Source organism: Miscanthus floridulus, chromosome 5, assembly GCF_019320115.1.
Source record: "Miscanthus floridulus cultivar M001 chromosome 5, ASM1932011v1, whole genome shotgun sequence".
Classification (NCBI taxonomy): domain Eukaryota; kingdom Viridiplantae; phylum Streptophyta; class Magnoliopsida; order Poales; family Poaceae; genus Miscanthus; species Miscanthus floridulus.
In genome coordinates this window covers 102,980,084-103,052,172 of record NC_089584.1, presented here as the reverse complement: position 1 = coordinate 103,052,172, position 72,089 = coordinate 102,980,084, and the positions used below count along the sequence as shown (strand labels likewise).

Genomic DNA, 72,089 nt, shown 5'->3' with positions numbered 1-72,089 from the left:
TTGCTTATGCATCCAGGCAACTTAAGCAATATAAAGAACACTATCCGACTCATGATCTGGAGTTAGCAGCTGTGGTTCATGCTCTGAAGATTTGGTGGCATTACCTACTTGGTAATACGTGCCATATTTATACAGACCACAAGAGCTTAAAGTATATCTTTACTCAGTTAGAGTTGAACATGCGACAAAAAAGATGGTTAGAACTGATTAAAGATTATGACTTGGAAGTACATTATCACCCCGGTAAAGCAAATGTGGTTGCAGATGCCCTTAGTCGTAAAAGTTATTGCAATTGTCTAGCAGTGAGAACAATGGGTTTGACTTTATATCAAGAAATGGAGAAATTGAATGTAGAAGTAATTCAACAAGGTAGCTTGACCAACATAATTGTTGAAGCCACTATTCGAGATCAAGTTATTGCTGCTCAGAAGGAAAATAAGGGTATAGCCCATGTCAAGGAAAGAGTCAAGAATGGAAAAGCGGAATGCTTTAGCATAGATGATGAAGGTGTGCTATGGTTCAAGGATCGCCTGGTGGTACCAAAAGTTCCTGAGTTGCGACAGTCAATTCTAAAAGAGGCACATGCTACTAGGTTATCTATCCATCTGGGAAGCAACAAGATGTACCATGACTTAAAACAAAGATTTTGGTGGACTAAACTGAAGATAGAAATTGCAAGATATATAGCAAAGTGTGATGCTTGTCAGAAAGTGAAAGCTATACATTTGAGGTCTGCTAGAGAATTACAACCATTGCCTATTCTAGCTTAGAAGTGGGAGGACATAAGTATGGACTTTATTGTTGGTCTACCCAAGACATCAAAGGGATTTGACTCAGTATGGGTTATTGTAGATCGACTCACTAAGTCAGCACATTTTCTTCCTATCAAGACTATATATCCTACGATCTAATATGCCAAGATGTATTTAGCAAGAATCATGAGCTTACATGGAGTACCAAAGACCATAGTGTCAGATAGGGGTACACAGTTTGTCTCCAACTTTTGAAAACACTTACATGCTTCATTAGGTATCAAACTTCTGTACAGTACAACTTATCATCCCTGGACTGATGGTCAGACTGAAAGGGTCAATCAAGTACTTGAAGATATGTTAAGATGTTGTGTTCTTAACTATTCCAAAAAGTGGGATGAATGTCTGCCTTTGGCCGAGTTCTCATACAACAATAGTTATCAGAAAAGCATTAGAATGGATCCATTTGAAGCACTCTATAGTCATAGGTGTAGAACATCGCTGAGTTGGTCTGAGCCTGGAGAAAGAAGATTCTTTGGGGTTGACCTTGTGAAAGAAACAGAAGACAAGGTTAAGCAAATACAAAGTAATTTGAAGATAGCTCAATCCCGACAAAAGAGTTATGTGGATAGACGATGTAGACCATTGGTGTTTAGCAAAGGAGATTTTGTATATCTGAAAGTATCACCAATGAAGGGAGTTATTCGTTTTGGTGTTAAAGGCAAGTTGGCATCTCGATATATTGGACCATATCAAATTTTGGAGAGGTATGGAAAAGTGGCATATCGCTTGAAATTACTTGAACATCTCGCAGTTGTGCATGATGTGTTCCATGTTTCTTAATTGAAAAAGTGTCTCCAAGTGAGCAAAATATTGAGGTTGAAGGAGTGGAGCTTGAACCATATTTGACTTATTCCAAATATCCTATCCGAGTTTTGGATCAGAAAGATCGTGTTACTCGAAGACGGACAATCAAGTTCTATAAAATACAATGGAATCAACATTCAGAAGAAGAAGCTACTTAGGAATCAGAAGATTACTTATTAGAAAAATTTCCAGAGTTTCTTGCGATAATATAGAGTAATGTTAGTTGAGCTAGGTTGTTACAAATTGTGTTTTCTAAAAGGACCTTAGCTGTTTTATAGACAGATCTTGTATGTGTTCTCGCGACACATTTCCTTTTCTATTACTTATCCTATGGCTTTGAATCTCAGGACGAGATTTCTTTTAGGGGAAAGGATTGTAACACCTCGGGTGTTTAAATACTAAAACCTGACATGTCATCATACGCATTGCAAAGCATTTAGCATTTGGTGAAAACTTTGAGATGCATACACTAAAACAAGTTTATATTTATGTGGTATGTGTTGAATTGTATTGTTTGGCTCAAGTTCAAAGTTTGCTTGGATTTTTAAATTTTCAAGAAAACCTTGATTTTCAGCATTTAAATCCAACCCTAAAAACTCATTTCAAAATTTAAGTATATTTTGGGGTTGAGCCCAAAAGGAAAAGTGTAGAGCTTGACAAGTTATACAAAAGTTTGTTTTTAGATTTTTCAAAGTTGTTTAGTAAAATTTGAAGTTATTTGAAAAGGCGAAATTCCTTAAATGTCCCCTATTTGAATTTAAAAGTTCATTTCAAAATATAGACCGAATTAGGGGTTGGTTATAAAAAAAAAGTTGTAGAACTTTTGATTTTGAACAACTTTTATTTTTGAAGATTTTTGAGTTGTTATACAAATTTGGGAGTAATTTGGATTTTAAACTGGATGGCAATTCTATAATTTTGATGAACAGTGTTCACCGCTCTTGCTACATTGCCGGCGATCCTTCGGCTTGCTTCTAGTCGCGCGCGTGGTCGTCTGGGCGTCGCGCTGGCGAGGGAAATGGCTTCACTGTGACTTCCTTGCACTTCCTGGCCATCCTTTATAACCTGAGTCGTCGTCGTCTTTGCCGTTTCCTCCTCCTCTGTTTTTCCGTCGCCTTGCTCATCTCCGGCGAGCTCGCACCGTCGCGGTAGTGTCTTCTCCGTCGCGGCATAGCGCTAGATAGCTTCGCCTACTCCTTGCGCACCCAGCCAGCTAGCTCTGGTCGATTGATTTCGCCGTGAGTTCACCGTTCGTCGCTTTCTTCCTCGCGGCCAGCCACGTCACCCGAGATTACGTTTCTCCGTGGCCAGCATCCTCCGGTGAGCCGTTGCCTGTGATCTGTGTACCTACGGCTTCGTCTCAATGCTGTGGTGCTTAATCCTTTGTTGCTGGCCGGCTCCGTTACCTATTTAAATTTATCTAGACTCTTGGAGTTGCTCTAATTAGCATAAAAGGCTACAAACAGTGCCTAATGTACGGGCCGGGTTCACCTGGGTTTGTTCCGGGTCCCCGCTACCGAAGGTACCGTCGGACGCTTGCTTAAGCCCACGACAACAACTCACCTCCCGGGCCTACCACGCAATCTCTAGAAACAAACAGCGCCAATGTGCATTGGGCTCGGCAATCCTGACCCGATCAAAGACGTAGGTACCCCCAAATTTCCCCTCGCGGAGCCACGCGGATCGAGTCCCCGTCGAATTCGCCTCTGCCGCCTGCTCGATCCGGTGGCCGCGAACTCGCCGCTGTCGGATCGTCTTCGCTGGGGCGATTAAGCTACGGGATTTGAAGAGATCTAAGCGAGTCGCGGGCAGCAGCCATGAGCGAGGTGTTCGAGGGCTACGAGCGGCAGTACTGCGAGGCCTCCGCCTCGCTCTCCCGCAAGTGCACCGCTGCCTCCGCCCTCGATGGAGGTAAGCAAGATTCCCATGTTTAATATGATCCCCTTTGGATTCCGTTGGGGAGCACCTGCTTTTGTTGATTGTTTTGGTCTGATGATTCGGTGGGCTATCCGCAGAGAAGAAGAAGCAGAAGCTGTCCGAGATCCAATCCGGCATCGAGGAAGCTGAATCGCTGGTAAATAGATGCCGCAACGCATTCTATTCTGGGGATCCCCTTGGCTAACTGGATATAAGACATCGACGCCTTCAGTTCTGCTCAATTGATTTGGGGAGCGGGTAGAATAGTAGAGATTAGGGATTTTTTCGTTTCCATCGGTACAGTTTTGGTGTTCTGAGGGAGCTGTGAGATGTTTATGTGCCTTGGTCTTCATTTTGGGGGTTTGGGGGAGAGTAATTTTATGTTTTCGTTTTATGTGTTTGCAGATTCGGAAGATGGACCTGGAGGCAAGGAGCCTACAGCCTAGCATTAAGGCTGGTTTGCTTGCAAAGCTGAGGGAGTATAAATCTGACCTTAACAATGTCAAGAGTGAGCTTAAGAGGATATCAGCGCCCAATGCCAGGCAGGCTACCCGGGAGGAGCTCCTGGAGTCTGGAATGGCTGATACTCTCGCGGTGAGCTTAATGCTAGGATCTTTTCAGGACTGTGTCTACAAAGTGTTGAGCTATGCTTAATACTTCAATGCGTAACATATCATATCAGGGCACTTATTATAGATTGCATCAGAGCAAAAGTGTCATAGGTCCAATGTCTGTGAGCTAGAAATAACTGATTATCTGTGTTTGTACTTTTAAATGTGGATGTGGTTCATATCAGGTGATTTGGTTTGCATTGAAATGATAATTTTTTTCTTTTTTGCCCTCGGTATTTATTATTATACCTACATAGGTGGGTGGAATATTAGTCATTCAGTCTAAATGATTGATGGTGCTATATCTGTTATTTAGTTGCATTTTGCTTGCAACATTGTGCATCATTGTAACAATGGGACATGTGAACTAGGAATTAGTTCAATGAATGATTTACATGTGCATGTTGGTAAATCCACCCGGATTACTACATTACATTTTGGCATTTCACCTTTTTTCAATTTTGGATATCCAAGTTTTAGCACTACGGCTCTGTGGCAGGATCTTGCCAGCATGTTTATATATGTTCTCACTTCTCACAAATGCATATCTGACCATCAAGTTTAATCGATGGCTTTCCTTATCTTACATGCTTAGATGGCACGATTTCAACTTTTGTTCTATAAGAATATGTGCTGCATATTCGAACATAGATGGATATATCAGATAGTTTCACCTTTTCATCCTGATATACTTTATTTTAAATTTTTTATTTGAATTCTTAATAGTGTACACCACCGATTGGCATCTGTGTGGCTGATCACCTTTACCTCCCATGTGGCCCTTAACTAACTGTGCTTCACTTAAGTTTTATGATGTTGGTAGCATAGGGTTACCCTTACCACGAACATCTTCATATTGGTAATGGATGAATGAAAACAGTGGAAGACATGATAGAAGCAAGAAATCCTTTGTTTCATCATATATCTCTGTAATATTCTGTTTGTCACTAAATAAGATATAACCATTACATTTATAAAAAGAAATTTACTTGTGTTGGATGATTTTTCTGTTCTTATCTCCAGAACATACTTCTGTAGTCTGACAAAAGTAAATCACATGGTAGTACTGCCCTATTGTAAGTTACCTGTCAATATCTATTTATACATAAGAAACGTTCCTCGAGTAATACAAATAGTTCTGGCACCAGCTGAACGTAAGGAACTTTAAGTTCATTAGTTGTTTTGGAATGTTGTTTAATATCTAGTAAAGATTGGATTACCTATGTTTCTTATTCCTCAATGTCAGTGTACAATAGGACTGCTGCCTCTACATTCCTGTTGCATTTATTTTGGTTGTGCTGGTTTGATTTATTGAGGCCTTTTGTCTCAGGCTTCTTACAGTTTTTTTTACTCATGTCATACTTGGGGGACTCTCCCATGGCTCAGGTGTCTACTGATCAGAGGGGAAGATTGATGATGACAACTGAAAGACTGAATCAGTCCACTGACAGAATTAAAGAGAGCCGAAGAACTATGTTGGAGACAGAAGAACTTGGTGTCTCAATTCTTCAGGACCTTCACCAACAGCGACAGTCACTACTACATGCTCATACTACTGTATGTACCTGTCTCAACAGCACTTCCTATTATATAGATTTACTTTCTGGTCGTTTTCTGATTTTGCTGCAATGATTCTTGCTAACAAAACCTATATAACAGCACTACTAATTTAGTTCATTGACTGCGCTCTATATTGGCTTTATTCATAGCAAGCTCAGCTTGGATTTTGTTTAGTTCAGAACTTTTTCATGAAAATTAAATGTTAGTTATCTTTTTTCTGTGGTTCACTGTTGAAATCTTAGTGATTTGTAGTATTGGTGTTGAGTGTGTGCTTTTTTTTTCCTTTATGTTTTATGTTCCTTTTTTTTTTGCTGGTTTTATGTGTTGTCGGTGGACCCTTTTCTCCTTAATATAATGATGTGCATCTTTCCTGTATGTTTTAGAAAGTTGTTCAAATATTCTGTTAGGTGTGCTGGGCTACAATCTCGAAATCTCTCTCCCAAATAACTCATCGCCATTCTCCTTTTTATTTTTTTGACGATCCAGATTAGATTTTTTTTATTCGTGACCTAAGTGACTCTATCTCATCGCTCCATATGGATACTTAATATTGTTTTGCTACATTAATTGGAGTAAAGATTAGATTGTACTCCATCCGTTCCAATTTATATGTCGTTTTGGCTTTTCTAGATACACAACTTATATATCTAGCATATTGTATATCTAGGTGCATAGCAAAAGCTATGTACTTAGAAAAGCCAAAACGGCCTATAATTTGGGACAGAGGGTGGTACTTCAGGAATTTAGACTGTCTTGTGCTTCTGTGCACACGTTAAAGATTATATTTGATCGCAAAAAAGTTAAAGATTATATTGTACTTCAGGAAGTTTAGACTGGTGCTGTATTTTCTTGAACACTTGTAGGACTTATAGTACATTTCGTAAGGATGAGCGTGCATTTTGTTCTGCATTATGTGATGTCTTTACTATATGGATGGCTGTGGAATTTTAGTGCAAAGTATTGGTGATTGCATTAAAAAGGGAAAGATCCTTAGTAAAAAAAAAGGTGCATGCAACACATGTAACCTGTTCCTTGTTGAAATTGAATATCAGAATTATACCTCCGCTGCTGTAATGGGTTCAGTAGGTAATCTAAAGAGTAAAGTAGATCAGTGGCCCCCAAACTTGTTTGACAGTGTCACCTAGATCCCTGAAGTATTGATCTGCATATCTGGGTCTTAATTGTGCCACTCTGATTGCCGATGTGGCTGGCCAGCATGGACATCTGAAAGAAAAATGATGTTAAGGGATGACATGTGGGTCCCACTGGATCTTTTATTTTTGTCATCAGCTATCATGTTTGAATGAATGCGCTGACATGGATGATGCGTAGATGCTAAGTAAATAAACACATAAACATTGATTAGAGAGGTCTCTTGACCCCAAGTGAACCACCTAGTAAGTTTATAGGGACCCTAATATGCAAGTTAATAGTTCAGGGACGTAGCTGACACAACTGAACAAATTTGAGGACTGCCGATGTATTTTAATCTATAATAACAAAATTGTGTTGGCTAAAATACTGCACCATAGTGTACATTCTTGGTATGTTAATCTGCTTTGTGTTGTGTGCGCACGTTCGTGTGTTAGAACTTTCATATTTGTGTCTATTATTGATATTGATACCCTCTTGCTCATAGTTGCACGGAGTCGATGATAACATTGGCAAGAGCAAGAAGATCCTGGCTGCAATGTCAAAGAGGATGGATAGGAACAAGTGGATCATTGGGGGAATTATTACAGCTCTCGTTCTGGCCATCCTTCTCATACTTATACTTCAAGCTCGCTCATTAAGCCTGCCTGCAGGTAGGTTCCCCCCACATATCTGTGTTCAGTAATTGTGTGATAAGAGTTGTCTGAATGCTGTGTATTGAGCAACACGCGGCTCTCCGAGCATCATTTGTTCCCCCCAAACCTGTAAACTTCTGTGGCTCATGTGTGTACAGTCAAGATACTTCCAACTATGTAAACTGTCTAAAGAGTGAAAAAAATTTACTTGGTGTTGAGTCTCATGTGCCTAACTCACGTTGTTCTGTCATGTTAAACTAGAGAGGTTAAAGAGTGGAGACCCTGTTGAGGGCAGCAAGGAGTCTGCTGAGTTGCTGAAGAAGCAACGCTTGTCCCAACCTTTTGAAAACACTGCGAGATCGGCGGTGGCTGCGCCTGGCAGCCCCCGCCGGGCACAATGAATATCTTAAGCGTGAACTGCCGGGGCTGCGGGCAGCCCGAAGCAGTTCAGGAACTTTGCCTGTTGGTGGAGAAGTGGCCTGCGGTGGTGTTCTTGATGGAGACGAGGATGGGGGAGGAGCGTGCCCTTGGCTTGCAACGTAACTTTGGCTTTCCTAATGCCATCGTTGTCAAGTCGGAGGGTTTGAGCGGTGGTTTGATGCTGCTTTGGCAGCGGAATGTGGTGGTTGCTGAGCTAAGTAAGTCGAAGTCGCACATTGATGTCCTCTTGTCTTGTGAAAACTTGAGGATCTCGCAATGGAGCGTCGAGATCGTCGGAAGGAGAGTTGGTACCTCTTGAGATTTCTGAGAGCGCAGTCTGATTCCCCTTGGCTGTGCTTAGGAGATTTCAACGAGGTGTTACTAGCGGAGGAGCAAATTGGTGGCAATGACAGAGAGGCCTGGCAGATGGCGGCCTTCAAGGACGCCGTCAATGACTGTCGCCTGACGGACCTTGGCTACCATGGTCTCCCGTACACGTGGGACAACCGGCAGGATGCTGCCCGGAATGTCAAGGTCCGCCTTGATCGAGCTTTTGGAGACAACAGGTTTCTTGATGTTATGGGAGGATCAGAAGTCTTCCATGTGCCTCTAGCAGAGTCGGACCATTGCGGTGTTCTTGTGGAGGTGAGAGAAAAGAAACCACCTTGGTCGTTGTCAGGGCCGGAGGAAACCAAAACCTTTCCGGTATGAGAATATGTGGAAGAACCATGGAGAGTATATGGAGTTTGTTAATCGGTCATGGGATCCAGGACCCGGTACCGGTGACTTATCTACTGCTGCGTCTGCTCTTTTGGCTTTACAAAAAACTCTGAAGACCTGGGACAGGGACGTTTTTGGCTCGATTAAGCAGCAGGTAAAGAGCCTGAGAGCTGAATTGGAGGCGGAGAGGAGTAGCACCCTGTACCAAGGACCTACGGACAGGGAACGACATTTGGTGGCCACGTTGGGGGAGGTGCTGGCACGTGAAGAAACTATGGAACGGCAGCGGTCGAGAATTGCTTGGTTAAAAGAAGGCGACCGGAATACGGCCTTTTTTCAGGCTAAAGCGCGTGCACGGAACCGAACTAACAGGATTAAACTGCTCAAGGATGAGGCAGGAAATGAGTTTACTGATCAGGATGACCTTGAGAGGTTGGCTTGTGATTTTTACCAGAAGCTGTTTGCGGCACAGGAGAATCTGCAACCTGAGTTAATTTGCCGCCATGTACCACGGAAGGTCACCCCGGAGATGGCGGATGTTTCGGAGAGACCTTTCTCTGAGCAGGAAGTGGAGGAGGCTTTCTTTCAGATGGCGCCAAGCAAGGCTCCAGGAGCAGACGGTTTTAACGCTGGCTTTTTTTAGACCCACTGGCAGCTGGTTAAGGGGTGTGCGGTGCCTGCGATTTTGGGTTTCCTGAATGGAGGTGAATTACCTGCGGAAGTAAACAAGACTTTGTTGGTGCTTATTCCGAAGGTCACGAGTCCGCAGGATTTGTCTCAATACCGCCCAATTTCTCTTTGCAATGTTTTGTACAAACTGTGCTCCAAAACGTTGGCAAAGAGATTGCGGCGGATCCTTGATGATGTTATATCGGAAGAACAAAGCGCCTTTGTGCCGGGGCGCTTGATCACGGATAACGTGCTGATTGCATATGAAAGCATTCATTATCTATGGAAAAAGAAGGGGAAGACAGGAGGCTGTGCTATAAAATTAGACATGGCAAAGGCATATGATACAGTTGAGTGGAACTATTTGCGAGTGATCATGGAGGCGTTGGGGTTTCCTGAAACTTGGTGCTCGCTGGTTATGAAATGTGTTTCATTAGTCTCTTTCTCGGTTAGAGTTAATGGAGTTTTCTCGGACAGTTTTACACCAACACGTGGATTTCGTCAAAGAGATCCGATCTCACCGTATCTCTTCTTGCTGTGCTCTGAATGGCTCTCTTGCATGTTGAAAAACATTGGGCCCTTATATATCTCAAGAGGTGTACGGGTGAGTACAAAAGCACCTTGGATTTCTCACCTCCTTTTTGCTGACGATTGTTTGATTTTAACTCAAGCATCAAAAAGGGGAGCAGAGCGTGTTGCCTCAGTCCTAGATGGTTATAACAAAGGATCAGGCCAATTGGTGAATAAACAAAAATCAGCAATTTTTTTAGCCCCAACTCTGAACAAGAGTGTAAACAAGAAGTACAAGCAATTCTGCAAATTCCGAATGAAGCGCTTGGTGAAAGATACTTGGGTCTACCCACTTCAGCTGGGCGGGGTGCTTCCAATGCTTTCAACTATGTGCCAGCCCGGGTGAGGGGTTTTGTCGGAGGTTGGGCAGAGAAGGATTTGAGCTGTGCGGCGCGAGAGGTGCTGCTGAAGGCTAATGCACAGTGGGTGCCTACATATCCGATGACGTGCTTCAAATTGCCTCCTGTAGTTTGCCGAAAGCTGACAACGGTTGTGTCAAATTACTGGTGGGCAGTTCCCTGGACAACCATAAAATTCATTGGCTGCGGTGGGAAAAATTGACACGACCAAAGTGCCAGGGAGGTATTGGCTTAAGAGATTTCTCACTTTTTAATCAAGCAATGCTTGGCAAGCAAGGGTGGAGGCTGATTATGAGACCGAGCTCGCTGTGTGCTAGGGTTCTGCGAGGGAAGTATTTTCCTAAAGGTGACTTCCTCACAGCTACCAAAAGGAGGCATTGCTCAGAAACTTGGAGGGCAATCCTACATGGAAGAGATGTGTTAAAGAAGGGTCTGATCATGAGAATTGGACTGGGGGAGGTAGATATTTGGCAAGATAACTGGATCCCAGGCTTGAGGCCCTTCAGGCCTCTGGTTCACTTGCCAACAGCTGCTGTCGAACGGGTGCAGGACCTTTTCGTTCCTGGCACGCGTGTTTGGGATGAGCAGCTCGTGCGTCGATCGTTTGTGGAACCGGAGGCGGCGGAAATTTTGAAGATCAAGCCCGGTATGTCTTTGGTGTCTGATGTCAAGGCTTGGGCGTTTGAGAAGCATGGGCAATATTCGGTCCGCTCAGCTTACAGATTGCTCAAGGTTGAGCAAGCGGCAATGGCCATGGCCGCGACGGGTGAGACCGGGGCCTCTAGGGAACACCAACACTGGCAAACGGTCTGGAAGCTGGACGTACCACCGAAGGTCCGTGTTTTCTGGTGGCGGGTGCTGCACAATTCGCTGCCTTCAAAGTTTGAGCTGAAAAGAAGGCACGTCACCAAGGAGAGCTTCTGTGAGTATTGTGGTGATCCAGAAGAAACCTTGTATCATGTAGCAATCCAGTGTCCGTTGGCTAGAAGATTCTGGGCAGAAGTAAAAAAGGTTGAGGGGGTGACGATTCCAAATTTTCATCCAAGTACATGTGCTGCAGCTGGAGTTCTGTAACTCTAAGACAGCTGCGCTGGTGGTATGTGGTGCCTGGACGCTGTGGACAGGCCGAAATGCAAGAAGGCATGGGCGCAAAACTTGGGAACCTGGAGCAGCGGTGCGGTTCGTCTCAACACTGCTGCAGGAGCTTGCTGCGCTGAAGGTGCCAAAGGAACCGAGGCTGCCCAGGAGGCCGGAGAAGTGGAGAAGCCCGAAGGAGGGGTGGATCAAGGTGAACACTGATGCAGGCTTTGACACCAATGTTTTCGGGATGGCTGGTCGAGCCTGGACGCCTGAGGACCGTCCAGGACATCTAGGACAATTAGTCGTCGTCCAGGACGATTAATCGACCCTGGACGGGTCCCATGGTCGTCCCCTACATATGGGGACTGATATATACCATATATATATACTGATATATACCATATATATATATATATATATATATATATATATATATATATATATATATATATATATATATATATATATATATATATATATATATATATATATACACACACTAGTATACTACATGTTCTAGGCTCTACTGCTCTAGATAGATAGGTCAGGTGGCCAATTACCTGGTTGCTGCAGAGCCCTTTCTTGTCTTGTTGGCTGCTGGTGTCAAATTGAAATTATAGAAAAATAAAGCACATTAACAAAGGCAATTAGGTGAAAGGCAATGAAGTGATCAACAAAGCAAATTAACACAGTAAAGCACATAATTTAAACCAGTCTAGAACTGCATAGTGCATAATGGCACACTGCCACTGCTATAGTGCATACTGCATAGTGCATACATCAAGTCTAGTACATAAATAGGCAAAATGGTCAATGATAAGAACTACTCAAGTAAATCAGCATCTACACAAAAGCCGCCTCCATCTCCACGGGTGTCTTCATCCTCCTCCATTGGTACCACAGGATCAGATGCATGTTGATCTTCTTAGGCATCATGGTCACTATCATCTTCTTCCCCTCCAGATATATCTGGTGCTGTAGAAATCCTCCTAGGATGCTTCTTGTTCCTGGTATAAATCTTCCGAACATTGGCTGCAGCACGGGTAGCAGCAGCCCTATGCAAGTTACGACTCCTTAGATTCTCAGATGCACAAATAACTTCATCCACAACAGCCCAAGGCACCTCCTCGGAATTCTCATCCACCCATTCACTATCCCACTGAAACTCTTCTAGCAAGAGAGGGTTGCTCCTCTTTCCTTTCCAACCAAGTTCTTGAATTTTTTGAAACCTGTTTGTCATCTTTTTGTTGTAACTGACATAAACCAATTTGTTTAACCTCTTGTGCTCTAATCTATTCCTCTTTTTGATGTGGATTTGCAGAAAAAAAATTAACATGAGAACATCACATTGATCTACAATTTGCAACAACACTAACATTCTAGCAATGATACTTACACTAGAGAATTCACTCCAGCTACGCTCACAACCTGATGCTGAGCAGCAAAGACTGATTATTTTCTTTGCTAAACATTGTAGTTCAAATGTATGGCCACCATAGGAACACCACCACCGAACTGAAACACAATTAGACTACAATCAGCACATAGCCAAATAGAATCAGCACAATAGAAGAAAAGAAAATATTCTAAACTTACTAGGGTTCTTTTTCTCTCTGTCCCTTATAGCTAAAGGCATTGAGAAGCCTTCGCCTTCGGATTGTTCATAGTCATCAGCTTGCTGCGAAATCTTGGTTGACACATCATCATCAGTCTCCATTTTCCATAGAACTTGATTGAACATGCCTCTTAACCTTCTAGCTTGTCTCTTGTCTTTCTCCCTTGTGGCAAAGAACTTGCTTGGATTCAAGAAAAGGGCTGCCCCATATAGCTTTTTCTCCATTTGGGTTTCCACCTCTTATCATATAACACCATTACCTCGGCAAGTAAATTGGGTTTATCTCTTAGAGATTCTTTTATGGTGTTTTTTGCAACATCCATAGCTGCAGTGATCTCAGGAGCTGCTGGTGTCTCATCTCCATCTACAATCCGTAGAGCAATGAGAAGTGGTTGTGAAGCTTTCAAGCAATATTCCAATTTAGTCTAAAATGGCGCAGACAAGATAATATCCTCAACTCGTTTGCCTTCAGTAGACAAAGACAGGGGATTATTGTGCCATTCCTTGCTGACAACTAAAGCTCTCAAGCCATTCTTATTTTTATACATACTTGCCAAAGTGAGATAAGAGGTAGCAAACCGAGTCACAGCTAGCCTCACAAGATCCCCACCTATTTGTTGTCTCATTAGATTAAGTATCCTCCCATGCTTGTATAGAAATTTGGTCACCTTCTTTGCTGAATTTATGACAATGTTCAACTCCTTAATCTCTCCATTGTCTTGTAGCAGCAAATTCAAGCAATGGGCAGCACAAGGTGTCCAAAACAAGTGCGAGATCCTGTCCATTAAAATCCTTCCCGCTGCCTTGAAGTTGGAACCGTTGTCTGTGACAACCTGCACCACATATAGCATATCCTTATCAGCTACTTCACTTGATGCATCCACTGAACCTAGGAAGAAGGTCCCTACTAGACTGTTTGCAAAAAAAATTGATTAGATGACGATGGCTAGTATCTGTCCAACCATCAGACATGAGAGTGCAACCATACTCTTTCCAAGCTTCCTCATGCTTCTTTCTCAGTTCTGTTGTCTTGTTGACAGCCCTTTCTAACAATGGCTCCCTAATTTCATGCATGGATGGTGAGCGGTACCCAGGCCCATACTGTCCAATTGATTCAAGCATAATCTCCCAACTTCTTGAGTTAATGACATTGAATGGTATACGATTTTCATAAAAGAAATCAGCTACATGGTCATCAACAACTTGTTTGTTCTCTTTCTTTGTGCAATGCTCTAGAGTAGGCTGAGAAGTCTTGAATTTGTGCCTTTCTGAAACTACCTCTTCTGGTGTCTTCCGAAGCATGGCAACAACTGACTTGGTGTTCTTTTGATTTGCTGGTTTAGATGAACCAGTAGCAGCCATATAGGCAGCGATGGAAGCTTGAGCTATTTTCTTCTTTTCTTGTGCTTGCTTCTGCTTGGTCTTTGTCCCAGAACTAGGCACTTTCTCTGGTTCAACTTCAGTAACTTCAACACCTTCACCCTCTTCAGAATCTTGTTGAACTTCAGGAACTACCACAACTGCAGACCTTGTATGCTTTTTGATGTAAGCATCCATCTCTCTGGCAATAATCTCAGGGCAACTTCCACATTTAATTGCATCACCATAACCTCCAGCAAGGTGCTGTTTGAACCTACTGATTCATGATAGAGTTATCTTCTTACAAAAAATACATTGCACATTGTCCTTCTTTGCAATATCTGGCCATCACCCATACTTCCATCCAGGGTCTCGAGATTTGGCCTTCCTCTTGGGATCTTTGGCTTCAGCAGCCATTTCTGGAGGTAGTTTTGCTATGGCCTTCTCAATAAGAGATGCAACATCTAGAGCAGCTGAGGATGCTGAACCAGCAACAACTGAGCCTAAGGCAACTGAGGAGGCTGGAGCAGAACCAACTTCTCCTTGAACGGCTTTAGGCATGTACACTTCCACTGCACGCTGCCGCTGTCGATCCAGATCTACACCAGTACACAGAGAAAGAGAGCATAAGCTTCAAGCACAGGTAGAGCATCAAGCTTGAACAAGGAGGTGATGACTGATGACTGACCTGAGGAGGAGGAACTCATCTTCGTTGTGCAGTCCTCCTACCTTGCACAATTGGACCTGTGCACCCGCTGGATCTACAGGCCTACGCGCCTGCAGCAACATCCGCAAGGAAGAGGGAGGGCAGTTGGAAGGGAGGGAGGAGAGGGAGCAGCTGGGAACTGGAAGGGAGGAGAGGAGAGGGAGCTACAGAACTGCAGTAATGGAGGCGGTTGCTGCTGCTGGACGGGAGAGGTGAGAGGAGTGAGTGTGTTCTGCTGACTTCTGAGTGAGTGAGAGGCTGAGGGAGTGAGGGGTAGGAAAGAAGAGAAACCCTAATGGGCTTGGGCCAAAATATAAGACAACTAGATAGGCCTAACTCTGAGATGCAGCCCACTCTCTGGCTGGACGCCCACATAGCCTAGACGGACGATTAATCGTGACTGGACGACGACTAATCGGACGTCCAATTTCCTGGACAGTCTGGCCGAGTCGGAGACCCTGGTCGAGTAGCTCCAACCGTCCAGGACGATTAGTCATGATTAATCGCGATTAATCGGACGTCTTGAAAACATTGTTTGACACCACGGCTTGTTCAGGAAGCTGCGGTGTGGTGATACGTGATCAGACCGGCCTGGTGAAGGCTGTAGCGGCACGATGGCTTGATGATGTGCCGGATGCACTGACGGTAGAGGCTATGGCGGCCAAGGAAGGGCTTGAGCTTGCAGCGGAAAATGGCTATGACAAAGTTATCTTTGAGGTTGATTGCAATGGCCTTAAGACGCTGCTAGATGGTGATGATGGTATGAGATTGGCTATCGGGGGCCTTTGTTTCGATATTTCAAAGCTAGGCAGGAGTTTTGTTGACTTTCGTGTTGCGTGGGTGCGTAGGGAAGCCAACTCGGTGGCCCATTGCTGTGCATGAATGGTGTCGGCCACCGAGCGCTTGTTTTTCTGGCTCGACTATATCCCGGATTGGTTGTCAGGATTAGCAGCCGCTGATTGTACTCCTGTTATTGATTAATGGAAGCTCTGTAATGCTAAAAAAACTAGAGAGGTTACTAGAGCAGTATGTACTACCTCCGATATAAAATAAATCAACTTCTAGTCCTACGTCGAACTCACTATTTTAAGTTTGACCAAACTTATATAGAAAAAAAGCACCAATATTTATAATACCAAATTAGCATCGTTAGATACATCATTAAATATATTTTCATAATGTTACTCTTTGGTGTCATAGAAGATATTACACTTCTCTAAAAATTTGGTCAAACCTAAGATAGTTTGACTCTAGTTGATTCTAGGAATTGATTTATTTTGGGACCTAGATAGTAACTATTCTGTGTGCATCAGATCAGTCCATTTGAACTGCTGTGGCTGTCTGCCTTGGAATTATTGTGATTAGGCAGCACTGTGCCTAGTCTGTTAGAGGGTGTTTGGTTCTCCAGTCGCTCCTAAAATTCATGTCACATTGAATGTTTAGATGTTAATAAAGAACATTAAATATAGATTAATTACAAAACCAATTATACAGATGGAGGCTAATTTGTGAGGCGATTTTTTAAGCCTAAGTAATCTGTCATTAGCGCATGCTTACTGTAGCACCACGTTGTCAAATCATGGACTAATTAGGTTTAAAAATTCGTCTCGTAAATTAGTCGCAAGTTGTGTAATTAGTCTATATTTAATACTCCATGCATGTATCTAAATATTCGATGCGACAGGAATTTTAGAAGCGCACGTATAAACCATATTGTTGTCGCGTTAGGGTTTGTGCAGATGCTTCCTTAATGATTGAGTGGTACTCCTAGACTAATACTAGGTGGGCCTTGGCAGCTAGCTAGTGTGCATGCACAGAAGGTGCAGGTCTATCGGTGCTGCAGTAACTTCAGTTGCAGAGCTAGGTTGGCAAGTGGGATAAGCGATGAGAGGCAGGCGCATCTTGTGCTTGATCTGCGTCCATTTTGGACAGGGGGGGAAATGGGCACTGGGCATCAGGGTTTGATGTGATGCATGGTGAATTGTTGATAGGCAATAATGATCCGCGGGATGGCTGGCTATGGCAGGATGCCATGGATGGGAACGGACGGTGGTTGGTACTGTGAACTTGAACAAGCAGAAGCCGCTCAGGTCCTGGATCGCGTGCATGCCAGCCAATGTCAACCAAGGCATGCATAATCTCTGCACACATTCCGTAACAAGCATATGTATGCAATGCACAGACACCACACCACAGGTCGTCGTCATTCAGCGATCCGAATGACATTTTTGTCAAAAGTACGTGTGCAGCATGCATGCACATCGGCATGCCCGCGGGTCATGATAGCCTTACGCCCACTCGATGTAGTCCCGACCCCTTCAACCTTTTCTTGTCAACCCTGCACATGCAGCACATATGTACAGCCAGATCCAAAGATCAAATGTGACGACTAAAACCGTCGAGCTGGCTCTATATATACTCTGCACTACACTACACATTATATGTTCACATATATATACAGGCTCGCGCGCCATTTACGGCTCATATATTGTAATGCATGAGCGTAGTTGCGTACTATATCATATTTTTCTTGAAACAAAACGAAACTCTGAAAAGTACTAGTAGTAGTAACGATTGTATTTTTTTCTTCTTATGTACGTGGGTCATTATATTATAATAAAATAAATTCCCTGGCGCTCGTTTCTTAGATGCATCATATCTGGCCAAACGGCCTAGCCAGCGAAGTCCGTTGCTGCAATCATAAGCAAGAAAAGAGCTAGCTCTAGCCTGCAACATCTTATTCCCTTTCCCACTGGATGGAGCGATATGATCGATCGTGGTCAGCAGTCAACACACACCTCCCTCCCATATCGTCACTTGCCGGCCGGCTCGATCGTCTTTTCAACGACGCCACTACGCACGGAACCGCCGCCGAATCTGCTGATCGAGAGAGTCGGCGGGGGCGGGGCCACCGCGACGAGCCGACGACGAGAGAAAACTGAAACTTCCTGAAATCGCCAAGGCGCGGAGGGGAAAATTGGGTGGAGCCAAAAGAAATTTGGAGCGCGCGTGTCTGAATTCTGGCCGACGCGCGGGCGGTAAATCGATCCGTCCGTTCCGTCGCGTGCTTCGATTCGCTTCGTGCCTTTGTGCTACATATAGGTGGCTGATGATGACTTCCTGTACGTTCTAGAGACGTAGATCGAGTTCTTGGTCCATATATATATTTTTTGAATTATAACAACTGATAAAGTGTTCTCGTACAGATTGTTCAGAAAATTAAGCTGAGGAGGCCCAACGAAAATAATGACCAGTCAAACAAAACCAAACCAAGGCTCGTCGTACAGTTGTACTGTACAAAGTCCTCGAAAAAGAAGGGTGCATGTCGGGCTGTAGGCGCAGGTGCACTTTTCTCTCCGCCTAGCTCGTACTACTGCATAGCTCCAGTAAAATAAAGAAGGGTATTGTTTAGATCAACTCCAAATTCCAAGTTTTTTCACTCTCTCTTTATCCCATCAATTTTTGGACGCATGCATGGAGCATTAAATATAGGTAAAAAAAATAACTAATTGCATAGTTTGGTTGTAAATCATGAGACGAATCTTTTGAGCCTAGTTAGTCCATGATCGAACAAAGTTTGTCAAATACAAACGAAACGTGCTATAGTGTCCAGATTGCAAAAATTTACAATCTAAACGAGGCCAAGGTAACAAGTCCTTATGCGTGTGTGACGCGCTGCCTCTCCATGGCCATCCGATATCGTTCTTTCCAATTCCAAGCGATCGGATGGCCGCAGGGGCGCACGGCCAGAGCTAGAGCGCCGTGCGTGCATGCAGCAGGGTGACCAGCTGCCAGTCGGCCCTAGTAGCAGTAGGATTCGTGCGTGCATGTGGGGAGCAAACGCGCTGCAGGAGGGCCGCACGCGCCTTTTGGAGCCGGCCGGTGTTCTTCTCAAGGCGCACGCCTTGCATTGGTCTCGACACGAATTCAGGGGTGGCGCAGACGGGGAGCGGACGCGGCAGGAGGCGCAGCATCTGGCGTGCCGTCGTTGGCAGACCCAGCGCGCGCTGCTTCCCACACTTGCATGCATGGGGGTCAGCCAAAAAAGGCATTGGGCAGCCCAACAACCAGGCCCTACAATGTGGTGCCCGTCCGGCCCCGGTCGTCGGTCGGCGGTCGATGCCCTTCCTCCACCCACCGGCTATAGGGGTGGTAGTAGTAGGGCTACTAGTTAGCCCAAAAGCGCCCTGTAAAAGTGCTTGCGTGATGCAAGCTGCACTGTGCAGTGCTGTGCTACTCTCTCTATCTAGCTAGCTCGTAGTACTGTGTGCTCTCATGGCAGCGGCGCACACACATAACGAAGACCTCGTTCGATTCTTTGACACGAATGAACAACGAGCGAGGAAAGGAAGAGGAGAGAGGGACAGCAGCAGGAGAAGAGAACTCGGTGAGAGAGAGAGCTGAGAGAAGACCACCGATCGAGTAGGAAAAGGACGTGCCCAAACTCCCATATGTACGGGCGCTGCCTTGCATTGGGCACTTAATCATATGTGCCATGATTCATTCCACCACCCCTCAACGCCACTAGCGATCGCAACAGGTACAGCCCACGCACTGGCGCGCGCCTTACCAGTAGTAGTCGCTCCGTACACAGAAGAATGTAATTCTCATTTTTCGAGAAGTTAATCAGTATAAATTTTGATTAAAGTTATATAAAAGATACTAACATTTTTTTATGTAAAATTGGTATCATTAGACTAGTCATAGAATATATTTTTTATAATAAATTTATTTAAAAACATAAATATTAATACTATTTGCTATTAATTTAGTCAAACTTAAACTACTTTGATTGGTACGAATTCTATAATTATTTTTTTTTTTGACGGAGGGAGTAGTACGGAGGAGATGAACGGCGCCGGTGTGATGCATGGCATGACGCGCAGCTACATGGAGCGTGCATGCGTCTCGTCTAGGGTTTTCCCCCTCCTGCTCTGCTACTAGCTAGATAGCTTTTGCAAATGCAATGCATTTCAATATCGACGATGACTTGACAGTAGGAAACGCTGACAGTCCATATATAGATGCATGCATGAGCTAGGCCAGCTCGCTGGGATAAAAAGGTGTCGTCAGCAAAAGGCCCTTTCCGTGTTAAGTTACTAACATAATCCCGTATTCCCGTACGTGCTTTGCTGATCAGATAAAAGACCCGCTGGCCCAGCATCGGTTGATGATAGAGATACTCGCTCCAAGATAAAAAGACGAGAGAGATATGAATTTAGCAAGATAGATAGATAGATATAGCATCTCTCTCGTCTTTGTTGATCAGAAAGCTCTCCGGCCGGCTAGCCTACCTAGGCGCCTAGCTCTGCGTATCTCGCTCGTTCAGCTACTAGGAAAAGATATTTCGTTGGGTTGGACGCAAAAGGGGGCGAGGAAAAGTGATTAATCATGCACAAAAGTAGAAGCAGAATATATATAGAACTACTACTCTGTAGCTGGCTACAAAATAACTTATTATGTAGCCACTTTGAGTTACGATAATTACTATATTAATTTATGAGATTATAGTAACTCCTTACTAAGTGGTTTACTATAACGTTATGGTAAATATCCTCATGTGTTATAGTAACTCAACTATCGTAAATATGTATTGACATTATCGTAAATTAGTATATAAAATTATCGTAAATAGAGGTGACTACAGAATAACTTATTTTATAGCCATATATATATATATATAAGCAATTCGCTAGCAAGATCGCCAGCCTCATGGTTGTATCCAGCACAATGATCGAATCAGCTGTTGTTTTCGGTCGCACCTTAGACACCACACTGAGTTTGTGACGACTGACGACTTGCATTTATGTTGTACTCCTATATGCAACAGTGAGGCAAGACCAGCTCGGTTTTGGTTATGTTCCTTGTAGAGGAACCTGTCCATCTAAGTTTTACTCCCTCCATTCAAAGAAAATGCAATTCTCATTTTCTGACGAGCTGAGTTAAATAAATCCAAGTTTGACTAAATTTATAGAAAAAATGTACTATATTTATGATGATAAATAAGTATCATTTGATTTCTTTTTGCGGACATTGTAGTAATATGTATTTCATTTGATTGATTATACAATATATTTTAATAGTATACTTATTCACTAATATAAGTATTGATATTACTTTCTATAAACTTGGTCAAATTTAATAAAGTTTGACTTATCCCAAACCTACCATCACATTCTTTTTGGGACGGAAGAAGTAAATCTTCGACTTGACATGTATATATCTAATTATTGTTTTAGGGGTAGCCAGTAGGTGGCGTGAACATTAACAATGAGCCGGTTACATTGGCTTTTATCAATCTCAATATATATATCAGCCTAGTCGTCTCTCATATGTGCATAATGATATGCGTGTGTGTATATGCATTTGTTTCCTTAAAAAACAATAAGGCAAGAAAATAGCACCGTACCATTTATGTTCTTTTTGCTGTTTTTTTTTTGTATTTCACAATATTTGAGAAAGATGCGACTTTGAAAAAAAAATCCAATTATGCAGCTTCCATAGAACAAGTATGTGGCTTTGAGATAAAACAGATGGATCAACTCAACAAATTTTAACAGCGTTGGTTCTACCTAAATACAAAGATGTGCAAACCTTTTATGTGTTCGAGAAAAAAAAAACTGCGTTGGTTCTAGGACATCCTGTAAAAACCAAGAGGTGCAAGAAGTTAAGATTACATTTGGATCGGCGATTGGGTCTTGTAAGAAACAGTGTCTACATTTTTCAGTTTGGTCATCATCACCATCGTTCCCTCGTTCTGCATGCAGTCTCTCTCTCTCTCTACTACAGCAATACAGCTGCATCGATGGATCACTTAATTAACAATGCGGCGAATCGAAACTTAATTTGCACATATATGTGTAATTACAACCTTAAATACCGTGCTGTAGTATTAGTATCTACTATACGTAGTACTAAGTACTCATGATAGACGATCATATCATCATCAGTAAGTACGCCGGCCCCGTAATCTACCAACAAATTAAGAGACCGGCCTGACAGAAACAGTATGAAATGAAACAGCAACATGCATGCATGTGTATTGACGACAACCGTCATACAAGAACAGTTACTACAAGTAGGTTTTCATTTTCAGAAATTAAAATTTATCGGAGGTCACAGATAAAGAGGATAAACATGATATATTGGAAATATCGGACCAAATTCAAATAAAATTTAATTTGAATTTAAGTAAATTTAAACAAAATTTGTACAAAAAAGATAGACATTTCTTTATCGGCACCTACGGATAAAGAGGATATATCGAAAATATTAGGAGATTTCGGCCGATATTGGAAACCTACAACAGTAGTTTGCTGCTAGTATTGAACGATCCGCTCGGATTTACATACCCAGCTGGAGAAATAATATTATTACTGCTCCTTCCTGCTGCAAATCCGAGAAAGCCTGAAGGATTATTGCTGCCGCTGCCGCTGCTGTAATAGCTGTATTGCTGCGACCTGCTTGCTGTGCTGCTGCTGGTGCTCGTGCTGTTGTTGCTGGTGTTGGTGGTGCCTAGGGTTTCCATCGCCTGGACATGAGACTTGAGGAACTTGAGGTAGCTGGCCGCCTCGTCCAGCATGGAAGCCGTGTCCATCTTGCTGCCCCCGGGGACCAGTTTCTGCAGCACGCGCAGGCGCTCGCTCACGCGCTCCCGCCGCAGCCGCGCGGCCACCGTCTGCGGGTCGCTCGAGATGCGCACGTTCTTCCGCCGGGGCTTCTCCGCGGCCGCCGAGGCGATCACCTCGGAGCCCAGGTTCACGGGCCGCATCGCCGCCGCGCGGTAGATCATCTCCTTCACCTGCGCCATCGCCTCCATGTCCGGCTCGTACCCGGCGCTGGGATCGCGCGCGACATGGCCGCCGCCGAAGCTGATGCTCGTCGTCGCTGCAGCACGCCGCTTCGCGCCGCCGCCGGCGGGCCGCGGGAACGCCGCCGGTGGCGGTGCGGTTGTTGTTGTTGCGATGGCGGTCGACGCCGGGTACTCATCGCTCACGATGACCTTCCTCTTGACGTGGTGGTGCGCCGCCTGATGGGTCTGGGAGTGGGATGACGCGTGGGAAAACGTTAACGGCGGCGGTGGCGCCGTGGTGGTTGGTGACATGATGGACGTCGGCGACACCACCTCGGCGTCGTGGCCGCCGCCTCTGCTGTAGTTGTTCGACTCCCCAGAGGATATGTTTCCGCCGGTGGTGCCGCTGTAGCTGGAGAGCATGGCGCCGCCGTTGGACACCGCCCCGCCGTCGCCGAGCTCCCTGGTGAACGCGAGCGCCGCGTCGAGTAGGCCAGCGTCGAAGACATCCCCGGTCCCCGCGCTCAAGAACGCGAGCGGGTCATCGTGGTCCATACCCGCGCCGCCTTCAATGGCACCCGCATTCGAGCTGACCTGGCACGCTCCGGCGTCGCTGCCGCCGCTGCCGCCAATAAGGGCGGCCCCGTCGCACTGGAGCTGCCCAAAGCACACCCCAAGGAAGGCCTCGTCCATGTCGAACCGGCCGCATCCAGCAGCCTGGCGCGAGAAGTATTCGTCAACATGGTGGCCGGCGCCTGCCCAGCCAAAGGTAGCGTCCATCGCCGCCGCCGCCGCCGCCGCCGCCGCCGAAGAAGCTGAAACGACTGGCGCAGGGATTCTGGGAGGACGCTACGACGACTGTACACTGCACAAAAGAGGAAGCTTCGAGCGTTAGACGAGTTCTTGGCCATACGTACGTATGTACGAAAGGAAGACTGCTACGATCCATCTACATCGAAGAGGGAATCCAAATCGAGTTGTGGAATGAACGTCAACAAACAGCTACACGGTCATGGCATTGATGGACGGACAAGGACGGGGGGAAGGAGATGTCTCGAATGAACCTCATAATTACAACTGTATATGTATTCTTTTCCACACCAAACCATGAGACTGGAGTAAATATCTATGTAGATGTAGCTCATCAAGAACTCCACATACAAGAACAAGATCTAGCTCATGATGCATATGTGAGAACAAGGTCTTCTTCTTTTACATATATATTAACCGAAAGATTTTTACTGCTATATATAGTTAAATTCTTCAGCCGCGCCGCGACCGGGAGCGAGGTGACTGATGATTAAGCCGGGATGTTTGGATTCGGATGCATGAAATCACGTGTGCTAATTATGGAGTACAAGTAAACAGGACTTGTGTGTGTTCATACCTTCCCTATCAATCGCGACCGATTGATGATTGATGGCTAAAACGATGGGACAACAGCACACCCCGCTTAATTCGCTTCTTGGCCGACGACGGAGCGCACCGTCACGCGGCTTCCAACAGCCGCCCTTGGACGGTGCGGTGGCGCTGAGCCGCCGACGGCCGGTGTAGAGATGAGCGAGATGAGCTCGCCCGGACGAACAACCGGCGAGGCGAGTAAAGAAGAGAGTATATATCTGTGTCCAACGACATTGGTTATGAGTTAGCTAGTATGCTGGAATACTACTCTAGTACCACCACATACACAGAGAGTGCAAATACACACACACACACACACACACACAGTCCTAACGAGGAGGCGTGTGCAGTAGGTATAGTACCTGCAGCAGCAGTGTCTTTGCTCAGCTGATGAGCTACTGCTAACTGATTGACCAATCAATCAGCAACGGGATGGAGCGGCCGGCGGCCTGGCTTCGCGGAAGCGCTGGCTCTCGCTGTTCGAGTTAGCTTATGCGAGAGCGGACAGCGGGAGGGGGAGGAGAAAGAGGAGATAGGCCGGGGTGGAGACAAGACACAGCACCGATCATGCATATGTGTGTGGGATATATGGTCCTCCTGTTGATGGCTGCATATGGGCTGCTTCTTTTATAGATGCCTAGCTCTATGCCTGTTTCGGTATTTCCTCCTCCTCCTCTCTCTCTCCTTGCCTACTTATTAACTGTCTCTCTATTTTCTTTTGGGAAAAAAAATCTTCCTTGAGAAAAAGATGGTGCGGCACTGTGTTCGGTTGGGGAAGATGAGTAGATGACGCTGAGTGGGCGGCACATGAACATCATGCATCCATCTACAGCTGACGCGCTCTCATAAATACTTGCCCAAGATCTGTAGTCCTCTTTTGTGTATCTATCTATCTATCTATCTATCCATCGATATACGCCACTGTTACGTGTTACACGTGTCCAGTGTTAGCTAGATTCTGCTAACACAAAGAATGTTCACTTTTCATTTTGTTCTCTAAATCAGAACCGCATCGTCGTGAAGAACTAGATTGACAATAATAGTACGTTCAGAAAATGTTGACAGTAGTAGCTAGCGTATCCGCGTATGTATGTGCTCCGAAGTTCGCGAGTAGAATACAAAGTAGTAGCAGATTTTTCACGGATCGAAAAGGTTTCTACAGCTTTCTCTGCTGGTCTGGCTCCGATCTGGGGCTCTGCAAGCTTTGTTCGCCTTTGGCACCGCAGCAGGCAGAAGAGGGGAAAAAAGATTGACGGCTGCCACGCCCCTCCCTGCCCGCTTCAGGGTGCAGTAACTTTCTGTGGACGCTCTCCCTCGCTTTTTTGCCCATTTTTGAGAGGAACAAGGCCAGTGAGCAGCAGGTATCGACCTGTACTCACTTCACAATTTCACATGCATGCATGTTTGCATTTGGTTGCATTGCATGGCGCAGTGCTAGGTCGTGCCCCTGCAGCCTCCTGCTGCTGAGGCATCACAGGGAGGCAAAGTTTGTAGCTTTGTGTTCCTGGACGTGCACGCATGATTCCCTTGCTGCCCGACGTATGACTCTGATGACCATGCATGCATAGGGCTGTAATGATGATATATTCACTGCGCCCGGTAGAAGGTAGCAACAAAGCAACAAAGTTTTACTGAAAAAATAGCGGACTGATCAACAGCCGTCAGTCGGTGAAACCTTTCTTCAGAGTACTCAGATTTCCTCTCAGAGTGCAGAGCAAGAGGACAGAGGAAGCTACAGCAGGTTGCTGACGATGATTAACGATGAAGTGGATATATATGCTAATTGAATTTCCTTAAAACTGCATTTTTTTCATGGTTTATTATTGCTGCACATATATATTAGTCTGTTTCCCCCCTTCAATAATTCAAATAAGATAGGAGACCACGCCAAATCTGCGAGTGTTGATGGGAGATCAGGACCACATTGACGATGATAGGAAACCAATTTTACAAGGCTAGCCAGACTTCATTAATTAGAGAAATTGTTTACTGCGCTGCCGGCCTTAGCATTATTGAACGACGCGTTGCTTGATCAATTCCAAGTATATATATTGATGATGCAGCATAGTGCAGAAGGTTTTGTCGTCTAGGCCGCCGGTGCTGCTGCAGCTCCTCAACAGTCAGCACCGGCGGCCCTGTTTCGGTCCCTGTTTACGTGTATTTTGTTGATTTTTTCTTTCTTTCCCACCTAATGGAGACGTTTGCTATATAGTTTGGATCATGCCAGTAATTAATGAGATTCTTTTTTGAGAAACCACTAATGAGCCACCTACGTCTGCTACGTGTGACAGACAAGATGGTGGTATATAGCCCTCAGCCCACAGTAAAGCATAGAGGGACAAACTAGTGCTAGCCTGGTTATAGATTTTATGCACATGCATGGTGCTAGGCTCTCATATCAGGGCAAAGCTACTCTAATTTATGTATGAAAGGAAAAATACACTTGGGAAAGTAAAAAAATTCAAGTAGTGCTGAGTATGCTGACATGATCGATCTGCATCTTGTTTTTTAGGGAGTTGTCTGCTATATGATAAGGTGGGGAGAACATGTGGATATGTATAGTCCATGGGAATGTCCTAAGAAAGTAACATTGTTTAAGGGCAAGTAACTCAACTTGCTCCAAGCATATATACATTTGTAATGGAGTTCTAATGTACGTACTGTCTTAATTATTTGGTTGGGAGGCACATGACTAGTAGCTTTGTCTTCATCTGGCTAAGCGTACCATCCATTCTTTTCGTGGGAACTTAGACGTTGAAGACAAAGTGCAGATAGAACCACTTTAAATATGTGCTTGTAATCATCAAATGACACGCATAGATAGAAGTATTTCAATTCTGTGATTAGACCTTTCATAGTATCCGTGATGCTTATCTTGTTTTTATTTCCGTAACTCCATATATACTACAAATCTTTATTTGCTGTACATTTATTTAATCATCAATGTGCAATCAGGTTCTTATAATTAATAATACACCAGCCAGTGTGTACACACATTATTATATATATATATATATATATATATATATATATATATATATATATATATATATATATATATATATATATATATATATATATATATATATAGGGAGAGGCTATTCAGTAGCCGGCTACAAAATAAGTTATTCTGTAGCCACCTCCATTTACTATAATTTTATATACTAATTTACCATAATGTCAATACATATTTACGATAGTTGGGTTACTATAACACATGAGGATATTTACCATAACGTTATATTAAACCACTTAGTAAGGAGTTACTGTAAATCTCGTAAATTAACATAGTAATTATCGTAACTCAAAGTGGCTACAGAATAAGTTATTCTACAGCCAGCTATAGGATAGTAGTTCTATATATATATATATATATATATATATATATATATATATATATATATATATATATATATATATATATATATATACACACACACACACACACACACACAGCCCCCAGTGAGCAGTGCCCTCCTCACATGGACTGCTGCTCGAAACTCTGAGCACACGCCAGCTCTAACGAGCAAATGCAAGCATTGTCGTCTACCAGGCGTACTGTAGATTTTATATATAAAAGAGTTGCAAAGAAAAGTGAAAGACGAAAGAGTCATTTTCCAAAGGCAAAGAAATTCAGTGCCGAGCAGTGAGAGTTGGTTAAATATTCTCTCCATCCCCTGAATAAAGCCGACGTGAGCAAATCGCATTTGTCGTAACTAACAAAGATGTAGGTCCAACCACCTGTGTGCTCTCTCTCTCGCCATCGATCGGCTGCGCCATTTTTGTTTAAATTCCTGCAAGTTGCCACTCCGCCAGCGTCGTCGAGGGGCTGCGTCATTGCATACTCTACCACGGCTCTGCGTGCTGGCCTCGATCATCTGGAGCGGAAGGCCGGAGGTGCCCGATCGATCTATCGAAGCCCTCTCATCATCAATTCATCATCTGCTTCTGCTTCTGCTAGAAAACAACGCAACAGTTTCCTCCGGCTCGGCGCAGAAAGTGAAAGTAGCCGCGCCCGGGATTGGGAAAACGGCCAAGGCACGTAGGCGCGCCCGAGCTACCCGGTTTTGAGATTTCGTCATCGGCATTGGTTGCATAAAAACCCACAGTTTCGAGGAGGGGCGTACGTGAGGACGTTTAACCCCACGGCAAACCGGCCGGGATGACGACGGCCATGGCCGAGCAGCTGGTAAGGTAGCTACGCGCATATATACATGCTCTGATGACGTTTCTGTTTTGCTGCATGCTAGGGGGGGCGGCCCACAGTCCGTACTAAAATGTAACGATTTTTTTTTTGTTATAGTTTTGTTATATATAAGTCAAACTTTTTAGATAATAGATTTTCATTAATCTGGCCTCTGTATCCATGGAGGATATACACGGCCAAAACAATACAAAAGCACTTAGACTCACACCTCAACAAAGAGAAGAATACACAACCAAAAAAGGAAAAAAAGGAAAACTACGACCTCTGCTTCCCGACGTTCTCTCCCAAAATGGCTAGATTCGACGAGTAAAAGTCGGCAAGTCGCCGCCGCCCCTAGTTCGCCATCGCTGCGAACCTCTGTGGGTGCCATCTTCATCAGCTTCAAGTGAGATGACGCCATGTGTCGCCGGTTAGCTCACCTTCACCCGTCGTTATCCAGTCGGAAGAACTAGCCGATCAGACGCCAGCCGACTTATGCGCAAGAGCTCCTACTTGGCGCACCAGTGCAGCTATCGGTGTTTTTACCATCGGCAATGATCTAAGTTGTTATGTGTGCATATTTATTATTAGCGTGTAGATTAATATGTGCATAGCTGAAAGGTACTTCGGTATTTATATTCTCTTTTGATTAAGGCCTTATTTAAATCCAGGGTGTAAAGTTTTGGGATGTCACATCGGGTGTCATATGGGGGTATCGAACGGAATGTTCGGATAATAGTAAAAAATAAATTACAGAATCCGTCAGCAATCTGCTTGACGAATTTATTAAGCCTAATTAATCTATCATTAGCATATGTGTTACTGTAGGACCACGTTGTCAAATCATGGACTAATTAGGCTTAAAAGATTCGTCTCGTAAATTAGTCGCAAACTGTGCAATTATTTATTTTTTAGTCTATATTTAATACTCCATGCATGTGTCTAAACATTTGATGGGATAGGAAGTAAACTTTAGGGGAAAAAACTAAAGCATGGCTAATTTCCCAATCGTACAAACGAAAACAACCGTCCATGTCGGCAACAGGGCCTGGAGTTATGGCGTGTGTTGACATTACATGTTCCGTATGTCGTCGATCCCGGAACTGAGGTATATATATTTCTACAAGTTTCTAACAGAATTTGACTTCGACCTGAACAAGAATAGTCCAAGGTAATAAGGATCCCAATGATAATCACTTCATCAGTTATGTTTTCTGGGACGACTTTTGATAGCTGCGCGCAATGTAAGGGATTTTTATAATAGATTTTGATAGTAGTTTTACTTTTTCTAAAAAAAGTTTTTAAATACACTGATTTCTACTAATTCCCTTAGTCCCTTTTCCTTTAAAAAAAAGAAAAAACGAACATTTTTCAAAATGAATTCTACCATAGGCTCAGCTTCCACCTAGCTAGTAGCTCGCTATGTAGGACGAAATGAGTACTACTGTAAATCTCTTATTTAGGCCATCAGGCCCTCGAACAGAACCACCATCTTAATTAAAGAATACTCAGATCAACTGCTGGATCGATGCATATATAGGTTAACGGCTAACTTGTTAAATTTATATTCGTACTAGATTTGTCTCTTGTGTTGGACCCACTTTGTCAGACACACAAGTTAGATAGATGCATCATGACCCCTCACATGGGCAGGGCCTTGCGGTTCGTACTTGGCAGTACTAGATTTCTTCGTCTCGTGATGATGTTTCAAGACATCTTACAATGATTGGAGCTGATGAGCAAGGATCTTCGTTAGTTATGCCTTGATTTTTCTGTATTTTCCTGTTTTGTACGCATGTATAGGGTACGGTGTGGTTAGACTTGGACATGGTCAGGACGTTTACAACAGTACAAACACTGAGGCCTTGTTTAGATACCTACGTCAGAGTGGAAAGACTAAGGCCTTGTTTAAATGCATCAGAGTACAAAGATTAAGGCCTTGTTTGGATGCACTCGCATTCACCTCAATACATGCATGTGTTGAAGCGGATTATTAGAGTAAAAAATAGTTAGTTTTCCACCTCAATTCACTCCAATACATATAGATATTGATGGGGATACGAGTGTAGCCAAATTAGTCTAAGGTGTATGTACTCCATTTGAGTACAAACTGAAACTATTATATACAGTTGGATCTCGAGCTGTATCGGGAGTAGAGATTTGGTTTAATTAGATTCATTTGGAGTCCTAGCACCTGAAATCTTGTCTGGTTAGCCCAATAAAAATCTTTTATAAACCCAGATTATGAAATTTATTTACGAACTCGCTGGTACGGTTTTTTCCAAGACTATTATGATAATAAAGTTCTGTGCAATTAGTTCAAGAACGGCACTTGTGTGCCTACAAAATTACAGTTGTGATGTCTTTTCTATTTGATCTTCTTTTACTGGAACATCGTTGTATTTGACTGGGGTTCTTGTTTCTGTCCATAGAGAGTATTTCATCATCTCGTAAGTGATTGTATTGGAATTTATATGGCTGATGGCTCTTGTATTTACTCACAGCCTTTGCCACATCTATCATTTATCCATTTTTTGACTGGCCTATTTTATGTAGTCTGGCAGATAAAGGTTGCGTCTGGAAATTAAGATACTGATCGCGATCGATGGGTGGCAATTCAATTATGCGTTATCTTGGTCATTGCGCTATATTATATATATGATTCTGCTTCCCTGTTACATTGATGTTACACTGTTGCATAAATGTTACTACTCCGATGATCCACATTTGATTAGTGCGTGGTCAAGCCACGCTTCAATTTTTCATGGTGACAGTTGATTAGTACCCCGTATACGACAAGCAATATGTTGGCATCTGGAGGTCAGATCCTCCACAGTCACAGGCGCAGCAGCCGCGGCAGCAGCACGGTTGGAGATCCAGCAGATCCTCGTTTTTAATTGATCATCACCGCCGCCGGTGGATATCGCAGATGCAGACAAAGAAAGGCCTACTAATGTGTGCTGCTCATCACGCGCGGGAGCACATAATAACCCACATGATCGATCCCTGGTTGTAATTAATCGAGGCACTGCACGGCCGATCTCAAAGTTTCACTGCCCAACAGTGTGAAATCTGCACGGCACGCGCGCGGATATGGATGGACGGGTCGATGATCTGCCGATGAGCTCGACCCGCCGGTGCAAGCAACCAACGGCGGCGGGTAGACAGGGACGGCAAGCTAGCACGCGGCGGTGTTTGATCGTGTCCATCCTCGATCGGCGACTGGTTTTGGCGAAACCGGAGGCTGGCAGTGGCATGGCAGCTCAGACGACGACGACGGCGACCCGTCCAAGAACCGCGCGTATAGTAAGTGCGTACTCCCGCGCTACAGCTCCACCAGCCCAACCGATCCGCGGTCGCGACGGTTCAGGTATATATGCAGTGCACCCACCAGGGAGCTGAGCTGAGAGGCCTCGCATCTTGACACACGTCGCGCGATCTGTGGTGATGGGAGCGTCGGAAGAACAGTGACCCCCCAGATCCATCGAGCCGAGGCGGCTACGTGCGGTCGGTGAACAATGTGGACACATGTACTAGCTACGTACGCCATTACTATATTGTCTTAGCTCACCTAATAAGATTACGTGTTGATTAATGAAGGCAAGTACACTAATAATGCTATGATAGGCCGGTTCTCTAATTCCTCGTCCCAAGTCTCTGGCGTCGTCCACGCAGGTAGTACGTACAAAAAGAAATCGCCTAATCCATCGCCCTCGCTCGTTCCATTGGGGCCGGGCGGGAGGGAGTGGTTGTTTGGTGAGATCGCGTGGCGGCAGAGCGAGCGTGATGCCAAAGCTCACTCCTGTAATCGTGTCAAAGCAAGGTTGTTAAGGGAGCCTGTCACTTGTGCCAAATCTTTGCAACATGGTATTGTTTTGGCGGTGGAAACGCTGGGGAAGCAAGATATTCTCGATGACCGGTCTGAAAAATCATATGGAAATGATCGGGTTGTTGTTAATTGTCAGTCGCCAGTATCATATATATACGCGTGTGTGTTATTCTACACCAAGCTGTTATACTAAACAGAATTCAGTATTGTTCAGAAGTCGTGTTTCAGTATCGTTCAGTATTTTCGAGGTACTGGGTGGGTGTAGTACTTACTGATCCTGAACATGGTTTAGTATTACTTAGTATTTTTTTAGGTCAATTTTAACTTGTGGTGTAGAATAATATTATTATTCTACACCTAAGATAATATTCTACACCTAGAATATAGAATAGCATTGCCGTATATGCATTGTTCCCCAGAGAGTGCTGGAACCACTTGATTCCCAGCAGGAGCAGGTAGCCTGAATCGGTCATCCGTGCATTTCTGAGACGATCCGAGAATGCAACATGAGAGGGATATACTAATAAATTTGTTCTTCGTACTCGCCATCGACCTATCTACAATCGTGCTTGTTTTCTACCCTGCTCCGAAAAGGTTTGGGTTTGGCCTAACGAAAGTACAATCATTGCCCCTGTTCTCCAACCAGAACGAGTCGGTCCGGTTTTTTAAATCGGGTTACGTTAAAAAAAACATTTGAAAAATGGGTGTGTTTTATGGTGGTTCAGTGCACCATGCATGCGTGCAAATCCCCGCCATTTATGCTCGCTGATCCTGCGATCGCAACTCGTGCTAATTACTACTGTCACCATGCCGGTTCGGCTCGTTCGTCGCTCGCTCGGAGGCCAGCAGCTGCTGTCGCTGTCACGTACTTCGTTCTACGCATGGTCCCGGCCGGGCCGGACGCTGCTGCACACACGCACTCGCACGCACTCTCTCTCACTAGAAACAAGCTGGCTCAAGGCTAGCTCTAGGCTCTAGCTGCTAGTAACCGGAGTGTACTAGTACTATTGATAATAACCGTCTTGTGGAGACAAAAATCTTATCAGAATCGGGGATGATCGAATGGTGGTGGTGCAGTGATTGATAGGTACTACTACGCTGCATATGGTGGTGGTGGTGGACCACATCCACATCCAAGGAGGCGTTGCAAGCCAAGTCCAAGTGCGCTCTGCCGTGACCGTGACACATGCCGCCATACCACTCGGCGTCGGCGGACGCGCGCACGAACGTACCGTACCCAGCAGGCTTGGCGGCCTTGGCACGAACGCGGACACTCTGACGACGGACAGCAGAGAAACCCCGCTCGATCGGGGCCGGGCCTTCTTCGCCTTGGCAAGATCCCCGCCCGGGGAGGCAGATCTTATCTCACTCGGCCCGACACATCTCCCCGCTCCTGTAGCAAGCACGCAAGCTAGCTAGCTTAGCTAGGCTGGGCGAAGCGTACAGATCGATGGATCCATCCATCGGGATCGGGCACGGCAACACGGCCACGGCCAGTCTGCCCCAGTGCGCTGCGCCCCCATTTACTCGATCGGTATGGACGCACGCCCCCGTTGCCACGGCGCCCCCTGCCGATCGCGTGCCGGTGCCGTGTCCGCGCGCGGGAGGGCCGCGGGAGATGGGCGCCCGCGCACGGCGTGCGGCCGCGGTCGCCGCGCGTCACGTCCCTTTCCGGCTTCCCCCAACCAATTATGCCCGACCCGTCAGTTCAACGTACGCGCCTGCCGCCTTCCTCCCCCCATGGCTCCAAAACCGGACCCTGTGCATGCACGCAGCGCTGTCCCAACTCCCAAGCCCGGCCGGCGGGCTCAACGCTGCGCTGGCTGACTGGCTCCCGCCCGCGTCGCCGTCGCTCTCGCATGGAGTAGTCGCCGGCCGTCACCGTCGCCGTCGCGGGAATCCCGTTGCCGGCAGGGGGGCTTCTGCGCCACAGGTTTTGCCCATCGAAGCGGGCGCATCCATGCACTACCTTCTTCTTTTCATCTCTTGCCCCGATAACGATCGATCCAGGACATCGGGGCGTGTCCGTCGCCTGGATGCGCGAATTGATGCGCCAACCTCTCCCGGCCCGGCCCGCTGCGCTTTAGGCTTTCCCACGGTTTTCTCCATTGATGCGGACCTGAGGAGTGTGGGTACAGTGCCAAGCCTCGGAATGTAGCTGGGAGCTGGGACAGCCAGCTTGGGTTCTGAGTTCTGACATTGCGGCCACCCATGACGCCATGGCACTTTCATGCCTGCTCTCGATCGACCACTTCGTTTTCTAGCATCTTCTTCTGTATGGGTGGCAAATTAAACTAGGAAATGGACTTGTGATGCATCCAGTTAGCAGGCTAGCTTGCTTGCCACTTGCTATCGAGCTAGCTAGTAGCTTGATGGTGCCACATGCAGACCTGCATGCTTCCACGGATCAGAGCGCTGTTAGAGCAAGTATAAGAACTTAAGCCGGTTAAATGCTGAGGTGGAAGAGAGAATAGAAACGGGGTGTAAGCTTATAGTCAGCTTGAGCATAAGAACTAAGAAACTCTATGTGAGGGACAAGTGAACTATATATTAACAGTGAAGAGCTAACTACTATATGAGTGGGCTGAAAGAAGGCTGCAAGGAACCTTACCTTCAGTGAGCCGGCGGTATTAGTAGCCTTGCTCTTAGGCTGCATGCATATATATCGAGCCATGCTAACACACCAGTTAACAACAGAGGTCTGAAATACAGTATCAATTATTAAAAATAAAACAAAGGAGGCGCCCGATTGACTATACTCTGGCCCCGTTCGCTTCGCTGAAAAAATAAACCGTTCCGATTGATTTATTGTGAGAGAAAAATACTATTCCGACTAAAAAAACAAGCTGAAAAATACGGATTATAAGATAAGCGAGCCCGATCTGTTGCATTGCATGGCCCTGTGTACGGCACAATGTAACCATCATCAAGGGTTACGATCGAGGCCAAAGCATCCCGTTCATCCGTGGTCCGTGCCATATGCCAACGCGTGGTGCCGACCTCGTAATAAACTCCCACGTTGACTGTTTTCCCTCTATGATGAACAGGATCGTTGCATTTGGAGAACAGGTCCAACAGGGATGGATTAGCACTTAGCAGCCAGCTGAAAGTAATAAGTCAGCGCAACTGCGCAACAGACCTGACGTAACATTCATCCAACGAATTCAAGATCAACAAAATATCCTCCTTTGCGGCTTACTCCCTGCGTTCCAAAACTTCGGTCGAGGATAACAATAACTTCGAGGCAAAAATTACTATATGGAGCTCGTACGGAAATATATATCTAGTTAATATAACATGAACCGTTGAAACGAGCTAGACACCGTTTGAGAATTTGATCAACTTGTGCTGCATCATATCTCCAGTAGCAGTAGACAGCCTGTTCGCTGGCTCATAATATGATCGCGGATTATAAGCTGAAACAGAATTCAGAAGCGGAAACACCCTTTTTCCAGTTCACTTGATGCACACCGAAACGTTAGCTTCGAATCGGTCCCGATCGATGGGTGGATCGATCGTTGCTATAGCTGTGACCACAGAAACGGCAGATGTATATTATATATCCCATTAACCACACAATTAACGACCTACAGTTCGAAGGTGGTCCAAGTGACGACCTTGCGCTGTCAACTGAGACTCGTATCAAAGATCATGGTAATCATCCGTGTAAATCAGCGCACGGAGGCCGGCCACCTATGGCTCTAGCTACGGCCTACGGCTAGCTAGCTGGACGGCGAGACCACACATCACCAATGCAACGTTACGTTCGGTACTAGAGATGCCCGGTCGTGCGCATTGAATGTGATCATCAGTATCGCACATGCGCCCCACACGACCTAATCGAATCGCTAGCTCGATGCCACCGCCGGCGGCCGCTGTCACGGGCGACGTTCGGGCCCCCGCGCTTTCGCCAGTCTACCTCTGTCCTTAAACAAGCGCACTTCTATTGTTTAAAATTTATTTTAAAGTAAGTATACTTCTAGATATAGTCCATCTAATCCTGGCTGTTTTTTCTACTTTAATTTCAAAGTACAATCATTACACTGATATAATCACCGTCCGGTCGAAACCCTATTAATGCCGGAATTCATGTTAGATACCGACAGAGGTTAATCGTCAGTGATAAAGATGTCTTATCACTGCCAGCTTGGTGACCGGACAATAATAATAGACACAATGACACTGCTAGGTTGACTTATCAACCGGTAGTGATATGGTGAGTATCAGTGCCGGTTTAGACCCTGACCCGGCAGTGGCACCACTGCTGGATGAGTGCACACCGACAGTGAATTGTTGAGTGCTACTGTCGGTCCAATATCACATCCGACAGCTCACCAAAGAATTCTCATTGCCATCATATTTCTCTCGAGATAGAATACATCATATATAAATATAACTAGAAAGTTCAAACTTAATAGGTAGAGATAATGCAGTCGTTACAAACCAAAGTCTCGATACTTTTAGGGCCCGTTCGCTTGAACTTATCAGCTAGAATCTATAGTATTTTCTCTCACAACAAAATAACTTCAGTCGGCTTATCAGCCGGCTTTAATACCAGTCGAACAGGCCCGTTACACTCTTAAAAGATTACAAACTACAACCATGGAGCACACCCACTTCTCTTAGTCTCTTTCCACCACGTGCAATGACGTAGTCCGTGTGGCAAACATGCCCTATTATGTACCTCAACACATCATTTAGGTATGTCAACGCATGAATTAGTGCACTCTCTCTTGCCTCACAAGAACGAGCATGATCTACCATAGAATGAATAACTGGAAGCATTATAAATGGGCTACTCCTTTGTTTATATATATCAGCTAAGTCCTGCGGAGTAAAATCTTGTACTCACGATACCGCCGTTAATTTGTTTTGCGAGTACCTAAAGGACATTGATTGTCATGTCATAGCCGGTAAAGTGGATGAATGGCAGGAGTCGTCCAAGCTATGCTGGTGATGCTGATGGGCAAAGGCGACCACTTATTATTAGTTAGATTTAATTCATAGCATAGGGCTTTTCACCCTAGGTGTAATATAGTAAGATAGTCATCTGGTTCTCACTACAGATAGGTTAGTTAGTGTCTTCATTAATGTTGTACAATTAATATGTTAATTCAACAAGACTTGTAATATATGTTTCTATTGATTTATGTAATCTTTTATTGAGATGTAATATGTTGGATATATTATGGGCTTGGCCTGTATAATATTTAATAAATCAAATAAAACTCTATGGTCCGTAACATTAAGTGTTGTATGATTTAATACCGTACGGGATTTTGACTGAACGTTGACTCAGCTTATTTGGTTGGAAATTATCCATCTTAATTGAGAAGCTGAGAAAAGGACACAAAAATGCCACACGTGCGTGCGGCCGGGCCATGGGTGTGGGCGTGGGCCGAGCCAGGCCATGGGCGTGGGCGTGGCGGGCGGGTAGGCAGGCGGCGAGCGGACGGGCGGGCATGGCTAGGTTTTGCCACTTAATCCACATAATTACAGGAGTTTCTCTCTTTTATGGTGGAGGCGAGTTGATTGCGCCAATTACCGTCTCTTCGTGTCTCCGTCTCCTGAGTTCCTCCGCTGGCTTTCTCCCTTCCCGCCGCAGGTATAAAAGTAGAAGTCCTCCGTCAGTCCAATCTTCCTTTCGCTTTCGAGAGACCACATCTCAGCCGCCTTTTGGTTTTCCCCGTCCCGTACCTCTACGCGTACGGAGCAACAGGAGAGCAGGTGCCTCTGGAACCCTTGTCCGCCTGCGAACCTTGCACGGGGTGTACGACGATTAGATTTTCGAGGAGCGATTCCGCGACTGCTTATCCACATCGCAGACATCTTCTTCCTGGTGATCGCTTGCGGAACAGCAAGGTATCATCTTCCTGGTGACCGTTCGTGGAACTGTACTGCGAAACCTTCCTGCATCGACTGTGGTCCACGGCCTCGAGTAACACACTATGTCTGGTGCGAATGGAGCCTCTGATGCCCTCGGCATGTGACCCTTCGCTGGGTATACTCTTAACTCTCTGATTATAGTACTTTACGTACTTACTGTATCGATCGGTATGCAATACTTACATGCTGTAGCGTTTGTTAGTGATATACACATACACATATATGTCGTCACAAACCTGCTGATATTTTATTTCTAGATTAAATTGACCATAAAATGCCTAATTATTTAACAATCCAAAAACATAATGTTAGGCAATTTTCTGTCAGTGGTTTTGCTGCTGCTTTGAAGCCGAATATTTTTTATGGCAAGAATTTCATGATATGGCGTGCCAAGATGGTGTTGTGGTTGACTGCTATGAACTGCTATCACGTCGCATAGGGAAAGCCTGAATAATTTACTCCTGAGGAGGAGCAAAAGTTCTTGGCTACCGATAACCTATTTTGAGACGTCGTGATTAGTGCATTTCATAGTAAGTGTGAGAAAAACTACATATCTTGAACATCAGACAAAGAATTATGGGATGCTCTTGAGGCAAAGTTTATAGTTTCTGATGCTGGTAGTGAGTTGTACCTTATGGAGCAGCTGTATGACTATAAAATGGTTGAAAATCGTTCTATAGTGGAACAAGCTCATGAGATATAGGCGCTAGCAAAGGAACTAGAACATTTTCTATGTTTGTTGTCCGATAAGTTTGTGGCCGATGGTATAATCGCTAAGTTGCCATCTTCTTGGATGGATTTTGCTACTTCTTTAAAACACAAGAGACAAGAGTTTAGCGTGGCTGAGCTTATTGGATCTCTTAATGTTGAGGAGAGGACGAGAGCAAAAGACAACCGTAGAAAAGGAGTTGAGTCTTCCGCTGCTAATATGGTGCAGAAGAAAAATTCATTTGTATTCCGTAATAAAAAGAAGAAGAACATGCAAAAGAACAACAATACAAAGCCTAAGCAAAATATTGAGTTTAAGAAGAAAAATAACAAGAAAGGTGGAGGTTGCTTTGTTTGCGGGAGTAATGAGTATTGGGAAAGTGTGTGCCCAAACCGCAAATATAAGAAAGAAAAGAAATCAACAAACGTGGTGATTAGCGAGACTAGAGGAGGGACATCTGGGTATGATAAGTCTTTACCTTTTGTTCTTTCAGTTTTTCTTTTACCTGAGTGGTGGATGAATAGCGGTGCTAATATTTATTTGTGTGCTGATGTTTCTTTGTTTACTTCCTATCAGACCGATGGGACTGGAGCCTTGCTGATGGGAAACGGTTCACATGCGCGTGTTCTTGATGTTGGTACGGTCGTTCTGAAGTTTACTTCGGGAAAGACGGTGCTATTAAAGAACATGCAGCATGTTCCCTCCATCAAGAAGAATCTTGTTAGCGGTTCTCAAATGTGTCGCGATGGCTTTAAAATAGTGCTTGAGTCCAATAAATATGTTGTGTCGAGACGTGGAATATTTATTGGAAAAGGTTATGATTGTGGAGGCTTGTTTCGCTTATCTTTGCTTGATGATGTGTGTAATAAAGTAGTGAACAATATTAATGTTTTGGATGAGTCAAATATATGGCATTCACAACTTTGTCACATTAATTTTGGCTGTCTCACGCGGCTTGTAAATCTGAATTTAATCCCGAAATTTAACTTAGTCAAAGATTCTAAGTGCCAGGTGTGTATGTGCAATCGAAGTAACCGCGCAAGCCTCACAAGGCTACTGAGGCGAGGAACTTGGCACCATTAGAACTTGTTCATTCTGATTTATGCGAAATGAATGATGAATTGACTAAAGACGGTAAACGATACTTCATGACATTTATAGATGATTGTACTTGATTTTGCTACATGTATTTATTGAAAACTAAAGATGAAGCGTTGCATTATTTTCAAGTCTATAAAGCTGAGGTAGAAAATCAACTTGAGAAGAAAATCAAACATTTGTGGTCCAATCGCGGGGGAGAATATTTCTCAAATGAATTTTCTGAGTTTTGCGCGGTGCATGGAATTATTCATGAGAGGACGCCACCATACTCACCACAGTCCAATAGGATTGCAGAGAGAAAGAACCACACTCTAACTGATTTGGTTAATACCATGTTAGAGACTGTGGGACTATTTAAAGAATGGTGGGGTGAGACTATATTAACAACGTGTCATATCTTGAATAGGGTGCCCACAAAGAACAAAGAAATTATACCATTCGAGGATTAGGAGAAGAAGAGATTAAATCTCTCTTACATGTGAATTTGGGGTTGTTTGGCAAAGGTGAATGTGCCAATAAACAAAAAGCGAAAGCTTAGACCAAAGACTGTTGATTGTGTTTTTCTTCGTTATGCTATCCACAGCGTGGGTTATAGATTTTTAATTATAAATTCTAGTGTTCCTGGGATGACTGTTGATACAATCATAGAATCTAGAGATGCTGTATTTTTTTTACAATGAATTTCCTATGAAAAATACACCTAGCACGACTGGTCATGAATTTATAATTCCCCATGAGCATGAAAATTTTACTCTAATAGAATGAATTAAGGAACCCTATATGCAAAATCCTGAGGAGGATGACACTATAGTCACTAGAAAAAGTAAGAGATAGAGGACTACAAATTCTTTTGGTGATGACTATATTGTGTACCTTGTGGATGACACACCAACGACCATTGAAGAGGCATATTCCTCTCCTGATGCTGACTTATGAAAGGAAGCAGTACGGAGTGAGATGAATTCTATTATGTCAAATGGAACTTGGGAAATAGTTGATCGTCCTTATGGGCGCAAGCCTATAGGGTGTAAATGAGTGTTCAAGAAAAAGCTTAGGCCTGATGGTACTATCAAAAGATACAAGGCAAGACTTGTGGCCAAGGGTTATACTCAAAAGAAAGATGAGGATTTCTTTTATACTTATTCACCAGTTGCCCGATTGACTACAATTTGAGTTTTGCTTTCCCTAGCAGCCTCTTATGGTCTTATCGTTCATCAAATAGATGTTAAGACTGCTTTCCTAAATGGAGAGTTAGAGGAGGAGATCTATATGGATCAACTAGATGAGTTTGTAGCAAATGATCAAGAAGGCAAGGTGTGTAAATTATTAAAGTCATTATATGACCTAAAACAAGCTCTGAAGCAGTGGCATGAGAAGTTCGATAGAACTCTAACATCTGTTGACTTTGTTGTGAATGAAGCTGGCAAATATGTGTACTATCGGTATGGTGAGGGTGAAGGAGTTATTTTGTGCTTATATGTTGATGACATAATAATCTTTGGATCCAACTTCAAAGTGATTGAGGAGGTGAAGGAATTTTTATCTAATAATTTTGAAATGAAAGATTTAGGAGAGGCTGATGTTATTCTTAATATCAAGCTTTTGAGAGAAGGTGATGGTGGGATAACTCTATTATAATCCCACTATGTGGAAAAGGTGTTGAGTCGCTTTAGGTTTAGTGACTGTGAACCTGCTCCTACACCTTATGACCCTAGTGTGCTATTGAGGAAAAATTAGAGAATAGCAAGGGATCAATTGAGATATTCCCAGATCATTGGTTCGCTCATGTATCTTGCTAGTGCAACAAGGCCTAACATCTCATTTCTTGTGTGCAAGCTGAGCCAGTTTGTGTCAAACATAGGAGATGATCACTGGCATGCTCTTGAGAGAGTGATGTGCTATCTAAAAGGCACTATGAGCTATGGTATTCGTTATACCGGACACCCGAAGGTGCTAGAAGGCTATTGTGATGCCAACTAGATCTCTGATGCTGATGAGCTTTTATGCCACAAGTGGATATGTGTTTTCGCTTAGAGGTGGTGCTGTTTCTTGGAAGTCTTGCAAGCAGACTATCTTAACAAAGTGTACAATGGAAGCAGAACTCACAACATTAGACACCGATGGCTCTGAGGCCGAGTGACTTTGTGATCTCCTTATGGATTTACCGGTTGTTGAAAAACCTATATCGGCTATTTCTATGAACTACGATAACCAGACTGTGATTACGAAGGTTAACAGATCTAAGGATAACATGAAGTCCACAAGGCATGTTAAGAGACGACTTAAATGTATCAGAAAATTAAGAAACTTTAGAGTAATAGCGTTGGACTATGTTCACACATCTAACGATCTGACAGATTAATTCACTAAGGGTTTATCACGCAATGTGATAGAAAGTGCATCGAGAGAGATGGGTTTCAGACCCACATGAAATTTACTATAGTGGTAACCTGTTCTATGTGATCGGAGATCTCGTAAAGTAGGATGGTGAAACAAGCTAGTAGTAAATTGTGAGGAAAGATCCTTAGTAAGACTCATTTTTTATGCATATCTTTTCTTTCTATAAGGCAGGTTGATTTTTACCTTAATATGTTCCAAGTGGCTTGCTAAAGCAAAGATGTTGTCCTACATAATATCTTTTGAGGAATACACCTATATGAGTCAGACTGCTGGTCATAGTCTATGAGATTTGGGTGATCTCTAAATACTCATAAAAGACATTAGAGTATGACTTATATGCTTCAAATAGAGGGCATGGCTTTTGCAGCCTAGTATCGGCTAAGGACTTTAGTGACATTCACCTCACACAAAACTATCAATTCAAGGCTTAGTCTATTGTTCAGTTGTGACTGAGTGAAACTATTGCTCTAGATGGATGTTCAACTTAACAGTCTCCATCGAAACACTGGTATATAAAAGAAATGTGGTTCTGAGACTACTTTGTTACAAACCCCAGAGTTTGGTGGGGATTGTTGGATATATTATGGGCTTGGCCCGTATAATATTTAATAAATCAAATAAAACTGTATGGTCTATAACATTAAGCATTGTATGGTTTAATACCATACGACATTTTGACGAAATGTTGACTCGGCTTATTTGGTTGGAAATTATTCATCTTAATTGAGAAGCTAAGAAAAGGACACAGGAGTGCCACACACGCGCGCGCCACCGCCGCCGCCTCCGGTCAGGCTGGGCCGGGCTGTGGGGTGTGGGCGTGCATGTGGGCGTGGGCGTGGGCCGAGTTGGGTCATGGCCGTGGGAGTGGGTGTGGGTGTGGGCGTGGCAAGCAGGCAGGCGGCGAGTGAGCGGACGGGTGGGCATGGCTAGGTTTTGCCACTTAATCTATATAATTATGGAAGTTTCTCTCTTTTATGGTGGAGGCGAGTTGATTGCGCCGGTTACCGTCTCTTCGTGTCTCTGTCTCCTGAGTTCCTCCGCTGGCTTTCTCCCAACCCGCCGTAGGTATAAAAGTAGAAGTCCTCCCTCAGTCCAATCTTCTTTTCGCTTCTGAGAGACCACATCTCAGCCGCCCTTTGGTTTTCCCCATCCCGTACCTTTGCATGTATGGAGCAACGGGAGAGCAGGTGCCTTCAGAACCCTTGTCCATCTATGAACCTTGCACGGGGTGTGCGGCGATTAGGTTTTTGGGGAGTGATTCTGTGACTGCTCGTAATATATGAAGCCTATGTGGGACTGTACTGCGAACACCTTCCTACATCGACTGTGGTCCATGACTTTGAGCAACACACTATGTCTGGTGCGAATGGAGCCTCCGATGCCCTCGACATGGGACCCTCTGCTGGGTACACTCTTAACTCTCTGATTACCATACTTTGTGTACATACTGTATCGATCGGTATGTCATACTTGCATGCTGTAGCATTTGTTAGTGATAAACACATACACATATATGTCGTCATGAACCTATTGATGTTTTATTTCTGGATTAAATTAACCATGAAAATGCCTAATTATCTAACATAATCTTGATTTGTGGTGGATATATTGGTATGATACGTAATCGAGATCCTATGTCTTGATGTAGTGGAGATGTGGCTGGCATCTCCCGGGAATCACCGAGGTTGATTTGCTTAAATCAGGTGGGTCAAGGGGATGACGCTTGATTTAGCTAAATTAACATGGTGGATCCCTACAGTGACCATCAACATATGCTCTTTTTGATTTACTTCTTGTGGACCCATGTGTAGGGGACCGTGACACCTAAGAGGGGAGGGTGAATTCGGTGACTTAAAATCTACTTCTTAAGCTATGGCCTTTTTTTCTAACCCTAGCAAAACCTATACAAAAGATAAACTATCTAAATGTGCAACTATGGTTTTGCTAGTGTGGTTCTATCTCTACCTCTAAAGGAGTAATACAATTAATATAAATGTGGAAGCTAAAAAGCTAGGTAGAGATATGCAAACTCCCGTCGATGACTCTGGTATTTTTATTGAGGTATCGAGAAGCGCACAAGCTTCCCCCTAGTCCTCGTTGGAGCCCCTCGTAAGGAATCCCTCTCAAGGGCCAAGCTCCCGGTCGAGTAACTCCATAGATAGCCTCGGGCCTTCCTCATGCACAAGTGGGTCTCCAACGTGCCTTCTGGCAAGCCTCTCCCGGATGCACTCCGCCATCTTCACTATCAAGCTTCCAACCGAAACACCACGGGCCTTGTTCCCTTCGGTATACGGTGGCAGCCACACCATAAACGTGGTTGGTGTGATATCACAAGACTACAAGCCCCTCCGATATACAACAATAGTGCGCGCAAGCACCGAGTGGTAAGAGGTATGCTAACCTTTCTAAACACTAGGCCTAAACCTAGAGCAAGTGCATAAGTGGTGGTCTAATCAACCTAAGCACTTCCCAAAGTAGCTACGCTAATCACTAAGCACTATGCAAGTGGAGATCACTAAAATGGTATATCAATACCCTTGATATGTTTCTTCAGCTCCACTCTACTCATTTGGCCATTTGAGGGTTGTATTTATAAGCCCCACTGAGAAAGTAGCCATTGGGGACGAAATCCTGCTTTTCTGCTACTGACCGGACGCTGATCACGTCCTGACCAAACATGTCCGGTCATCCCGACCGTTAGAGTTACGATCAATTGATCGGACGTTGCCAGCGTCCGGTCACATGCCACCGGACGCGTTCGGTCGCAATTTCACCGCTCTAGAACCTTTCTGTACTCGATCGGACGCTGTAGTCCTGCGTTCGGTCGATTTGCCACCAGCGTTCGGTCAATACTGAATGTGTTGCCAGAATGATGAATAGTGCCATTAGTGCTTCTGGTCGATTTTAGTATTCAGCGTCCGGTCACTGCTGCTGATGCCTGTTGTTACCGAGTCACTGATCGGAGCGTCCGGTCACTTTCCTTCAGCGTCCGGTCAACTCTATGAGCTTGTTTCTTCGTGATCTTGCATACGGCTTGGTTCCTATCTTTGTCCTTGGACTTTGCTTGATATCTTGGGTCTTCTCTTGTGCTCCTAGGGTCATGCTTATGGTGTTGATCATCGGATCATCACGTCGCCTTTATCAAAGTCACATCTTGCACTCTATTGAACTACAAAACAATCATTTACAAATTCATTAGTCCAAATTGGTTGTGTTGGCCATCAAACACCAAAATCCAAAGTAAATGGGCCTAGGGTCCATTTTCCTTACACCATGTTAATAAGGGTCGAGCTTGTGAACTTGATTAGCACGCGAAGTGATCACATTGAGACTCACCTAAACGAGGACGTAGGTTCTCGTAAGTTGGCCTGGGCATTCGGTTAACTGATCGGTTTCGGTTCGGTTCTTCGGTTTATGACACAAATTCAGTTCTCTACAAATAGGAACCGATCGGTTCTTCGCAAATCTTGGAACCGAGCATAATCAGTTTTGGTTAGTTCGGTTCGGTTCTGGTTCCGACCAAACTAACCGAGGATTTACACAAGCAGCAAATAAAAGAATAGGAAAAAAGGAAAAAATATTTTTAAAAAAGCACAATGCCAAGATTTTAAAAAATGTGAGGGTGTGAGGCCATGAGGGGGTGTCATCCACCTTTTATATCTAGGGTTAAGTTGGTATTAGGCCTAGGTTGTAAGGTTTATTGGGCTTGTTTGTGAATTTTGGTTCCTTTGGTTATTTCGGTTAACCGAGCCTAGGAACTGAAATTTGATTAGTTAATTTAGTTCCTAAGAACTGAGAACCGAACAGCTAACCAAAATTTTTGGTTCTGGTTCTTTCGGTTTCGGTTCTGGTTCTTTCGGTTCGGTTCTCGGTTCTCGGTTATTTTTGCCCGGCCTTACTGGTAAGCAATCGAACCTTGGAGATAAATCTTGTGTCATATCTTGCCCAGATGGTTTCCTTACTACACTTGTGCATTTCATTCTTGTATTTAGCTTGTGTAGTTGTTTCTTGTAGTAGTTGCTCTCTAGTTGAGTAGAGTAGCTAGTTTTTTTTGGAAGCCTCTCATCTTGTACAACTGTAGTATCTACTTAAGCACAAACACATGCCCACACTACACATGCACACCCAACACACACTATACGTGCTGAAAGCATCTAGGCCCCTAGTTGGTTTTCGGTGGTTAATGACAATACAAGATTACTATGACTAACGTATATTTTACAGATGCAATTAAGTTAGGTCATGGTAATGACAATTGATTGGGCAATCATTGTTGTCATGCCCCTATAATGGAAATCATTTTAGTTTTCAAAGGATGGATGACAAGGTTAAGGATGAACTAGTTCTAAGTGTCGTTTGGTATTAAAGAGGCACTTAGAGTAGTTTAGGACTTTGTTTTTCCTTTGGTCGTACTATTAATGGGGGCATGGACGGGTAGCTTGACCTAGGTGAGTCTAGTGGGTTAGGTATGGCGCACACTTATCTAAACTAGCACTAGGTAGCTCCTAAATAGGCCTTAGATCATTTGGAGCAAACTTCATTCATATATGATTGCGAGTTAGAAGTGAATGGAGGGTCAAATATTGATCAGACGCTGGTTTCGGTGTAACCGGACGCTGGCGCAGAGTCTGATCAGTTCATTTGATCAAGGTGAAGTCATCTAGTTACAACTGCATGCTGAGATAAATGTCACTAGATGTTGGGTACCAGAGTTCGATCAACTCTAGTAAGGTTCTAGAGAGGGAGAATCCTGATCAGACATGTCTGGTTAGTGCTGACCAGACGCGGGTCAGGTTCTGGCTACTAACCAAATGATGAGGATATGACACCCATGCATATGACCATGTTTGGTGCATGGTATGGAGGGGTAGGAGGCCAGAAAGGGCGTCCAAGTCAAGAAGGAGGTCCGAAGCTAATTCGGTTCGAATCCCCGAGGTGGAGGCCCAAAGCAACTCAAGTTCGAGTCTACCTTGGCCTCTAGGACCAGTCTGGCTTAAACTGGTCACCCAGGACGTATATGGATTCTATTTTTGATGATCCACATATGGTTGGAAAGCTAATTTGATTAGAAAGCCAATCCAAGTTGTATCACATCAAAAGACCTTCGGAATCAACGGGAATCATCAAAACAAGTTAGTATCCAGAATCTGCCATGGTGCTACGATACCGTCTTTTGGTCCGTTGGACCGTGTATCGTATTTGGGCCCATTAGGGGGCACGTCTAGGGGGGTGACACCCAAGACTCTATAAATAGTAGTCATCACTCTCCTTAGGGTTTAGGTTTTGTTTAGTTCTTGATTTTCTTATAAAACAGACATTGTTTTGCTGCAACTGTGCCGCCAAGGCTGCTTGCTATGAACCAGGGACCTTGTTCTTGATCTTGTTCGCCTATGACGATTAGTCCTTTCAAATAAAGACTTAAACTCCTTCTCATTATCATAAGCCTCATATTTATTTGCAATTTCAAATTGTGTTCATCCCGTTCTTGCTTGTGTTCTTGATTCGCTTGCAAGAAAGCCTTCTCGGCGATGTCAATCGCATTCACGTGGTTGATAACCAATAGAGCAGTGGTGTAACGGTTGTGAGGGTCTGAATTAGTCTTGGTTTGAAGCCTAGATCGTGAATGTTGAGTCTCCACCAATCTACGCTATCATACCTTTTGGAAGATCGGGCCTTGTCTACATCAAGTGATATCAAAGACCTTGTTGCTCGTTAGGTATACTTTTACTTTCCCTTTTAGATTGTTACTATTTTTGCATTACCTATAGTCCACAAAAAGCCAAAAAAATATACACTACCACATATTCCCTGTCCTACCGCCCCTTTGTGCCGCTGCAATTTTTTAGATTTGGTTTGCTTTTCTGAATTTTAGTCCCTCGTTTTGTCTTTGAGTTCGTTGTGCTTAGGTCTTGTTCTTTGTTTGGGTTGTGTGAGTTTGCGTCCTCCTAATTGGTGTCTTTCACAACAGCAAATAGAAAGTCTATTGTCGAGTATGCTCGGTGGAGGTTAATTCTTGCGCAAGTTGAGAAAGAAAGGAAAACATTCATTGCAGTGTTTGTTTCCTTTGGAAAGAAATACGTCCAAGTTATTGCTGGTTAGGTGTGACCCTTTTGGGCATCTATCTAATTCAGATTTTCCTTCTACTAATCGGAAGGAAAAGAAAAGTTCCCTGCAATAGTTTGTGTTGCTCGTCCAGTCACATATTCCTTTGGCCAATTTCCAATTGTTTGGTGCATTAAAAGGGAACAAAAATTATCACCTGAGAATCTATCAGGGTGTCCATGCCTAGGCCATTATCCTAAATCACGATTGTTCTTCATCACTATTTTTTTTCTCATGAGTTGGCTTATGTATTGATCTGTATTAATCTATTGTGGCACTTTTCTAAGAATTCAAAAAAAGGAAAGAGTAAAAGGCAAAGTGGTGCACAAAAAAAGAGCCACACCTAAAAAAGAGAAAGAAAATAAAGAAAAAAGTGTGAAAAAATTCAGAGGTGCTTGCATCCTTGTGAGTCCTTGTATTGTGCTTGCGTGAACTAAGTCTAGGACAAGCTTAGGCCAGCGATACAGACTAGCTTGGGACTACTTTTTATTTTTGCAATTTTTGAATTAAATTATTGCTATTCCTTGCTACTATATTGAGCCTATCCAAGCTCCACTTTCTTCTAACCAAGTATAGGTTCGCCTTGCAACTGTTACACTCAAGCTACAACGGTATCACAATCACCGACCGATTGCATCGCCTGTTGCTTTGGTAAGAACACTTGTAAGACCGTGATAAGACGCATGATAGTGTGTAACTTTACTCCTTGACCACATCCTATAGTAGCTGATAGGAAAATACATACTTGTGTGTTTTCTTCTTTGATTCTAACAATGACAGGTTGTTCGTATCCACCGACTTATGATGGTATAGGTGCTGATGAGTACATGGAGTGAGAAATTGCCATAGATAACATACTTGCTACTCGCTTTATGTGTCTAAGGTGGAAGGTAAAAATGCAGCTAGTGTTTTGCGACATTCTGCTTTATCTTGGTGGGAGTCTTTAGATCCTTCTGATAAACCTCAAACTTGTATTGATATAAAACTTCTTATGCGAGAAACCTTTGTTAATCCACCTCCTGTTTTGACTTCATATGATGAGGTACACCATTTAGAGGAAGAGCCTGTTGTTATTTCTCTTGCTCTGTAGGATAATGTACATAAGCGAGAGGATGACATAGAAGAAAATGAGGAGCTCATAACCTCATATGCAAATTCAAAACCATCACTTCACAATGCACCTATTACTACTGCTGAGAACACAGGTAATGCCCATGGTGCTACACTCATGGAAGGTGAGAATTATTTTAATGTACTAAAGTTTTCCACAAACCATGCTATCATAGAGCAATTGTTAGTGGAACCCTCTCTTGATTTATCTCTGTCTCATGACAATTTGCTTGAAGTTCCTTGTGATAAAGATGAATTGGTTGATGATGCTTTAGTTTTACATGTTTTGAAACCAGTCACTTGTGCTGAAAATAAACATATTATTCATATTGCTACTAAAACTGATGAGTTTAAACTGTTGGTCCGTTGGACCATGTATCATGTTTAGGCCCATTAGGGGCGTGTCTAGGGGGTGACGCCTAAGACTCTATAAATAGCAGTCATCGCTCTCCTTAGGGTTTGGGTTTTGTTTAGTTCTTGATTTCCTCGTGAAACAGACATTGTTTTGCTGTAACTATGCCACCAAGGCTGCTTGCTGTGAACCAGGGCCCTAGTTCTTGATCTTGTTCGCCTGTGGCGATTAGTCCTTTTGAATAAAGACTTGAACTCCTCATTATCATAAGCCTCATATTTATTTGCAATTTCAGATTACGTTCATCCTATTCTTGCCTGTGTTCTGGATTCGCTTACGGAAAAGCCTTCTCGGTGAGGTCAATCGCGTTCGCATGGTTGATAACCAACAGAGTAGTGGTGTAATGGTTGAGGGGTCCAAATCAGTCTTGGTTCAAAGCCTAGATCATGAACATCGAGTCTCCACCAATCGACGCTATCATATCTTTCGAAAGATCGGGCCTTGTCTACATCACCGTACGTTAAGCAGTAAAGTGACCAGACGCTGGGTTCCAGAGGGCAGTTTTCATGATCGGACGCTGGTCAACGTTCGATCACTACTTAATTGCTCGATGGCGGGGAGAACTGACTAGAGCGTCCGGTCAACTTGATCGAAGCGTCCGATCACCCCGTAGTGGCACATAACAGTTCGTTTTGAATGAGGGTTTATAAATACTTCCTCTATTCACTTGAGAGATTACTTTTACTCATTCCAACAGCTAAGAAACATGCTTGAGAGTGCCAAGAAGAGCAAGGTCCTAGTGAAGTGATTGAGATTTGAGAATCCAAGAGAGAGACATCATTAGTGAAAGCAAGAGTAGCAAAGTGTGCATCCACCCTTCTCATTAGGCTTGTCATGGTCAAGTCAGAGTTCGTGCTTGTTACTTTTGGTGATCGCCATCACCTAGATGGCTTGGTGGTGATTGGGAGCTTGGTGATCATCCGGTGGAGCTTGTGGATGACCCAACTCAAGTTGTGAGCGGTTGTGGGTGATTCACCGTGATGGAGTGTCAAAGAATCAACCCGTAGAGAGCACTTGATGCTTATGTGGATCAAGAGGGAGCTACACCCTTGCATGGGTGCTCCAATGAGGACTAGTGGGGAGTGGTGACTCTCCGATACCTCAGCAAAACATCACTGTGTTCCTCCTTCTCTCCTTACTTTGAGAATTTACTTTGAGTAATTCAATTCTTGTCTTTACATTCATGGGATTACCATGCTAGAGTAGGATTGGAACCTAGGGTGCAAAATTTTTTGTGCGGTAGAACATTAGAAACACTTTCTAGGTACAAGGGGTGAAGTGGGCTAACCATAGGGTTTAATTATTGCAAAGAATTTTAGAATTAGCCCAATTTACCCTCCCTCTTGGGCATCTTGATCCTTTCAATTGGTATCAGAGCCTTGTGCCCACGTATTTAGGCTTAACCGCCTAGAGAAAGGTGTCTCACGTGGATAGACCTCCTCCTATCTTTGAGGAGGAGGATTTTCTTTTTTGAAAAATCTACATGGAGGCTTATTTAGAAGCTCTAGATGTTGGAATACTTAGAGCCGCCTCACAAGGATTCCTAAAACATCGAGATCCCATACACCTTCAAGGCGATGAAGTGAACCATGAGAAATGGAATGCAAAGGCTCAAAATACCAACTTTAGAGGCCTTTGTAAAGATGTGTTTAACCGGGTGAGGAACCACAAGGACGCCCATGCACTATGGTTGGATATTTGTACGCTCCATGAGGGAACTAAGAGCGAGCATGAGGAACGCTATCATCTCATAATGAAAAAGCTTAATTCTTTTGACATGCTTCCTAAAGAGAGTGCTAATGAAATGTACTCACGCTTGAATGTTCTTGTAGAGGAAGTTAATGGGCTTGGACTCACTCAAATGCAACCATCTGATGATGTAAGAAAGATCTTGAGTGTCCTCCCTATTGATAAATATGGGTATATTGTGAGCGTGCTTCATCAAGGTGATCTTTCCACCACTACACCAACTCCAATCTTGGAAAAGATCAATGCTCATGAAATGTACATGCACATCACACCACAAGATGACTCATCCTCTACCAAGAAGAAAGACAAAGACTTAGCATTCAAGGCTAGCCAAGAGAAGGGCAAAGTAAGAATTGAATATGAGAACTCAAGTGATGAAGATGAAGATGAAAAGAAGAAGAACAAGCCATACAAGAAGAAAGATGACAAGAAGAAGAAAAATAGAAAGGCATACATCATCGGTGATTGGCTCATGGACATTAATTCATCTAGTTGCTCATCCGATGATGATAGTGATAATGAGAAGGTGGCCACAATTGTGATTGACTCTTCATCATCTTCACCGACACCACCGCCATCATCCTCTACAACCTATACCTTATGGGCAAGGGTGAACAGAAGGTACCAAATGATGATGATAGTAGTGGTGATGATCATGCTAAAAATGATGATAGTGATAGTGATAGTGATGATGATGAATATGAATCACCTTCATATGATGATCTTGTTAAATTGCTAAATCAATATGCTAAGATTATTAGAAAGACTAGAGCTAAGAATGACAAGCTAGAAGCTAAAAATGATTCTCTTTTAGCCAAATATGATATAGCCAAAAATGCTACTGTTGAGCTTAGAGAAGCAAATAAAGCTATGTCATTCAAACTCAAGGAACTCAAATCTTCTAAGAAAGAGCTTAAAGAAAAACATGATAAACTTGAGAGGATACATAATGAGCTCATCATTAGCCACAATATGCTAAAAGAAGAATATACAACTCTCAAGATAAATCATGATAATCATGTTATTGCTCAAGAATTTTTATCCAATGAGCCACATGATGCTACTAACGACGTTGTTAAGATTGATATAGCTACATCATGTGATGATTTAATTGTTGAGAGCATTGAGCAAGGATCTAGTGGCAAAGGCAAGCAAGTGGTTGAAACCAACAACTATGATGAGTATGTCAAGCTCAAGCATGATAATGAAAAGCTCAAGAAAGATCTTGAAGAGCTCAAAACCACCAACACTATAGTGCTAGAAACTCTTGATCATGATGGTGATTTGATTCTTGAGAATGAGAAGCTCAAAGAAGAGAACAAGAAACTCAAGGAAGAGAAAAATAATGATGTACTCAAGGAAGATAACAAGAAGCTCAAGTTGGAGAAAGAGCATCTCAAGATTGGATTGAGCAAGTTCACAAGAGACAAGCATCTTCAAAGTGAGCTACTAATAAACACCATCATGAAGATGGATAGAAGTGGCATTGAGTATTTGGTAAACCAAGAGAAGAAAGCTCAAGCTCAACAACAACAACACAAGTCAAAGCCAAAGCCAAAAAGGTGTTTTGAGTGTGGACAAGAAGGCCACTTTACCCATGAGTGTCAAACTCCACCACCACAACTCTTGCCTAAGCATGCTAGACCCTTTGCTTTTAATGCTCATTACATGCTTAGAAAGGACTCTAGTGGAAAGATGAAAGTTATGTTCTTAGAACTTCCCAACAAGAATAGGCCTAAGAAAATTTGGATAGCAAAGTCACTTGCTGAGAAAGTCAAGGGCCCTCAACAAGTTGGGGTCCCTAAAGCTTGATCTCTTATGTGTAGGTGAACTACAAGACCGGTGGAAGTCATTAGGTAATTAATAGTGATTGCGCACAACATATGACCGGTGATCCTCGTATGTTCACCTCACTAGATGAAGAAGTCGATGGACAAGAAAGAATCACATTTAGAGATAATTCAAAGAAGTTAAATGATTGGACAAAGTGGCAAAATCAAATGATCATTCAATCGCAAATGTGCTATAGGTTGCTTCATTGAGCTTCAACTTGCTATCCGTTGGATAATTGTGTGATCTTGGCTTTCAATGCCTATTTACCGAGAAGGAAGTGGTTGTATCCAAGAAAGATGATGATCAAGTAGTATCCAAGGGATTTAGATACAACAACCTATATTTAGTGGACTTCACCTCTGAAGATGCTAACTTGAAGACATGTCTATTCACCAAAACAACACTTGGGTGGCTATGGCATATAAGACTTGCTCATGTTGGGATGAGCTCACTCAAGAAGCTAATGAAGAATGATTTTGTGAGAGGGTTGAAGGATGTGAAGTTTGAGAAGGACAAGCTTTGTAGTGCATGTCAAGCCAGCAAACAAGTTGTAAATACTCATCCTATAAAAGCTTTCATGTCAACCACAAGAGTGCTAGAGCTCCTTCATATGGAGTTATTTAGACCAACAATATGCAAGAGTTTGGGAGGAAATCTTTATTGTCTTGTGATTATTGATGACTACTTAAGATACACATGGGTGTTCTTTCTTCATGACAAATCTAAAGTTGTGTCGGTGCGGGACCCATGGGATACCCCGCAAGGAAGAGAGAAGACCTAGTCTAATTAGGATTCTTCTCTTGTAATCTTAGTAGTAGAATTACTCTGTAATCCTACTAGGAACTCTCATTGTAAACCGACTGGACTCTAGCCTCCTGACTATATAAAGGAGGGTAGGGCTCCTTGGATTGGGAGTTCGAGACAACAATTGTACAACACAACACTTTACAATCAATCCAACACAAAGGCTAATGCCGACTAGACGTAGGGCTATTACTCGATCAAAGATTGAGGGTCTGAACCAGGATAAATCGACTATCTCTTGCGTTAACCGTTGAGTTCTGCATACGCTGAAGCCCAAACATACTGCCCTGGGGACCCCCATGGCAGGCTATCGGTGGTCAAACATTGACAGCTGGTGCGCCAGGTAGGGGCTTTCGGTGACTTTGCATCCGAGAGCTCGATAGACCTCGACACCATGATCTTCTCAAAGGGATCAACCTTGATCTTCGGTTCATGGATCTACGAGGCGGGCGACGATGGTAATCTCCAAGGCCATCTCCTCAAAGATTCAGATCATCATCAGGACTTTTTCATTTTAGTGACAACGACAGATCAGCTAACAGGAAGATTCACATAGCTCATAATGTCCAACCCGACTCAGATTCCACAACTTCACGCATCCGATTCAAACTCAAGTTCCGCTTCCGAAACGAAGTCTTATCCGAGTTCTTTCGGAAAACCGAGTTCTTTTCTGACAAAGCTCTGGAACATGACGTCAACCTATCAAAAATACTACTCAGAGTACACCTAGAATACTTCAAAGAAGTTGGGTCCTCTTCCGTTCAGATTTCACAACATGGCAACATCTTATCAGACATGGCCCGAAGGATCCACTTATCCCATGCTTAGAATGCCGCTGATGGGAGCCCAAGAAGGTCTCGTTTTAACCATAACATCTCAAGATTGCATCATTCATTGGCCAGGTACCGTTCCTGAGAATGACGACACCCAACTAGTCGATGATGCAACAACAGCAATTCTACCCTACCAAGAAGGAGATTCGATCTATGACTTTGGAACCTCTACTGAAGTTATCAACAGCTTTGGAAGTACGGAAATCAATGACGATGATAGAACAACTCACGCTAGAGAAGTATTCATGATTCACCGCCCTCGATCACCATTGATCCCCCTAGAAGCACCCGACATAAGGTCTTCAGATGAGTCTGAATCCAACATATCACCATTTATCCAGGGGTATGATGGTGAGACTGAGAGTCAGAGGCAAGCGAGAGAAAGAAAGAACAAATTGAAACAAGGACGTCAACACCGTGCTAAATAGCGAAAGGACACTTGGATCAAATATGAATCAGACCTAGCTGAGTACAATAGAAGGAAATCAGAACGAGAGGTCGAAGAAGGACAAGCAGCGAATACACCCTACGATAAGATCTGAGAAGCACTAGAAGAACTCAGGGCGACCTCATATCCCACTGAAAAACAAGAGCAGCTCTGAGATTTTCTCCGATCAACAGTCTTTAGGACAAACGACGGAAGGGCAATATCTCATGAATAGGAAGATCAAAATCAAAGGAAGTCTGCTTTTGAAAGACTTGGACCAAGTGGAAGTCACAACAGAGAGAGCCGAAGAAATCTCAGTCAAAACAACAGAGTCAAGCAACCAAGAAAGGCCAGAAGCAGAGCACCTACTCGGATGGCCGCACAGAACTACTCTCACCAAGATGACAGTTGGCAAGAAGGGGCCGCAGAATCAGAATATACAGAAGCCAGAACACACGATAGATTCCCCTATTTTGCAAACAGGCTTGCTTTAATATGACTACCTCACAAGTTCAAGCCATCCAACCACTCCAAGTATGATGGCAAGACTGAACCAAAGCAATGGCTCATGATTTACTCACAATTGATTGAATTGGCCAGAGGAGACGATGACATCAAAACCTTGTTCTTTCCCATGGCCCTAGAAACCATGCCACTCTAATGGTTTGACAAATTGAATCTAGGATCAATCAGAAACTAGGAAGACATGCAAAGAGCTTTTTGTGAAAATTTCACGAGTATTATTACACATCCAATCACCCACACAGAGTTAAAAGGACTCAAGCAGAAAGGAGGTGAAAGTCTCATAAATTACTATCGACGATTTGGCAAACTACGAGCTCAAGTACATGACATCACACAATGAGAAGTAATCGAAGCCTTCTCTCACGGAATCATGGCTAGGTGGCAATTTCAAGACTTCTGCAAAGAAAACCCAAGAAATAATGAAGAATTCAGAAGAACAGTGGAAAAGATGATTACTGTAGAGGAGAAGACACGAGAAAGATTCCTGGATAGAAACAACAGAGACAACCCGGACAGGCAAATTCCTCAAAATAGCAGACATCAGGAGAGAAATGGTCCAGACAACACAGTAGCAATGGCTGACAAATCAAAAAAATTTACTAAGCCTAGAAGATATGACGACATTGAGAACATACATTGCCCCTTACACCCCAACGGAAAGCATACCATCGAAAATTGCTACACCTTCAACGAAAGATACACTAAAAAGATAGCAAGGGAAATAATAAAGAAGACAATCAGAAAAAAGAAGGAGACAACCATGAAGACAAGGGATTCCAAAAATCTAGAGGGACGGTGGCAGTAATCTTTGTCGGGGTTCCAGATTCCAGAAGCAAACATCAAGAAAAACTAGCATTACGAACCATCATGGCAGCAGAACCTGCTACACCAAGATATCTTAACTGGTCAGAGTATCCAATCCAATTTTCAAGAGAAGACCAATGGATTAGCATAGGAAACACAGGCCATTACCCATTGGTTCTAGATCCAACCATTGCTGGTATGACTGTTATGAAAGTACTAATCAATGGAGGAGCTAGACTCAACATCGTTTTTTAGAAACTCTAAGGAAGATGGGACTACAACTCGCCAGGATGTTCACACCAACAAGCACACCTTTTTATGGCGTAGTACCCGACAAGGCAGCAATGCCACTTGGACAAATCACTCTACCAATTACTTTTGGGACTCCCTCGAACTACCGCATAGAGTTCATCAAGTTTGAAGTCACAAATTTCAATTCATCATATCACGCAATCCTCGGGCGCCCAGCACTAGCAAAATTCGTGGCAATACCGCATTATCCGTACCTATTGCTCAAGATACTAGGGCCTAACGGTGTTCTTTCTCTTCGGAGTGATTTAAAGCGCGCATTTGACTATGACATATAGGCAATCCAAATTGCAGCAAAGGCATAGGCAAACGATGGAAGAAAAGAAATAGCCACTATCGCCGCAGAAATAAGCCAAGAAGAACTAGAGATACCGGCTAAAAGACCAAGCATCCTAGCACCACCAAAAGAAGCCGACGTTAGGCAAATCGACCTAGGCACCGGTGATCCCTCAAAAACGGCAACCATCAATGCCCACCTATCAGCAAAATAGAAACTCGTGCTCACCAACTTTCTTCAGGACAACAAGGATATCTTCGCTTGAAAGCCGGCCAACATGCCAGGGGTCCCAAGAGAGTTGGCTGAGCATGAAATTGATGTCAATAAAGGCTCCAAGCCTGTGAAGCAACGACTACGACGATGCTCTCCTAACAAGAAGGCAGCAATTAAAAAGGAAATTACAAAACTAATGGTAGCTGGATTCATCAGGGAAATTCTCCATTCAGATTGGCTAGCAAATCTAGTTCTGGTACAGAAAAAGAACACGGACGAGTGGCGCATGTGTGTTGACTACACAGATCTCAACAAACACTGCCTAAAGGATCCGTTTGGGCTACCATGTATTGATTAGATAGTTGATTCAACAGCAGGATCTGCCCTATTATCCTTTCTTGATTGCTATTCCGGATATCACTAGATCACATTAAAAGAACAGGACCAAAGCAAGACATCTTTCATCACTCTGTTTGGCGCCTACTGCTATAGGACCATGTCGTTTGGACTTAAGAATGCTGGAGCCACTTACCAAAGAGCCATCTAAACATGCCTTGGTGATCAGATCAGTGAAAACGTAGAAGCATATGTGGATGACGTGGTTGTAAAAACAAAGAACCCAGATACACTGATTGAAGACTTAAAACAAACCTTTGAGAATCTGAAAAGGTGGAGGTGGAAATTGAACCCAAACAAGTGTATATTCAGAGTTCCTTCAGGACAACTACTCGGATTCTTGGTCAGTCATCGTGGAATAGAAGCAAGCGCCAAGCAAATTCGAGCAATAACAGAGATGGGCCCTCCTCGAAGCGTCAAAGATGTACAAAAACTAACAGGCTACATGGTGGCACTCAACCGTTTTATATCAAGACTCAGTGAAAAAGGGTTGCCTTTCTTTAAACTACTAAAGAAGACAGACAAGTTCGAGTGGACGGAAGAAGCCAATGAAGCTTTCAAGAAACTTAAGGCATACCTCACCTCCTCACCAGTCCTCACACCTCCAAAGAAAGATGAAGACATGATGCTATACATTGCAGCAACTTCTATTGTAGTCAGCACGGTGATAGTAGTGGAAAGGGAAGAAGAAGGGCATGTGTATAAAGTACAATACCCAGTATACTACATTAGCGAAGTACTGCCAGAATCAAAAATCTAGTACCCGCATGTGCAAAAACTACTCTACGCCCTACTGATCACTTCACGCAAGCTTCGCCACTATTTTGAAAACCACAAGATTACCGTGGTGACAGATTTCCCACTAGGAGACATCTTACACAACAAGGACACAATAGGATGCATATCCAAGTGGGCGGTTGAACTCGATGCTCTCAACATCGATTTCACCCTGGGGAAAGCAATTAAATCTCAAGCCCTCGCTGATTTTGTTGCCGAATGGACAGAAATTCAACAACCCGTGTCAAGCACCATCCTTGATCATTGGAAGATGTACTTTGATGGATCACTCAAGCTAGGCAGAGCCGGTGCAGGTGTCCTCCTAATCTCTCCAGACGGAAAACAACTAAAGTATGTCCTTCAGATATTATGGCAAGCTACCAACAATGAAGTAGAATATGAAGCTCTCATACATGGGCTAAGAGTGGCTATTACCCTTGGAATCAAGCGATTACTCGTATACGGTGACTCAGCAGTAGTCATCAACCAAGTCAACAAAGATTGAGATTGCACCAAAGAAAACATGGGTGCTTACTGTGCTGAAATCCAAAAACTTAAAAAACATTTCCAAGGATTAGAAATTCTACATGTCCTACGGGATTCCAACATTGTAGCAGATGTCCTTGCCAAGCTTGGATCAGACAGGGCAGAGGTCCCACCTGGTGTTTTCATAGAGGAGTTATCAGCCCCCTCTATCAAACAACCTAGAGAAATAACCCCTCAAATCTCAGCAAAAGGCACCCAGATCTTGGTAATCACCACTTCATGGACCTAGGTTTTTATTGATTACATCAAAGAGAATAAGTTGCCAGCGAAAAAACAGGAAGCCACACGAGTCGTTCACAGAAGCAAGAATTACGTTCTAGTAGGAGACAAGCTATACAGAAGAGCCGCATCATCAGGAGTACTCCTAAAATGCGTCTCATTTGAAGAAGGCAAATAAATCCTAGATGAAATACACTCAGGTTGTTGTGGAAATCATGCCGCTTCAAGAACACTAGTCGGCAAAGCATTTCGCACTAGTTTCTACTGGCCAACCACTTTGAAAGACGCAGAAGAACTCATCAGAAGATGCAAAAGTTGTCAGATATTCGCAAGATAGGCTCATGTGCCAGCCCATAACCTCATCTACATACCACCTGCTTTGGCCATTCTCCTGCTGGGGGCTGGATCAAGTAGGATCTCTCAAGAAAGCAAAGGGTGGTTTTGAGTACATCTTCATAGCAATTGACAAGTTCACCAAGTGGATCGAGTACAAACCACTCGCAAAATACAGCGCAGTCAAAGCAGTCGAGTTCATCCAAGACATTATGCACCGCTTCGGCATGCCCAATCGAATCATCATAGATTTGGGTTCTCCCTTCACAGCTACAGAATTCAAAAGTTGGGCACAGGATTGTGGCTTCAGCATAGATTACGCATCAGTCACACATCCAGAAGCCAACAGACAGGTAGAAAGGGCTAATGGACTCATACTAGCCGAATTGAAACCAAGACTGTATGAAGAACTAGTAGACTATGGGTCAAAATGGATTGAAGAATTACCCAAGGTTGTATGGGGGCTACAAACTCAAATAAGCAGAGCCACCGGATACTCACCTTTGTTCCTGGTGTATGGATCAGAAGCCGTACTTCCCGCAGACTTGATCTAGACATCACCAAGGATAGAGCAATATGACGAAGGAGAAGGAGAACACACCTAAAGATTAGAACTCGACAGTATAGAAGAAGTCAGAGTAAATGCTACCCTGCAATCAGCAAGATACCTCTAAGGACTAAGGCGCCACTACAACAAGAATACCCAGTCTCGATCTTTACAAGTCGGAGACCTAGTACTAAGAAGAGTACAAAAAACCGATGGACGCCACAAACTACACAGTCTATGGGAAGGTCCTTTTATAGTCACAAAAATCATCGGACCAGGCACATACAAGCTCATAATTGAAGACGGAAAAGAAGTCAACAATACATGGCACATCAGTCAGCTACGAAGATTCTACGCATAAAAAACAACTCAAGGGAAAATGTGTATACACGACACAAGAGATCAATGTTCACGATCAACAAAGATAGCGCTATGTATTATTGTAACACATCAATATTCATGATCAATAAAGATGATTATCTCTCGACAAACATATGTCTCATGGCTCTCACCGAGTTGTTTCTTAAATGCAAAATGGCTGAAAAGACGCCTGAGCATCCTGGCTAAGAGCAAAATAGCTGAAAAGACGCTTGAGCCTGCCGATGAGGGTAGCTAACAAGCTAACACCTGAAATAAAATGTAAAATGGCTAAAAAGATGCCTGAGCATCCCGGCCGAGAGCAAAATAGCTAAAAAGATGCTTGAGCCCGCCGATGAGGGTAGCTAACAAGCTAACACCCTAAAATGCAAAATGGCTGAAAAGACGCCTGAGCATCCCGGCCGAGAGCAAAATAGCTAAAAAGACGCTTGAGCCCACCGATGCGGGTAGCTAACAAGCTAACACCCGAAAATACAAAATGGCTGAAAAGACGCCTGAGCATCCTGACCGAGAGCAAAATAGCTAAAAAGACGCTTGAGCTTGCCGACGAGGGTAGCTAACAAGCTAACACCCGAAATAAAATGCAAAATGGCTAAAAATACGCCTGAGCATCCCGGCCGAGAGCAAAATAGCTGAAAAGACGCTTGAGCCCACCGATGAGGGTAGCTGACAAGCTAACACCCGAAATAAAAAGCAAAATGGCTGAAAATACGCCTGAGCATCCCGGCCGAAGCAAAATAGCTAAAAAGATGCTTGAGCCCACTGATGAGGGTAGCTAACAAGCTAACACCCGAAACAAAAAAGCAAAATGACTGAAACTAAGCCTGAGCATAGACCATAGCAATTTCAAGACAAGACCCTCCAGCTACTTGTTCCAAATAGCAAGAGGCTCGGGGGCTACACTGGAGATACCCAAGAACGCAAAGATCTACATATAATGAGTTGTTTACATGGCACAAAAGAAGGCCAGACAAGCACTCGATAGATCAAGAGAGGTCGTCAACGCAAAGATCTATATATAACAAGTTGTTTACATGGGCAGAAAAGTACTCAACAGATCAAGAAAATTTGCCAAGATAGCGCGCAGAATTGTTTACAAGGCAAAGACAAGAGAAAGACAAAGTACTCGGCAAAGTCTAGTAACTCTGACCAATCGGACAAATCATCCAAGGAATAAGCAAGGCATCCAGGCAAAGAAGACATCAACAAAAAAACCTTCATTCAAAAAGAAGTATAATGTCATATTACAAGGCACGGGCATAAAGGTCAAATACATCAAGCCTCATCATTAGGAGAAGGGAGAACAATGTTAAGATTATCTACTATTCTACTAGCTAAGTCTTCAACTTTAGGCTCCATCCTCTCAATGGCATCAATATATTCTTGACTATCAGCTTCCTCTGCTATCTTGGACAAAGGAGCCGCTGGAGCAAGAACCCAGACCTGGGCCAGGACATTCTTGGTACACAGTTGAGCGCACCTCTTCACAAACTCTTGGAAATAAGTCAGAATTCGAGGAATCAACTGAGCCCAAGATTGCCCATCATCCGCTAGAGTTCGGAGAACATCGGCTATTGAACGGAAAGATTTCCATAAAGCTTTCCAGTTTTTAGTAGCCGTCGCCAACTTGCCAAACAAGTCTTCAATAGTTTTTTGGGCCTACACAAGATCTCTATCAGCTCCATGCCTAATCAACTTAGCAAGCACAATTTCCTCCTCAGCATGAGTAATTACCTCCTTGGCCTTGTTGTGACTTGTATGGACAAGAGTCTTCATTTCTTCAATGCCCTCTGAGAGCTTCTAATTTTCAACCAAGAGAGCTGGACAAGACAGCAAACAACAAGTTAGCAGAAAGGAGAATTTGAATGCAGAAAGAAACAAAAAGAACCCTCAATACCGTTGCACTCCTTCTTCATGGCCTCCAAGTTCTTCATGGCCTCTGAGTTCTTTTGAGCCTCCTGGAAAGCAGCATCCCTCTACTTTTCGGTCTCAACAACCCGGGCATGAAGAGATTTTTCCTCATCCTGATGCGTTTGATGCTCAGCCTCCATCTCGGCTTGGAGGAGGTCAAGATCAGCTTTCAAGGCGCTCACTTTAGAAGACAACTTTTTCTTGTTTTTAGACGAGAAAAAGAAGCCAGTATGATCATGAGAAAAGGACTAAGCAGAAAGAGATAAAGAAAAACAAAGCATAAGGACAGAAGAAAAGCGAACATCCAAAGAAGGAATAGCGGAAAAACTTACCTAGAGCTTTTCTCTAAAAGAAGTCGTAAGGGTCGATAAGCTTCCCTAGACAGCAGTTAACTCCGATAGTCGATGAGTGGCATCAAACTGCTGCACCACATCGTCAGCAAAAGATGGACCACCAGAGGCAAGAGAAGGAGAAGGAGAGGCCGGCCGAGGCGAAGAAGGCACGGCTAGAGCGACCTCCTGGGAAGCCAAGGCCAATTCCTCAGAAGGACCCACCGCACTGGCCATGGTCACCTCCGGGGTAGCCAAGTCTGCAGCATCGTCACCAGAAAGCTTCATCGCCCCCATAGCCACTTCACCAATAGTACGCTGCGAGTCCTGAGGCTTAGTACTCAGTGGCACAATGGAGGGCTGAGAAGAAGTCAACGGAGAAACGAGAGAAGACAAAGAACTGAAAGTTGATAAAAGAAATTGTCAATGAGAACTAGAGAAAAGGAGAACATAAGCAAAAAGACAAAGCCAGAATCCACTCACCCAGCCACCTTCTTCTTTGCAAAACAAAAAAAGGACCTCGCAGGGGGACCATGGTGGCAAAAATGTCCCCGCCACTTAGCGGCAGGAGCGGTATAGCCGGTAACAGAGCCCCGGAAGAAGCCGGTGCTGGAGCCCCAGAAGAACTTAGCACCAGAGCCACGGAAGAATTCGGTACCAGAGCTACCAAAGAACTCGACACCGGAGCTATAGAAGAAACCGGCATAGGAGCCTCAGAAGAACCCATACCCGACGTCTGATTACTACAAAAAGATTAAGACTAAAAGTCAAGACAAAGAGGAGGAATTCAATGGCAGGAAAATATGAAAACAACTCACCGCCGCATGATAAAGGGTACTTCATCATCCTCTTCCTCCTCAGTCTCGACCAAGGCCACCAGGGCACCCACTGAAAAAAGAACAAAAGTACTCGGTTCAAGATAAAAACAAGAAAACAATGGGACAGAGAGTATTAATATGCTCACCTAAGAGCATGCTAGCTACAACTAGAGTACCTGGATGAGTACTTGGCTTGCGAGACTTCTTGGAAGCAGGCAGACCAGATGAAGAACCATCTGTTCGCCCCCTCTTTGGGACACTATGAGGACCTCAAGGGACTGGACGAGGAACATATTCTTCATATACATCAAAAAATCTAGAAGAAACTCCAAGAAACACTATGGCGATTGGGAACTTACTAGTTACAGAAGCCCCAACAAGGTTCTCCCCAGTACTCACCACGATAGGGAGGACATTGAGAGGGATCGGGTCAACAAAGTTGCGCCCAAATTCCTATGAAAAAGAATAAAACAACAAGACAAGCAAAAGTTAAGTAAAAATGGATACAACAAAAGTACAGAAAGTACCCGTATGAAGAGAAAATGACTAACAGCTAGAGGAGGGTTGTTGGCAGAGAACTCGGAGATAGTAAGCGGGACAATACTTGCTCCTTTCAGCATCTTCTAAAGATGCTCGAGTACCTCCTCATTGGTCAACTCAAGGGCTAGGACCATATGTGAAGGATCCTTAGCCCTAGAGTACTCGAAGCCAAGGTGCTCTCGCTCCTTCAGAGGCTAAACTCAGCGATGAAGAAAGCTTGAGACAATACCAAAACCGGTCAAGCCCTGCTGTTTTAGAATATTGATCCCATCAAGGAATGGCTGGATTGCCTGAACCTCAGCAGTTGTCATAGGGTTCTTATCCCATCGGTCATTAACCAAGGGATCGGATCTAGAGTGGACAGCGAGAGAAGGGATCAGATTGGCGGCATAAAACCAGTTGGCACGCCAATCCCTTATAGAATCAACCAGGTCATAGTCAAAGAACTTGCTCTTAAGACCCTGGCAAAATTGAATCCTGCAACCGCCAAGAACACTGGTGTCTTCACAGCGAGGTTGGGGTTTCAGGCGAAAGAAGTAATGAAATAGAGAAAGAGAAGGGGGAATTCCAAGGAAAGTTTCACAAAGATGAACAAAGACAGAAAGGTGAAGGACTGCATTAGGAGCAAGATGATTCAGGTAAATCCCAAAATAGTTGAGAAATTGATGAAGGAAGGCAGAGACAGGAAGGCAAAGTCCAGCATGAATGAAGGAGACAAAAAGAACGATCTCACCAGGACCTGGAGCAGGGACCCGATGCTCACCTAGGATTCTCCATTCAGTGATGGCTTTGCTTTAGATCAAACCATCGCTGATGAGTTCCCGAAGCTGATCCTCGATCATCATCAGAGCCGGCCAGGACTTCTAGGCAGCCCTCATAGCCATGAACTCTTGGTTCTCAATCATGTAGAGTGATGATTCCTTGTCCACAAAGGTTGACTAGGACTTGCTCGCGGCATTCTTCTTACCCATGTACTAACGGTGGCAAAAAAGCAACTAGGGGAAGAGAAAGCTTAGACGGCAGCGCTAAGGCAGCGGCGATAATGGCAACGGTGGATGTTTGAGAGCTAGGGTTTCAAGGCAAGAGAAGGGCAGTAAAGAAAAAGAAGATGAAGGGTCTTTAAATAGATTTTACAGTGATAAAAACGGCCCACCAGACCCGTTAATGCACCGTGTGAGAACGCAATGGTCCATTTACTGACACAGCTAAAATGATGGAGGGCATAAATCCATACAATGGTACAATTCAATGGATAGATTTTAGACTTATCCATCCAGCGCTACGGCGGAGTTATCAGATTACTGCAAAAAAACAACCCAACAACCATGAAGAAAAGAAGGGCTACCTCACAAGGAACATAAGAACTCGGTTATTATAGAAAGAACTCTGGAACCTCATGAACAACAGGGATTACAATAGAAAAGTAAATGACAAATTAGAAGACAAGATTCGTTCCATTACAAGCGACTTCAAAAATAGAAGATTACAAATCTTACAAGACCCAACGAACTCGGTACCACGAAAAGCAAAGTAGCAAAGAGAAACACAAACACGGCTAGGCTCTGGAATGACTACATGTCCCAAATTGCTACTCGGAAGGACAAACTGCCATCAGCTACACTATTTTCTTCAAAGGACGAACGTAGTACACCCAAGGTGGAAATCAGTAGCACGGTAGGACAACATAGAGCAGAGAAGGCCGGTAGGCATCTGTCTACCCAAGACCGATGTGATGCTAGATATGGTATTGATCTACACCGGACAGTCTTAGGACAGGTGATGAGGATCAACCTAGAACTGCTAGATGAAGAAACAAAGCCCACATCACAAGACTTCCTCCAACTACCACCTTGTACATCCTGGTACAATGCTACTGCAGGATTAGCCTACCTCTAATCCCTATCATAAGACTTCCTCTAGCTATGACAAGACATACAGGAACTATAAAACATGCCCAGGGGCTGCTCTACTTCACAAACTACCATGTTCATAACCACGAAGATTTCAACAGAATGTTCAATGGATGAAAACAAGCACTCCGGGAGGGTATTTATAGATCAAAGGAGCGGTGCACATGGACTAGGAGTATCAACGAAATAAGCCTAACAAAGAACGTAGTGAAAAGATAGGACTCAATAATGGAAGACTCAGGTGAAAGGGAACAGTACTCGAAGACAAGCATATTCAGAAGAATATACCAACACAGTATAACCCATGAACAAAAGGCATTTAAACTCAACCACCACCATACAACTACATCTAACAATAGCAGAGTACCAGAGAATACGCCAAGACTCTACATCCAAGTTCTTCCTAAACAAAACAACCCGAATAGACGCTCGGGGGCTGCAAAAGGAAAGGTATACAGTTTTTTTGGACAACTCAGATTCAAGACCCTCCAACTTTTTGTTCCAAATAGCAAGAGGCTCGGGGGCTACACTCAGTGAGTGCACTTTTTTCAAAAAAAGCGCACATCACTTAGAAGACTTCTTCAAGACAGACGACTTCAAGGACACAAGATAAAAAGAACCTAGACATAGCTATACCCGAGCTCTTTTCGACAAAAAGAACCCGGACATAGCTAAATCCAAGCTCTTTTCAACAAAGAAAATGGGTATATGCTTGGGAACCTTTCGATGAAGGGTCAGAGAGATTTCAAGAAAAGACCCTCAAAGCTCCTTGTGCCAAACAACAAGAGGCTCGGGGGCTACATCCAAAGGGGAGTACTTTTTTCTTCAAAAAGGTACACACCACGCAAAAATCTCATGAAGCGCTACACGGTTTCACTCAAGAAAGCACTTGGATGACGCTTGTTCCTACTCAACGAGACTTGAAGGAAGAAGACGAGGCTTCCAGAACTCAACCATGAAGTGCTCAGGGGCTTGTCGGTGCGGGACCCATGGGATACCCCGCAAGGAAGAGAGAAGACCTAGTCTAATTAGGATTCTTCTCTTGTAATCTTAGTAGTAGAATTACTCTATAATCCTATTAGGAACTCTTATTGTAAACTAACTAGGACTCTGGCCTCCTAACTATATAAAGGAGGGCATGGCTCCTTGGATTGGGAGTTCGAGACAACAATTGTACAACACAACACTTTACAATCAATCCAACACAAAGGCTAACACCGACTAGACATAGGGCTATTACTCGATCAAAGATTGAGGGTCCGAACCAGGATAAATTAACTGTCTCTTATGTTAACTGTCGAGTTCTGCATACGCTGAAGCCCGAACATACTGCCCTGGGGACCCCCGTGGCAGGCTATCGGTGGTCAAACATCGACAAGTTGCATCATGCTTTAAGAAGTTTGCCAAGAGAGCACAAAATGAGTTTGAAGTGAAGCTCAAGAAGATTAGAAGCGACAATGGGAAAGAATTTGACAACACAATATTGAAGCCTATTGTAATGAAGTTGGGATCAAACATGAGGTCTCCACAACATATACTCCTCAACAAAATGGTGTAGTTGAGAGAAAGAACCGGACATTAATCACACTAGCAAGAACAATGCTTGATGAGTACAACACACCCAATGCTCTATGGGTAGAAGTTATCAACACCGCATGCTATGCATCCAACCGCTTATTTCTTCAAAAGTTTTTTGGCAAGACACCTTATGAGTTGTTCAATAGGAAGAAGCTGGATGTCTCCTTCTTTAGGGTGTTTGGTTGCAAATGCTACATCTATAAGAAGTGGCAACACCTAGGGAAGTTTCAAAGACATTGTGATATTGGTTTTCTTGTTGGTTACTCATTAAAGTCCAAAGCATCTCGAGTATTTAATCATGCCACCGGCTTGGTTGAAGAAACATATGATAAATTTGATGAATCTAACAGTTCCCAAGGAGCACATGAGAATCTTGATGATGTAGGTGATGAACTATTGAGGGAGGCTATGAAGAACATTCCGGTTAGAGACATCAAACCACAAGATGATGAAGATGATATATAAGTGATCAATCCACCTTCATCAAATGTGCCACAAGATGGTGATAAAGATGGGAGAGTTGAAAATGAAGATACTCATGTCTCTCATGAGCAAATGGTGGCATAAGCACAAGATGTTGATGCTCCACAACCTCCCCCTCAAGTGGATGATAGAAGAAATTCACCTCTACTACAAGCTCATCTACAAGATCTCATCATAGGGAGTCCATCAAAGGGTGTAAAGACTCGCTCTCAAAAGCTTGCTTTATTTATTGAACATTACTCTTTTGTCTCTTGTTTTGAGCCTACTAAGGCAGAAGAAGCTCTTCAAGATCCGGAATGGATAAACACCATGCATGAAGAGTTGAACAACTTCACCCGTAATGAAGTTTGGACTCTTGAAGAGCGACCATAAGGTGCAAGAGTCATTGGAACAAAGTGGGTGTTCCACAACAAGCAAGATGATCAAGGTGTTGTTGTGAGAAACAAGGCAAGACTAGTTGCAAAGGGGTTCTCTCAAGTTGAAGGGTTGGATTTTGGAGAGACCTTTGCACCGATTGCAAGATTAGAAGCCATTCGTATCCTCCTTGCATATGCATCACATCATAAAATGAAACTATATCAAATGGATGTGAAAATTGCATTTTTAAATGGCTTTATAAATAAATTAGTCTATGTCAATCAACCTTCTGGGTTTAAAGACCCTAAATATCCTAATCATGTTTATAGGTTGTCTAGGGCGCTATATGGGCTTAAGTAAGCCCCAAGAGCTTGGTATGAGCGCCTTTAGGATTTTCTCATTGAGAAGGGCTTCACCATTGGGAAGGTCGACACCACACTATTCATCAAGAAGCTTGATAGATATATCTTCATTTATCAAGCATATGTTGATGATATCATCTTTGGATCATCAAATGAAAATTCTTGTAAAGAGTTTGGTGAATTGATATCGAAGGAGTTCGAGATATCAATGATTGGAGAGCTTACATTCTTTCTTGGTTTTCAAGTCAAGCAAATGAGAGAAGGGATTTTCATCTCTCAAGAAAAGTACACCAAGGATCTTCTCAAGAGGTTCAATATGGATGAATGTAAGCCAATCAAGACACCTATGTCATCTAATGGATATCTCGACCTAGATAAGGGAGGTAAAATGGTTGATCAAACTCTCTACCGCTCTATGATTGGTAGCTTATTATATTTAACCGCATCTAGGCCTGACATCATGTTTAGTGTGTGTATGTGTGCTAGATTTCAAGCTAATCTTAATGGAGCTCATTTGATTGCCATTAAAAGAATCCTTAGGTACGTTAAGCACACACCAAACATTAGCCTTTAGTATCCCAAAGGAGCTAGATTTGAATTAGTTAGCTATTCTAATTCGGATTATGCCGGTTGTAAAGCTGATAGGAAAAGCACATCCAGAGAGTGCCATTTGCTTGGTAGATCACTTGCGTCTTGGTCCTCCAAGAAGCAAAATAGTGTGGCTTTGTCTACCGCCGAAGTGGAATACATTGCCATGGGTGCTTGTTGTGCACAAATACTTTATATAAAGCAAACTTTGCTAGACTATGGTGTAGTTCTAGAAAAGGTACCACTTTTATGTGACAATGAGCGTGCGGTAAAACTTACTAATAATCCGGTTCAACACTCTCGCACCAAGCACATAGATATCCGCCATCACTTTCTTAGAGATCATGTAGCTAATAATGATATATCATTAGAAGGTGTAAGGACCGATGATCAATTGTCGGATATCTTCACTAAACCGCTAGATGAGGCAACATTTTGTCGATTGAGGAATGAGCTAAATGTGCTTGATTTTAGCAACTTCACTAGAAAATGAGCTTATGTTGTCCCTTGCATTGCATTGTAATATACAACATGTTTACTTTGTGGTAATGCACTTAGGGCTTGTCTAACATGGTTAAGATAACCATCAAAAAGCGTGTGAAGAAGCTTAACCTTGGATCAAACTTGACAAGCATCTAGGATTACTTTCAAGTATTGCATTGCATGAATGTTGTTTTGTCGTTTCTCTTCAATCACCCTTTTATTGTCTATTTTCTTAAAAAAATTATAGCCTAAGGTAAAATATTTTAAAAAATTTTGAGGGTTTGAGAAAGGCCACTCACATCAGTCCCAATTGGTGTTTATTTGGGTCTTACTGAAGTTGGGACTTGATTGGAAACATGCAGCACGAAGGAACTTTGATGATTTGCTGAAGAAGAGTGATCGGATGCTGGACCGAACTCTGCTCCCCTACGTCTGGTCAGTTCATAGGAGGTGAACCATGCTGCGAAGGAGTGACCGGACATTGGAACAGTGTTCTCCCTATGTCTAGTCAGAAGGTGATCCTGCGTCCGGTCAAGCGAAGAAGATAAAGTCAGGATCAACTAGACTCTGGTTGCGTCCGATCAGTTATGATTAGACATGTCTAGATGTGACTCCAGAGGATTTGGACTTCTCTAGAGTCGACTGGACTCTAGGTGGCAGCGTCCGGTCGTTGCCACCAAAGCGTCCGGCCAGTAGAAATCGTGTAGGATTCCAACTCTTTTCTCCATTTTCTTTTCTATCCATCGAGGGGCCACCATATAATACAATCACCGGTTGACCTAAGGCTCCATCCACTGACATCGCCGCTACCACTGCCCTAGCCACTGTCCACAGTGCCACCCTAGCCGCTCCATGCCTTCACGCCCATGCGCCACCACACTGCACCTCAATAGCTCGCCACGCCGCCCTGCTCCCATGCCCGCGCCCCCACAACCTCACCACGTGCTTGTGCCTGACATCCACGCCCATGCCTTCACGCTGCCGCGCCACCGTACCCCACGTTGCCATGCCCTGCCCGTGCTATGCCCGTGTCGCCTCCCGCATAGCCGCCCTAGAGCCACCAGCGCCACCACTAGAGCCTTACCAGAACCCTAGCTACATCTTCATAGCCGATTCACCGCGTTGTGCCAACCCTAACCCTAATTGTTGTCCCGGTGGTCCTCCGATTCGTTCCTCTTCTTATTGATTCACCAGTTCATCAGGTAGCAAGCTCTTGCTTCAAATGCCACATCTATTACTTGCTTCTTAGGGTTTCGTATCTCTAGATGTATATTGAAATTATTCATATATCTGATCTATTCTAACATGTAGCGAGTCGATGTTTCTAAGGTCACTTTGATAGTTGTCAGTCAACTCGGGGACAAGCTTGCGAGTACGGATCGAGGCCAAGCCTCGAAAGTGTTAGTGACCGTTGGTTCTTGTTCGAGGCAGCAGATTGTTCCAGATGGCACGTGTCAAGAATGTCGGAGGTGGTCTAGGCAATAAGGATCCGAGGCCTCTGCCTCACTTGCCTACTGATGTGAAAGGCAAGGCGACGAAGAAGATCACATCGAAGAAGCAAAAGTATGTAGATGCTGATATAGCGAGAGCAGCCATAGTTGTAGCTACCGTAGAGCATGTAGAGAGAGGAGGTGCTAGGAGTAGAGTTTAGATTACAGATCAACTTTCATCATTATAGAGGGCAGCTATTGAGTAGGTTGAGCATCGTCATGGTAGTCTAGCTAGGACTGTCATGCTTGAGGGATGCCGTGTTGCTTTGGAGGAGACTCAGCCTTAGGGGGAGCCATAACAGCAGACAGAGCAGGCTCAGGAGAGAGAGCAGGCACTATAGCTTCGCCGC

At 43.8% G+C, this 72,089-nt stretch overlaps 2 protein-coding genes and 1 pseudogene across 2 annotated transcripts; 2 read left to right on the top strand and 1 right to left on the bottom strand.

Moving 5' to 3' along the window:
• Positions 1–3,185: 3,185 nt before the first annotated feature.
• Positions 3,186–7,716, top strand: LOC136450363 (vesicle transport v-SNARE 13-like; annotated as a pseudogene).
• A 175-nt stretch (positions 7,717–7,891) lies between these two features.
• On the top strand, positions 7,892–9,277 carry LOC136455041 (uncharacterized). The gene is made up of 3 exons (XM_066455230.1): positions 7,892–8,132; positions 8,276–8,559; positions 8,750–9,277. The coding sequence occupies exons 1-3, from the start codon at positions 7,892–7,894 to the stop codon at positions 9,275–9,277; spliced, it is 1,053 nt and encodes a 350-aa protein (XP_066311327.1).
• Positions 9,278–22,244: 12,967 nt separating this feature from the next.
• LOC136452827 (transcription factor LATE FLOWERING-like) lies at positions 22,245–24,838 on the bottom strand. Its single transcript, XM_066453418.1, has 3 exons — positions 24,548–24,838; positions 24,172–24,403; positions 22,245–23,649 (listed from the first exon to the last, which is right to left on the bottom strand). The coding sequence occupies exon 3, from the start codon at positions 23,562–23,564 to the stop codon at positions 22,293–22,295; it is 1,272 nt and encodes a 423-aa protein (XP_066309515.1). The 5' UTR covers positions 23,565–23,649; positions 24,172–24,403; positions 24,548–24,838; the 3' UTR covers positions 22,245–22,292.
• Positions 24,839–72,089: the final 47,251 nt, after the last annotated feature.

What these genes read in the sequence shown, in the direction of transcription:
- LOC136452827 (XM_066453418.1), bottom strand. Translation starts at nt 23,564, where the DNA reads ATGGACGCTACCTTTGGCTGGGCAGGCGCCGGCCACCATGTTGACGAA.
- LOC136455041 (XM_066455230.1), top strand. Translation starts at nt 7,892, where the DNA reads ATGAATATCTTAAGCGTGAACTGCCGGGGCTGCGGGCAGCCCGAAGCA. An exon ending in TGTGGTGGTTGCTGAGCTAA is followed by an intron (nt 8,133 to 8,275) that starts GTAAGTCGAAGT and finishes GGCTGTGCTTAG; the next exon opens with GAGATTTCAACGAGGTGTTA. An exon ending in ATTGCGGTGTTCTTGTGGAG is followed by an intron (nt 8,560 to 8,749) that starts GTGAGAGAAAAG and finishes AAAACTCTGAAG; the next exon opens with ACCTGGGACAGGGACGTTTT.